Raw genomic sequence first — 72,089 nt, 5'->3', positions numbered from 1 at the left:
CTCTCTGAGCCCTTTGTGTTCCCACATGTTTGTCTTCAGACAAACAGCAGCCTTGTTTTCTACTTCTTTTTTTGTTTTGTTTTGGTTTTTTTTTGTTTTCTACTTCTTATAAAAGTATTTGTTGCTTAAGTCCTAATTTCTAAGGCTTTGGCACAAAACACACTGTGTGTCTGATATTTATTTGTGAAAACTGAGCCACCACCTGAAACTTGGGGCCAGGAGGACCAATGTAATTCTGTTAATGCTCATGATTGGTTTGCTCTAGGCAATAAACTGTTTTCTTTGATCCATTAAGCCTCATTGTGTACTTACCACACTTAGACAGAGGTAGTAGCTGGTTATACCTTGCCATCCTCTTTGAGTGTGGGATTCATAGCTATCAATGAATAAAATAAGTTCATTCTCAGTAGGAGTACTGATCTATCAAAACTTCAGAAATTACATAACATTGTTTTCATTCTATTTATTTACTTCTTTATTTACATAATCATTTATTTTCCTGCCCAGAGGTGATGGATGTTTTGAGAAATTATATAGAGAAAGCTAACCAGAACCCCAGAGATTTTCTTTCTTTCTTTTGATGTCACAAATCAGAATAGCAGGAGGACACCGTAGGCCTGGGACTCTGGGGAATACGTTATGTGAAAAGATAACATATAAGGATTTGATGAAGGAAAGTGTATGCTTTGCATATTTTAATTTTGGCCCAAGCCTGGACTTATACCTAGGAAAATATGAAAATAGCTTCTTTTTTCTTTCTCTCTCTTCTGTTCTTTGGTCAAACACTATTCCAAGGACAAAATGATCATGTAGTTACTACAATTACATGTCAAATACAAATAAAATATACCCATATGTAAATAAGTTGTGCCACCTCTGGTTCAACAAACCACACTGAAATCACCATTTTCTCTCACCTGGATAAATAAAGCAACCTCCTACCCATTTTCCTGTGCTCAGTCTTATCCCCTATCATACATTCATCATACTTGAAGCAGATTGACCTCTTGAAACAAAAATGTAAATCTAATCTTATTACACGCCTGCTGTAAACTTTCCAATAGGTTTCCACTATGGTCAAGATTACACTCCAAATCCTTACCATAATCTTCGCCCACCATCTTCTGGCCTTAGCAACATTTCAGACTTTACCTTCCACTACCCTCTCCTATGTTCACTGAGATCGCTGGCCTTCGTTGTGTCCTTGGAACATGCAAGCACACTCCTATCTCAGTCTTCCTTTGGTTTTGTGTTATTATCTGTAACTCCTAGAAGAGAAGGCAAGGCAGCAAGTCATCTTCTTTGAGTATCAATGTATCATTGGAGAGGAGGAAAATATAAAAAAAAAACCTGTCCAGAGATAAAACGAACAAACAAAAAGCATTGAATAAGTACTGACTCTGTGTGTGTTTGTGTGTGTGTGTGTGTATTTTTGTGAATATATCTGGTTGTTCTTTTCACATTCCCTCTTTCCATCAAAATCTTTCTCCTATTTCATTGCTGTGCAGTCCAGTTTTAGGCAATGGATTTGAACAATGGAAATCTGTGTAAGGTAGAAGAGCAGAAACCCCCAACCCCTCAGCTGAATATAAACAGGTCCATGAGGAGATTCACCTCAAAATATACATAAGCCCTAGTTGATCAATGGGTTACTAATATCCAGACACAGGTACCAAAGAAGGAGAATTCCATACGTTCCATACCTCCTCACCTTCCCTCTTTATCTGCAGCCCTCACCCTGCCTCGTAGCAGACAGTCTCTGCTTTGCTGTCCTCGCTTGCAGTGCATTCAATGAACTTCTATTTCCCTTGTTCAGCCTTATGTGAATTCTTTCACCTCCTGCACCACTGGCCTCCACATGATCAGGGTGCCCCATATTTCGTAGCACAACAATGTCGCTTATTTTTATGTTTAACATATATCGAATATTCAGCATCAAATACTATGACTCAGGAGCTTCAAACTACATTGTCTGAGAAAAACCCTGGCAACTGAAAGTGGCTGATGAAAACTTAGGTTCTTTCCATAACTTGGCCTTTGTGAACAATGGGGCAATAAACATGGGAGTATGGGACTGCAATATCCCTTGGATATTCTGCTTTCCTTCCCTTATGAATATATACCCAGAAGTGAGATTGCTGGATCTTATTGTAGCAAACATTGGCCAAAGAGATCAAAATTCCAGTTAGAAGATAAATAAGTTCTGGAGATGTAAAACACAGCATTGTGATTATAGTTAACAATTCTGTTTTATACACCTGACATTGCTAAAAAAGTTAATCTTAAATGTTTTCATCACAAAAAATGAAATGGTAGTTAAGTGATATGTTGGAGGTGTTAACTAATGTTGCAGTAGTAATCATATGACAATATATAATTGCATGAAATCAATATGTTTATCAATACATCTTAAACTTACACAATGTCATTTGTCAACACATATCTTAATGAAGCTGGGAAAATTATATCTAAATTATATCTCAATAAAGCTGAAAAAATGGTTGATGAAATGAGATGCTAAGTTGTATGTTTTTAGCAGATTCTTTTTAGGCCTTCAAAAAGGAGCATGGCAGGAGTGTGCCAGCAATTTGAGGAGTCTAATCTTGAAATAAGCCTAAGAGAAATTCCTCAATGCTTTATATTAAGCCACTGCTTTTGTTCTCTAAGTTGAAAAGAAGATCATATGTTAATTTTTTTCAAACTTGAGTGTCAGTTAAAACGGTAGAGTAGTAGGAAGACCCTATGCTTGCCTTGTCCCTCAACACAGAGAAATATAAAATCATTCTGAACACCCAAGAAATCAATCTGAGGACTCACAGAACAAACTACACAACTAGAGAGACAACTAGGCCACAATGTGGAAGGTAGGAGGTGCAGAGACATGATTTAGTGGAGAAAAGGATCTTACCTGTTGTGGAGGGAAGAGAGCCCTGACCATGGAGAGAGATGAGAGGGATGGGGCAGGGGTGGAGATGAGAGATGGGATGGGGCTAGGGGAAGCATACAGGGATGGCATAAAAAAAGTAGTTCCTCAAAGCCATTGACTGGGAAAATAAGAGGGGCTGATTATCATGAGTTTTTATGATTAGCAGAGCTCAAAGACTGGATTTTTAGAAGTCTGTGTTATGGCTGGTGTTGAACCAGGTAGGCACTGCAATGCTCCTTCTGGAGGAGGGAAGAGGCCTATCAGACAGCATGGTCTGATATCCTGGGATACCCTGGGAGAGACTGTTTCCCTTTCTTGGAGTGCATCTGGGAGGGGTGTCATTGCCTCTCAGGGGACAAAAGAGCCAGAGGGCACTATTGCATTCCCCTGCCCCTTAAGCTTGGAGCAGAGACACCTGTTGAGGGCATCTAACCTGGACTTAGGCTTTTCACTGTGCTTTACTCTAAACTCCAAGCTCCTGTGCATTGGTGTGATTGCCATCTGAGACAAACCAGTATGAGCTACAGCATGGTAAGACCCTTCCTCAGGTGACCAGCATGAGTCCACGCTGGGCTAGCTTCATAAACTTTAGAGTTTTGAAACTCCGCTGGGGTGCCTGAGATAAATCACAGGTGCACTACCCTGCTGGGGTCAGGGGCAGATGGATGAACACAGACAAGATGAAGAAGGGATCTGAGGGACACCTGGAATACACAAGGAGAAATTGTTCACTCTTGAGGACTTCATGGACAGTAGCAGGTGAAAACTCCCCTCTCTAGGGACAAAGGAGAGGGCTGGAGGCATTTTTCTCCTCTGCCCGTCAACACGGATGGATTTCAGTGAGCATCAGAGTGCCAACAGTGGAGGCCTGGGCCATTACACCCCCTTGTGTTCTGCAGTGCTTATTTACTTTACTATGGCAAGTGTGCCTGAAAAACACAGCACTGGGCCTGCAGCACAAAGCATCTACATGCACCACATGCACCAAGTCTACTGGCCATAGAATGCTGCAAAGCTTCAGCTCTAGTGGAAACAATACAAGGCCTCTTTTAACAAGCAGACCAGAGCACACGTAGTTAAAACTCACTACACTCTGGATAAGGTCCAAGCACTCATCACTGCAGGCAAGGAGAAACTATGCAGAGGACTGACCTGAGAGAAAGAAAAACCAGAACAGAGCAGCAGAGTGCACACAGCACACCAGAACCACTTCCCAAAATGGCAGAAACTGGACAATATACGACCTCTTTTTTTTATTTTTTTTTATTTTTTATTTATTTTTTTTTTACGACCTCTTCTTCATAAAGCCATTATTCTCAGAAGCAGGAAACATAACAGGCTTTCCTAACACATAGAAGACAGAGACTTAGACAAAATGCCAAGATGGAGGAATTCATCCCAAAAGAAAGAACAAGAAAGGGTCACAGTGGAGATCTAATTGAAACACATATAAATGATATGCTTGATTCAGAATTTAAACAACGATCATAAAAATACTAGCGGGGCTTGAGAAAAGCATGGAAGACACCAGGGCATCCTTTACCACAAAGATAAAAGACCTAAAAATTAGGACATAATAAAAAAAAATGCTATAACCAAGATGTGAAGCTGACTGGATATGAGCACAAGAATGGAAGAAGCAGGGAATGAATAAATGATATAGAAGATAAAATTATGGAAAATAATGCAGTTGAAAAGAAGAGGAAAAGAATAATATTGGATCAGGAATGTAGACTTAGGGAACTCAGCAACTCCATAAAGCATAATTACATTCATATCATAGTAGTCCCAGAAGAATAAAAGAGGGGAAAGGGGCAGAAGTTTTCTTTGAGGCAAGTAAAGCCGAAAACTAATCTGGGGAAGCAAACAGATATCTAAATCCAGAAGGCACAGAGAACTCTCATCAAAATCAACAAAAGTAGGCTGACACCAAGACATATTGTAGTTAAATTTGCAAAATATACAGATAAAGAAAAAATCCTAAAAGCAGCAAGAGGAAAGAAGTCCTTAACTTGCAAGGGAAGACAAGTAAGGTTAGCAGCAGATCTGTCCACAGAAACTTGGCAGGCAAGAGAAGATTGACATGATATATTTAATGTGTTGAATGGGAAAAATATATAGCCAAGAATATTCTATCCAGCAAAGCTGTCATTCAGAATAGAAGGAAAAATAAGGAGTTTCTCAACAAAAACTAAAGGAGTTTGTAACCACTAAATCAGCTCTGCTAGAAATATTAAAGGGTACTCTTTGAGTGGGAGAGAAAATCAAAAGCAACAAAGACTAGAAAGGAACAGAGAAAATATCCAGAATCAATGACTTAACAAGTAATACAATGACACTAAGTTCATATTTATCAATAATCATTCTGAATGAAAGTGGACTAAATGTTCCAATCAAAAGACACTAGGTGTCAGAATGGATAAGAAAAACAAGACCAAGCTATATGCTGCCTACCAAAAAAAAAAAAAAAAAAAAAAAAAAGGCTCATTTTAGACCTAAAGATACCTGCAGACTGAAAGTGAGGGGATGGAGAACCATTTATCATACTAATGGTAAAGAAAGCTGGAATAGCCATACTTACATCAGATGAACTATATTTTCAATGAAAGACTGTAACAAGAGAAGTGCACTATATCATAATAAAAGGGTGCATCCAACAAAATGATCTAACAAATGTAATTATTTATGCCCTCAACTTGTAAGCATCTAAATATATAAAGCAATTAGTAACAGGCATAAATAACTCATTGATAATAATATAATAATAGTAGGGGACTTTAACACTTCATTTATAGCCATGGTCAGATCATCTAAGCAGAAAGTCAGTAAGGCTTTGAATGACACACTGGACCAGATGGACCTAACAGATATATTCAGAACATTTCATCCGAAAGCAGCTAAATATATATTCTTTTCAAATGTACATGGCATTGCCCAGAATAAATCACATTCTGGGTCACAAATCAAGCCTCATCAAGTACAAAAAGATTCAGATCACACCAAGCATATTTTCCAAAACATTATGAAACTTGAAGTCAAAAATAAGACAGAATTTGGAAAGTTCACAAATACATGGAAGTAAAATAGCATCCTACTAATGAATGAATGGGTTAACCAGGAAATTAAGGAAAAATTAGTAAAATACATGGAAACAAATGATAATGAAAACATGACACTCTAAAATCTTTGGGATCTACCAAAAGTGGTCATAAGAGGGATATATATGGCAATATAGGCCTACCTCAAGAAGCAAAAAAAATCTCATATATGAAACCTAAACTTACACCTTAAGGAGCTAGAAAAGGAACAAGAAATGAAGCCTAAAACCAGCAGTTGAAAGGGAAATAATAAAGACTAGAGCAAAAATAAATGATATAGAAACAAATAAACAAAAATAAGTAGAACAGATCAATGAAGCCAGGAGCTGGTTCTCTGAAAGAACTAATAAAACTGATAAACCTCTTGCCAGACTTATCAAAAAGAAAAGAGAAAGGGCCCAAATAAATAAAATTGGAAATGAGAGAGTAGAGATCACAACCAACACCACAGAAATACAAATAATTATAAGAGAATATTATGAGAAATTATATGCCAACAAATTGGGCAGTCTGAAAGAAGAAATACATTCCCAGAAGCATATAAACTACCCAAACTAAAACAGGAAGAAACAGAAAACTTGAACAGACTAATAACCAAAAAAAAAATTGAATCAGTAATCAAAAATCTTCCAACAAACAAAAACTCCAGGGCCAGACAGCTTCCCAGGGAAATTCTATCACACATTTACAGAAGAGTTAATACCTCTTCCTATCAAACTATCCAAAAAATGGATATGCAAGGAAAACTTCCAAACTCATTCTATGTGGCCAGTATTAACTTGATTCTAAAACCAGACAATGACCCCACTAAAAAAGAAAATTACAGGTCAATATCCTTTACAAACACAGATGCAAAAATTCTCAATAAAATACTAGTAAATCAAATCCAATAGTACATATTCACCACAATCAAGTGGGATTTCTCCTGGGCTGCAAGTGTGGTTCAGTATTTGCAAATCAATCAATGTGGTACACCACATTAATAAAAGAAAGAATAAGAGGCATATAATCCTCTCAATAGATGCAGTGCAAAGCATTTGAGGAAGTACAATGTCCATTCTTGACAAAAACTCTCAACAAAGTAAGAATAGAGGGAACATAGCTCAATATAATAAAGGCCATATACAAAAGACCCACAGCTAATATAATCCTCAATAGGGAAAAACAGAGTTTTTCTGCTACAGTCAGAAACAAGACAGGGATGTCCACTCTCACTATTATTTTTTTTAATTTTTAATGTTTTAGAGATTTATTTATTTATTTTAGAGAGAGATCGAGAGAGTGTGAATGGTAGGGGCAGATGGAGAGAGAGAGAGAGAGAGAGAGAGAATCTCAAGAAGACTCTTTGCTGAATGTGGAGCCTGACTAGGGGCTCAATCTCATAACTCCGAAACCATGACCTGAGCCAAAATCAAGAGTCAGATGCTCAACCAACTAAGGGGCTCAGTCACCCTCTCATCATTGTTATTTAACATAATACTAGAAATCCTAGTCTCAGCAGACAACAAAAAGAAATAAAAGACAACCAAATTGGGAAGGAAGAAGTCAAACTTTCACTATCTACAGTTGAAATGATACTCTGTAGGAAAGAGTTCACCAAAAAAATTGCTAGAACTGATATATGAATTCAGTCAAGTCACAGGATATAAAAATCAATGTACAGAAATCTGTGGCATTTCTATACACCAGTATGAAGAAATAGAAGGAGAGATCCAGGAATTGATCCCATTTCCTATTGTACCAAAAACCATAAGATATCGAAGAATAAATCTAACCAAAGAGGTAAAATACTTATACTCAGAAAATTATAAAACACTAGTGAAAAAGCGAAGATGACATAAGGAAATGGAAAAACATCGCTTGCTTGTGGATTGGAAGAACAAATATTGTTAAAATGTCTACACTACCCAAAGCAATCTACACATTTAATGCAATACGTATCAAAATACCACCATCATTTTTCACAGATCTAGAACAAACGATCCTAAAATTTGTATGGAAACACTTAAGACCTCGAACAGCCAAAGCAATACAAAAAGCAAAGCTAAAGGCATCACAATTCTGGACATCAAACTATATTACAAAGCTGTAGTTTTCAAGACAGTATGGTACTGGTGCAAAAACAGACACAGATCAAGGGAATAGAATAGAAAACCCAGAAATGGATGCACAACTATATGGTCAACTAATCTTTGACAAAGCAGGAAAGAACATCCAATGGAAAAAGACAATCTCTTCAACACATAGTATTAAGGAACCTGAACAGCAACATACAGAAGAATGAAACTGGACCACGTTCTTACACCATTCACAAAAATAAATTCAAAATGGATGAAAGTCTAAATATGAGACAGGAAATCATCAAAATCCTAAAAGAGAACATAGGCAGCAACATCTTTGACATTGGCAGTAGCGATTTTTTACTAGACCTGTCTCCATGGAAGGGGAAACAAAAGCAAAAATTAACTACTGTGACTTCTGCACAGTGAGTGATGGAAACAAGTAACAAAACTGAAAGGCAGCCTACAGAATGGGAGAAGATTTTGCAAATGACATATCTGATAAAAGGTTAGTATCCAAAATCTATAAAAAATTTATCAAACTCAACACCCAAAAACAAATAATCCAGTTAAGAAACGGGCAGAAAACATGAATAGACATTGTGCCAAAGAAAAAATCCAAATGGCCAATAGACACATGAAAACATGCTCAACATCACTCATCATCAGGGAATTACAAATTAAAACTATGATGAGATACTACCTGTCAGATGGCTAAAATTAACAGCACAGGAAACAAGTGTTGGCAAGGATCCAGAGAAAGGGAAACCCTCTTGCACTGTTGACAGAAATGCAAACTGGTGCAGCCATTCTGGAAAATAGTAGGGAGGTTCTTCAAAAAAGTTAAAAACAGAACTACCCTATGACCCAGCAACTGCTACTGGGTATTTACCCAAAAGATACAAAAATACTGATTCAAAGGGGCATATGCACCCCAATTTTTATGGTAGCATTAACAATGCCAAACTAGGGAATGTGCTCAGATGTCCATCAATTGATGAATGGATAAAGAAAAGGTGGTATAGGGTGCCCGGATGGCTCAGTTGGGTAAGTGTCCAACTGTGGCTTTGCCTCAGGTCATGATCTCAGGGTATTGGGATCAAGCCCCAAATTGGTCTCTGTGCTCAGCAAAGTCTCTGCCTGAGGATTCTCTCCATCTCTCTATCTCTGTCCCTTCCCCCCGCTGGTGTGAGCTCTTTCTCTCTTTCACTCTCTAAAATAAATAAATAAATAAATAAATAAATAAATAAATAAATAAATAAATAATCTTTTGAAAAACAGAGGTGGGCTATATATATACAATGGAGTGTTACTTAGCCATCAAAAAGAATGAAGTCTTTCCATTTTCGAGGACATGGATAGAGCTAGAGTGTATTATGCTAAGTGAAATAAGCTGGTCAGAGGAAGACAAATGCTGTATTACTTCACTTATGTGGAATTTAAGAAACAAAATAGATGAACACAGGGGAAAGGAAAAAAAAAAGAGAGGGAGGCAAACCATAAAAGAGACTCTTAACTATAGAGAACAAATTGAGGGTTGATGGAAGAGATGTGTGTCGGGGGATGGGTTAAATGGGTGATGGGGATTCATGACAGCACTTGATGTGATGAACACTGGGTGTTATATGTAAGTGATGGATCACTAAATCCTAAATTCTACTCCTGAAACTAATATTATACTGTGTTAACTAACTGGAATTTAAAAAAATTGAAACAAAAAAATAAATGTCGGGATCCCTGGGTGGCGCAGCGGTTTAGCACCTGCCTTTGGTCCAGGGCGTGATCCTGGAGACCCGGGATTGAATCCCATGTCAGGCTCCCGATGCATGGAGCCTGCTTCTCCCTCCGCCTATGTCTCTGCCTCTCTCTCTCTCTCTGTGTGACTATCATAAATAAATTAAAAAAAAAAAAAACTCTCAAAAAAATAAATGTCAAATCTTCTTCATGAGAAAGAAAATTTTTTTTCTAATTTCAAAAATAAATGTTATCTAATTCACAAATAGGTGTTAATATCCTATAAATTAAATTATAGTTTTTTTCTTAACAGTGAATATCAGGAATTTCTGTATTTTTATAGGAATAAAGTATACCTATTGATATTAAGGGGTTTATGATATGAATAATATCATTAGAAATATAATTATTAGAATTATATTAGAAATTATTAGAAATATAATTAGAAAAATTACTTTCTATATATGTGGGCATATAGTATATAAAAGTACATATCTACAATGTATAATACGTGCATTATATACACATGTATAATATATTCCTATATTCTTTTTTATCTATACACACACATATATATTAGTGTGTGTTTGGGACCACTTGCTTGCTATGATTATTATCATGGTTATATTAGTCTTTGTATATATGCATATATATATACATATAATGTACCTATATCCACATATGTCTGTATTTTAAAACATATATATCCTTATAATATTCAAATAAATATTCAAATATTTCAAAAATATATATTCAAATATTCAAAGAAATATATATTCAAATATATATATTTGAATTATGGTCAGGTAATTATAACATATTCCCATTATTTCACAATGTCTGAGACTCCCTCATTTTCCATCATATATCCTCAACACAGTGGATGCAACTGAACGTTTTTTTAACATTTATCCAGGCCATAAACAATAATATAAATTCATAAACTTAGAATTTCCAAAAACAAAACATTTCATAAAACTCAGTATTTTTGGAGAGCAGTATAAACTCCAAAGTATGTTTTAACATGTCTGTGATTATACATACATATATATGATTTGTGTGTGTGTATATATATATATATATATACCGATTCAAAGGGGCATATGCACCCCAATATATAAATCATATATATATATATATATGATTTATTTGAGAGAGGGAGAGCACATGTGAACAGCTGGGAGGGACAGAGGGAGAGGGAGAAAAAGCTCCCAAGTAGATTCCCCACTGAGCACAGAGTCCAACTCAGGGTTCAATCCCACACCCTGAGATCATGACCTGAGCCGAAATCAAGATTGTTTGCTGGACCAACTGAGACATTCAGGCACCTCTGTAAGTCTCTATTTTTAATCTCCTTTAATTAAAATGAAAATAAAGACAAAATTATAAAAGGACAAGGAAAAAAATTTCTCTCTACAGTAAGCATCATGATTTTTCTACTCAAAATATTTTTTATAATATCTTTTGCATTGTCACACCTAAGATAAATTGAATTCGGAAAAACAGAATATTCAATAAAGACTTGCAAGATAATTGTAACAAAATTTAACTCTGTAGGAAAAGACTACAAGTTTGCCATTTTCAAAAGAGAACAAGACTCGAAAGTTTAGATATGAGATCTAAAACATTTTTAAAGAAACTATGGAATATTGATAGTTCTTCTGAAAGTAAAATTAAAAACCATTAGAAAATCAATATTTGTTCATTTAACAAGTGTGATGATAAAGACAACTTTATGATTCTAAATTCACATGTTACTCAAGTCCCTCACTCCATTCTCTTGGGCCCATTTAAATGCACATATAAACACATGAAAAGAAGTCTCTTCATAGTAATTTTCATTTTGTTATACTTGAATATTGTAGTGTAAAAAGGAATGATATGGCTATTGTTATGATAAAAATAAATGCTCCTCTTAAGGGCACAGTTAACGTTTTTGTTTTTTTTGTTTTTTTAATTTGAGTATAGTTGACACACAATGTTTAGTTTGAAGTGTACAACAGAGTGATCTGACAAGTTTATAGCTATGCACAAGGGACACATATAATCTTTTATGTAAAGATGGTAGATAATTCTCTAGGAGTCACAAGTACAGTCTCTCATAAAAGCAGTTTTATATATATGCAAACTTTTATGAATAGATTACTGCCCAGGGAGCAGAAAAACTTTATCCATTTGATCCATTATCTATATAACTAAAATACCAAGCAAATTGAGGAGGAAAAATGATACATATAGAATCATAGATCTATAACAATGTAATACTGGAGAGCTGTAGCCAGACCCACTACATTTTTCTGTAAGGTGAGTCTAAGCTTTGAACTTCCACTGGCATTCTGACACTTTTTTTTTCCTCCCTCAGGTGATTCTCTTGAGAAGAAAAGTAAAGAGAAAAAAGTGAGCAACATGGGGAAGAGGAGATGGCAGTTCCATTGGGACAAATCTGAGAAAATTTTACTGCCTGTCTCCATGTTCAAGGGCATGCTTTTTAAAGGGTCTGCCCTAGGGAATGAGTGAGCAAAGTGTCCTGATGAGGATTTATCTGCAGGGTCTTGGAAAGGTCAAAACTATCTTGATGCTGTTGAGGACAGTCTTGAAAAGCTGGTTAGACTTGTAGTCAAATAATAAGGAGACAAATTTTAGGTCTTCAAGTGCAAGACCAGGAAACAAGTGGCCATGTAAGTGAATGAACAAAATAATGGGTATTTGATTTAGAAAACAAACAAATAAGAAAAAAAAACCTTGCAGCTGAAAAATTCTCAGCATCCACGTATAGGGGGTTACATTATATTCTTGATGAAATTTTTCAGATGAATCTTGTTCTGTATTTTTTTTTTAAATTTAAGGGAGTATGAATAAATTGCACTACCAGAACTACCTACCAATCTTGTTGTTTGCTTATAAACATAATGTGGAGTCTTCATGGTAGCGTAGGGACAGACGACCTTAAAAACCCCAGGTTTCCCTCATATCTTTGGAGTTTTTATCATTCTGAACAATGTCTCTGTTGCAGTTTTATGGTGCTGACTTTTACTATGAATGAGCTTAAACAACTTCCATATGTTTAAGAAACATTCATGTTTTCTATGGGCATGACTTTTGCCCATTCTTCAGCTGGGTTTGGGGCATTTCTTCATCTTTCCCACTCTGCATGTGAGGGAGGTTGAATTAGTTTGTCAGGGAGACCATAACAAAATACCCAGTAGACTGGGTAACTTAAACAAAAGAAATTTGTTTTCTAACTGTTCCAGATGCCAAAAGTCCAAGGTCAGTTTTTGGCAAATTTAGTTTCTCTCAGGGTCTCTTTGCTTCGTTTGCAGACCATTGTCTTCTTCCTATATCCTCATGTGGACTTTTCCTGTGTGTGGGCATCTCTGTCATTTCTTTGTATATCCTAAACTCTTCTTAGATGGAAACCTGTCAGACTGGATTAGAATCTATACTAATGGCTTCATTTCAACTTAATTACCTCCTTAAAACTTTATAATAATAATAATAGTAATCATACTCTGAAGTATTGGCAGCTAAATAATAATAATTATTAATTATAATAGTAATAATAATATAGTAATTATTATAATTACTATAATAATAGTAATCATACTCTGAAGTATTGGGGGTTAAACCTTAACCCATGAATTTTTTGGAGACAAAATTCATCCTATAACAAAGAATAATCCTTTATTTTAATAAAGCCATTTTACAATAACTTTATCTCTGATATTGCTTATGCTCCCCCCAAAAATATGTCCTTTCATATTATCAAATATTTTTGTTTGTTTGATTTTTAATATAGTTCAATTCTATCAAGACATTTTACTATAGCTTTTCCATTTTGAGTGATACATTTCTTCTATTCCAATATTTTAAATGAATTTACCCACATTCAGCTTTGTTTTATTCTATCTTTATTATTTACATTTAAATATTCCATTCTTCTGCTGTTTATCTTGGCATATGGTGTGACATACAGATCCAATTTTTTTTCAATGACTATGAGTTCTCACAACATAGTTACTTTAAGTTGATCTTCATCTCAGTGATCCAAATGCCAAAAACATTCAAATCTCAATAGTTATTTTTCCTCTTTCTTATTAGTCTGTCTACTCATGTACCAGTACCATAAGGAGTGATTTCTAAAAATGATTGTCTCACAACCAGAAACTGAGAAACTGAGAATATAGCATGAACCTTTCCTGATGCCATCTCTGACTACATCTTCAATATTATTGTATGCCATTGTTCCTGGTATTTCCTATGCCCACAATAATGGATGCAAATGTTTGTGTTCCCCTGAATGTTGCTTTTTTATCTCCTTGTGTTTATCTGTTTATGTTGCTTCCCTTCTGCCAGTCTTGACTGGCAAGCTCTTCTTCTTTCACAGCTCAAGTGTTACCTCTGGAATATTCTCTCTCCATGTGAGTAGTATTTCCCCATGTGTCTTGTGCCCACTATCCCATCACATATAGTTTGCTCTGAAGTAGCGTGTTTGTTCCCTTGTGGTTGGTCTATTGCACAGGAATCATATGTGATTTGTTCTTATTCCTCCCATGCCTACACCATTGTCTATCAGAGGAGGCAGTCAGCATATATTTGTTCAGTGAATGAAATAAATGCTCTGGGAAATAACATGGTTTAGATTTGTTTTAGATTGTTTTTAGATTTGTCTCTGTTAAATAAGAACATTAAAGACTATCTTCAGGATCAAGAGTTCTACAGTAGCAAGCAGTTTATACTTTATATTTTTGAGATCTATTCAAAATCTAAGGATTCTACAGATTTGATCCTTGTTCCTAGCTGGCTCAATAAGTCTCAGTCTTGCTGAGTCCAAGTGGGGTTAAATTCAAGTAGAAACTTCCAAATGTGCCCTTAAGAGGAAAGTGGTTGCTCACCCTGCTCTTCCTTTCATGGCAACAGGAATTCTTTCTTGGAAGTTTCTCCTTGGCACTGAACAATGGGTTGATGCAGACAAAATGAATTCTCTTCCTTCTTTTCTTAAGCAATTATTCTCTGGTTTTGGTTCCATGCTGTTGCTAAAACTTCTAAGTAGACTCTAGACATCTCCTAGAGCTGTTTTTGTTCACGGATAGCTGTCCGATCATTGATATTTGTGGAGGCATGGGAAAGCTGGATTCTCTTATGTTGCCATTTTTTCAGATTATCATTTTGAATAATCAGAATAATTTCAGATTATTCCAGAATATACTAATCTTAAACTGTATACTTCAAAGTAAACTACATAAAAGTATTTTGCTCTCTCTTACTATAAGAAATTTCCTACACATGTCTATATTAATTAATGAAAGTATTTGTGAACATTTCTAATTTATTTTATTGCAATGATGGCTATTTGTAAACACAAAATACGACACCTCAGAAGATGTCATGTGTTTAAATGTTTTAACTGACATTTTTAGAGGCATGGTTGTGAAATTTATATTTATGAGTGCATTTTTCCCATTATAAATACATAAAGTAATTGTTAGCTTTATATTTCATATTTATATATTGTATTTATTCATAACATATGTTTATAATTCATAAGAATTATAACTTAAATATTTATTTCAACTCAATAAATTATTTGATTTTTTTATTTTTTAAGATTTATTTATTTATTTATTTATTTATTTACTTATGATAGACACAGAGAGAGAGAGAGAGAGAGACAAAGACACAGGAGGAGGGAGAAGCAGGCTCCATGCACCGGGAGCCCGACGTGGGACTCAATCCCAGGACTCCAGGATCGCGCCCTGGGCCAAAGGCAGGCGCTAAACCGCTGAGCAACCCAGGGATCCCCAAATTATTTGAATATACGACATCTCAAATATGAGGATGACTCTTTTATGTGCTTTGATAATTTAATTAGAAAACTCAGATATAACTATGAAATGGATATTTTAAAATGCGTAGAAAGATGGAAACTTCAATTTAATTTAATAATTTATCTGTTGACTTACAGGTTTATAAATATATATAATGATCATATGTAACAGGTGCACTTTATATTTTTCTGTGCTACAGTGCATTAAAAATAAAGGTTATATCTTCATAGCTATTAACTATGTGGATGGCTATAGTTGGATGGATGACAATAGCATTACTAGGAAATTTTGAAGAAATTTTAGTCTGGGGGAAACAAAGTCATATTAATTGATATTATGAAATTTAGAAATGCTGAAGAAATAATGCATCTTCTTCTCAAAAAGATTCATTTATAACTACAATACATTTTGTTTGAAAGTTTTTTAAACTCACAAATCTAGTTTTAAGAATAATTAGTTATTTACCAATGAATTAGAATTTTAAAACATGTGGCATTATACACTTTGTTTTAGATACAATTATGCAGGTTTAGAAATAAACAACAACGCCAAGAAACTGATGTGGGAGATTAAAGAGAATTAACAAGCAAGACCTATTTCCATTGCACAAAAAGAAAAACTAGGAAACTAATCGACTTTTTCACTGTTGAATAGAAAGCGTGTCACATTTTCTAAAGCTCTTTGCTACATTTGGTACAGTAATCTCCATCAAGGGGCAAATTGGCTTTCCTTTTACAGACCATTACCAGCCACAATTCAGCCAATGGGACTTGAGAGAAAATACTTCTAGAATAGTTTCTGAATTCTGACTTTGATTTGTGTAGACATTACAAAAGATCTGAACAAAAAGTTACCAGATAAACGAGCTTCCTTATCTATGTTCATCTTTATTTATGCTGGTAATTTAAAAAAATGAATAATAATAAATGAAATAAATAATAAATGAAATCATTACTTTATGAAAAATAGTTTTTTGTAAAGAAATGAAGCTGTATTTTACTTTTTTTTCCAGGCAAAAATTATCTCAAAATAGGGTTTAAAAAAAAAAAAAAAACATGATTATTGGGAAAATAACTTCCAGAATTAAAATTAATTTGAAAACGAATTGCCCTTAGAATGTAAAAATCAGTTTAATTTTGAAATAAAAACTTCCAGTAAATTTTACTTTCTGAAGGAAATAAGCATTGTAAGTGCAAAACTATATTGGGATCATTCTGTATTTATAATACCTTATCAGTGTTTTTGATAGTCAGTATTTATGTAGAGAAATAAAAGGTTATTTCAAATATAAATTTGTCAATGACTCCTGAACTTATGTCTCCAGCCTTGACATTTTCACTGTGCATCAAACTTGTATATCAAACTGCTTACTTGGTAACATAGTCTGTATGACCACAGACAGAATTTAACATGAGTGTGGCAGTAGCCTTGATCTTCCCAATATACAAAATACTCAAACATCCAGAATAAGTACCTCAGTCTTTTTTTTTTTTTTAATTAGCTTGCTAAAGTTGAAAATTTAGAATTCATTTCTTGTCCTTTTTCACAATGGCCAAATCAAATCCATTACATAGTCCTTTTAATAACTCCTCTGAATCTCCACTATGAACCCACACCAGGCTACTATTATTTATCTGAATCATAATTGTCTCAAGATTTTTCTTATTCCATATTCTTTCTCCAATAATATGTCTATTTTCATCTAGTTGGAGTGTTTAAAAAATAAAATTGGTCTATGACAATCCCAAGATGAACACTTCCATTTCTCTTCCCATTGCTTTTTTCAAAAACCTTCATATTCCTACTGCTTATTTTCTTAACTTACCACTATCCAACATTCACTAAGTTGCAATCAGATTGTCTTTCTCTTTCAATACACCAAAATTTGTCTTACATTTGCTCATGTACACATGCTCTCACTCTGCTCAAACCTAGGTGACTCAAGCGGATGACTGTTCAAATGTCATTTTCTCTGTGAAGGCTATAAGGACCATCCAGTCTAAGTCAATCTTTCCTGCTGGCCACGCACATCAATCATACTCTAATTTCCTTCATAGCATGTTTCAGAGTGAAATTATCTTGTTTGTGTATATTTTTAATGGACTTGTATATGTTTATTCCTTCTACAAGACAAGGCTCAAAAGATTAATTTGACATATACCAAGTGTAGAAATATTAGCTGGTATACAAAGGCACTCCTTCTTTTTCAGACAAATTAATGAATATTTAGTGAGTACTTGCTAAATATTTATATAATGTCGGGTATAACAAGCTACAGAAGTAGAGGACTTGTTCAAAATCTATTTAAAATCAAGTCGACTAACACTGAAGCAAAACAAACAAAAAAAGTGGAAAATATTTCAAGTTGACTAACACTAAAGCAAAACAAACAAAAAAAGTGGAAAACATTATATAATATTGGATATAAAAATTTATCAAAACAGATGTAGTATGATTATAGGGTAAAGTGCTTCAAACGGGACTCAACCAATAGCCAAAGGGAGAGATTAGAATGTTGTTCTTTATAAGAAAGTTATGCAATCAACCTCCAAACTTATCAAGTGTATGCATCAAATATGTATAGCTTTTACATGTCAATCATACCTCAATAAAGTGATTTAAAAGACAAAAAGAAAGTTTTTCAGTTAAGAATGAATACAAAATAAAAATAATTTTAAGGAAAAAAAATAAAGGACTTAGAAACTAATTAAAGGTTTTTCACAGAGAAGGGTGAGTGAAAAATAAGCCCATTTTTGGGTAACAGATAAATGGTGGTTTCATAGATAGTAACAGAGAAATTGGGAAGGAATTATCCATGGATAATCCTTAAACCTAATTTTAGCAGTTGGTATCAACTAACTCTTATCAAGCTTCTGAAAGTAAAACCATTCAAGAGATTTGAGTTTCACATACCTCTCCCTTGCCAAATATTTCTGGAGTGACAACAATCAGTGAAAGATATATAGTATGGGAAAGGCACATAATGCAAGTTTTCTTCTCTCCAGCCAGACATTTTCTTGCAGGTGGGTAGACTAAAAAGTCAGTTACTGCAGGTGACCTGTCATTGTCTAGATGCAGAGTTTCAAAGACAGGCTTAAAACTTTTGTAAATGTTGCTTGCCCGGTGTATAAATAAAAAACTAAAGTAAGAGACAGATTACTAGAAAAGACTGAAAACCATTATTATTCTTTTAAATTCTTATTTTGACATAATATCCAACACAGAAAGGTTACAAGAATAATACAAAGAATTCTAACTTCAAATTCCCCAAAATGTCAAACTTTTACCACTTTTGCTTTCTCTTTTTGATATTTTTTGTAATATTTTAGATTAGAAAATATTATTTCACTTTATATCTAAATACTGTAATGTGTACTTCCTAAACAAAAATCTTTTCTTACATAACCACAGAAAAGTTATACAAAAACTATTGTCTATAGCATTTATTCAGATTACCATTTTCTCAGTAATGTTACAATAAAAGCAAATCCTGGATCATGCTGCTTCTCAACAGTCTCCTTTAATAAAGAAGAATTGTTCGGTTTTGCTTTTACTTCTATGGCATTGATAATTTTGGAGAGTATAGAGAAATTATTTGTGGGATGCTGATCAATACGGGTTTATCTGATGTTTCCCAATGATTAAATTTATGTTATGCATTTAATAACAGGAATGTCACAGAGGTGATGCTGTGTTCTCAGCGAATTATATCAGAGGACACATTATGTCAATTTCAACCCAATGTAATTAATATAAATAGATATGTTGAGACCATGTAAATAACCCATTACTCATCAAACAATTACCCAATAGTTTTATCATCAATTGTTAATTCTTGCTTAAATCAATTATTATGGTTGTTGCCAGATAGTTTATGTCACCATATCTTCCAAATTTATACAGCAAGCTTATAGAGCAAGAAAGAGCATTACTTTCTCTTTTACTTGTTATATCAAATATGTTGTATTCATTGATTCTTCTTTTATTCAGTGGGTTTTAGTACATATTATATAGTATGGGTTGTAATTGAAAATAAATTTCTGTTGTTAAGCCACCGAATCTATGGATAGTATTTTGTTTTGGCAGCTTGAGCTGATTTATATAATTTCTATAGGTATACCAGTAGAAATTGGGATCATTTTAAAAGATATTGATACTAGGACTTGCAGATTTTTAGATGCCTTACCTAGTGGACTACTCTGATCAACTCTAGTGCCAAGCCTTCCATTGATTTATTTCATACTTCATACTTGTTTCAATTTCTCCTAAAATATATGAGAACATCTAGGGGCTGACATAATATGCTTTTTAGCTTCTCCAGGATATTTGGCAGTGTTTACACATTTACTTTCCCTCTTAGAAAAGAGCAAGGTCAAAAAAAAAAAAAAAAAAGAAAAGAGCAAGGTCTATGTTACTCCTCACCTTGCACAGGATTTATCATTCTCTAGGAAGCAGATTATAGTGAATCTTTCTTTCCCTATTAATTCAAACTATAGCCATTCTTATTCTCATAGAAAAACTAAAAGTCATATTGTTTCAATTATTTACTCAAAGTGAGACAGTCATTAAGTGAAGAAAAGTATATTGAACCAAAGTATTACCTGACATTAAGTCCCATGTATTTTTTTTTTTAATATACCACATTGTCTTTCAAAGAATGTTGTTATTTGGGAAAAAATTCTATCTTGTCTTCAATTTTATTTTTACCCAAGTTTAATTAAAAGAATAGCCATTTTTCCCTTTTTTTAAAAAATAATTCAGGCAACAATAAAAAGGTATGTAAATCTAATATACTATTTTCAATATTTTAATTTTTGGTTTTCTCACCTGTATTCTGTTATTTGCTTTGTATTTTCTTGTTTTGCTAATATAATTGTGACACTGAATTCTCTTTAGGAATACAAGCTCAAATATCCTTTATAATTGTAAGATTTTTAGCTTTCTTTAATATATAAAAGAGTGATCCTCTCAAAATGTCACTGTGCAGCTGTTGTTATAGATACACATTCAGACATTCTTTACTCTAAAATACTTCTTTTTTCCAGTAGTATTTTATACATCAGAATGTTAATTTGAGTTGAGAGAAGTTAAATGTATCTAAAGATTATGACAAGAATATAGACTCTGATGACCCTAAAAGAACTTAAAATTAGAGTCTAAATGCCCAAGAAACTATAACCCCTAAACAACTGGAGTCAGTGAAAAGACACATCAAGTAGGATTTCATGGATGATATGATGAAACTTCAGGTGGATAAAATAAAATGTAAAAAATCAGTAATAAATTTAATAAGGATATACTGATGGGCTCTTTAAGGTAGTGTTTCCTTAACACATAGGTATTTATAATCTGTATGGTTCACTCTGGTTAATAGTGGTGCCATGTATCAAGAGATGACTATCTCAAGGGCTGTTGCTGCCCCAGACTTTGTAAAGCAACTTCACGTTGTGCTAACCACACCAATAACTGAGACAATGAATAACACCATCATGACTGTAACCCGTTCCTATGTCTATTGGAAAGCACAGCCTTAACAACAAAAAGTCAAGGGTAACTTAATCATATAATGCATATTTTAAAATATAATACATAATGCATAAAACATATATACATAAACATATTAAATGTATATAGTTATATATGCTTAATAAAAAAGGCTGATAGCTATCATATTCACAAAGCATTTACTAGATATTAAAGGATTTTGTGGCAGACTTCATTACTTGTTCATACCATAGTGAGTCACCTACTTCCATAGTTAATAAAATTTTGAAGTTATTTATATATCTGACAGAAATGTATGCATAGGGAAAACCACTCATAGTTGCAGTTCTAATCAAGAATTGCTGCTGGGTAGGAAGTTAAAGCTTGAGGTGGCAAAAACTGTCTTGTGATCATGACTATACAAACTTGAGGTTAAAAGCCAATACACAGGAAATGGCAGAGCTGAAAAATGGAGAGCATTAAAGTCTTGGTATTACCTTGTGGCTGAAAAAATTAAACCTGAAGCAGCATACCTTCAGACTTCCTATTATATAAAATAATATACTTCTATTGATTCAGTTACTTATGTGATACTTCATATTTTCACTGATAAATCAAATGAAATGATATCCACAAGGACAAAATTAAATGCATAGATGTTCTAGAAAAAATTATAAATAATATAAATATATTAATGAAGTCCTGGCTGATTACTGAACTAAAGTCTAAGACTAAAAGATCTATGGCAAGTAACTAGTCTAAGAACTAAACAAGTAAACTAAAACAATCCTAAAAAATAGGATAAAAAAAGATTATTTAATTATTAAAAATTTAAACATAAATTTGAATAAGAAGACTAAAATACAGCACATCATAAGAGGAGAATAAAAAGTAGAAATGTCATTTGCATTGAATATGGTCAGCTATACATGAAACATCTTGGCACAAAACACCTAGATACTGGATACATTTCAATAAACATAATTTTAAATTATAGCAGAGCCCACAAGAAGAAGAAAAAAAAGGAAAAGGAAATCTAGGGTCTTCAACACAGAGGCAACAGAAAACTAGAATGGTAAGAAAAACAAGGGTTGAAACATAGGAGACAAAACAAAAACAAGAGTTTGCTTGGCTTTTGTCATACAGAAAAATAGAGACATGAGTTTTTGCATCTGTGATGAGCATAAGAGATAGGTTTTGTGCCTCCACTAGATATGAGACTGGAACTGAGAATATCACATGAAGCCTCAGGCAAAGGAATAGATTATATACAATTTCCATGACCTCAGCTGTGGCTTTTGGCAGGTGAAAATATCTCTCATGATTAATAGACAAAGCTTTAAAAGCACATATTACTCATATGGTCTGGAATATTCAAAGCTTAAAAGTTAAATTGAAGCAGTTGCTAGTAGGAAACTCTCAAGCTTAAGCAAAAACAAGTATTCCTTGGAGAAAAGCAACTCAACAAGGCCCATTAGTGTTCCTGTAAATTTACCACAGAATCAAAATTCGAGAAAATTTCCCCGAGATGAATCATGTCTAAGGATCTAATGTATAACATGGTGACCACAATTGGTAACACTGTATTGTATAATTGAAATTTACTAAGAGAGTAGAACCTAGGTGATTTCCTACACAAAAAAAGAGGAAATATGTGAGATTACAGTATGTTAACTTGAGGCTGGGCATCCTTCTACAATGTACACCAAATCATCACATTGTACAACTTAAATATATTATAATTTGATTTGTCAATTATACCTGAATAAAGCTGCTTCTTCTTCTTCTTCTTCTTCTTCTTCTTCTTCTTCTTCTTCTTTTAAGAAAAGAAAGAATAAAAGGACAATTTGCCAGGGGGAAAAAAAAGAAAATTTCCATAAAGAGACTACGCTGGTAGTGAAAGTCAAAAGAATTTAAAATCCAGTGGTTTTAAATTTACATTGGCCTTATGAAATACTGATGTAAAAATCAATATTTAAAGTAATAGATTAAATTGAAACATTAAAAAAAATAACTACCACATCTGACCATGCAGGTGTGATAAAGGAACAAAGACAGATTTTGAAAGGAAGATTCATGCATGTATATTTATATGTATCATACTGAAGACACAGAATAAGTAATTAATGGATAGAGAATAGAACTTAGATCAGAAAATGTTTTGTATAACATAAATAAGAGGAAATTATGACTCATAGGTTTTGAGAAAAGATAATAGAATTAACTTCTACTAAGCTTAAATTCACTTCCAAAAGGAAAAGAGAAAAAATAAAGAAGCAAAATTTGAACATATAACGATTGTGATTTGTCCAGAATTGATGTATCAGTTGATTCAGTCACATCAAAATGAAGGAAAACAAATATCAAGCTAAAAGAAAGAAAAATAGACCCAGTCATATCTCAGTGAAACTATAAGATAAAAATGCAAAAGATGAGCTCTTAAAAGTAACCAGTGAGAAAGTGAAGATTGCCTACCACTAAATGACAATTATCTTATTAATAGCAGTCAGTAGTCTAATAAAATCACAAAGAGTGAAATTATCTTCAAAGTGATGACAGTAAATAATGGTTAATGTAAGTTATCCATCTATAACGGAACAAAATCAAGGTATTCCCATACAAACAAAATCTGAGAGAGTTTCACTGGAGGATCTTGAAATAGAGTCATATCGTGAAGAAGAAAAATTATTCTGTAAGAAAGGATTATGATATTGCTTTTTTTAGTGAATAAATAAGTTAGTATAAATGTACACAAACACAACTATTTGTTCATAAAATAGTAATTACATTGCTGATTCAGTTGTCTACTGATGCATGAGATCACCACAAAACTTAAAAACTTAAATAAAATATCAAATTTTTGTTCTGAATTATTCTACAATTGGAGGTGGGCACAGATGGCTGCTCTGTTCCCTGTGGTGTCTGAGAGGGATGAGATGTTCAAGATGGCTTCTTCTTTCAAGTTTGCAGCCTCATTTGAGAGAGCTGAAATATCTGTGGGGCTAACAGAACACTTTTTTTTTTCCATGTGGATGCTACAATGGAGTTGCTGGACGTCTATACATAGTGGTTTAGAGGTCCAAAAAGAGCATTTGGAGGTACAAGCGGTCATCAAACTTCTGTTTGTATCAAGCTTGCTGATGCCACATTGGTCAAACTATATCACATGGCCAAAATGAACTGATGTGACAATAGAAAACCCAAGAATACATATATTAAATTATATGGTTTATGAGGGGCACTGTTGCCTACTTGTAGAGTTGAAAAAATATAATTAGATTTATGACAACAATAATAAAAATAACAGATAGTATGTGAAAATTAATAGTCATAAACTATTATATATATATTTTTTTTTCCAAGAGTTTCTAATAGATCATTCTATATAGTGCCTCACTGGAGATTATGCAATAAATAAAACTGTCAGCTTGCTGCCTATTCTTTAATTATTGTTAAATTATAACAAATAAGTTAACAATAAGTGATAATTTAACACATAAATAATAATTGAATAAATAAAACAACCGTAAATGATTATCTAATAATACAATTAGTAAAATTGTATTCAGTGCAGAATTATATGTTATGGATAGGAGCATAAATTTTGACTATATCATTCAAAAGCAATGTCTCCTTGGGTAATTTACATAATCTTTCTTAGACTCAATCTGTACAATGGAAAATATACTGTGTAAAAAACTCTATTGAATATGTTATAACTAAGGTATTCAGATGTTCAGACTCCCTAATAAATTTTTAATGCATTCTTGAATATACATAGTTTGTACATTAGCGGAGGAAGAAGAGGAGGAATAGGAATAAGCAAAAAAGAAAAAGAAAGTGTTTCTAAGATCAGTACATACAAGCATTTTTTTTTGCTTTTTTCTTAGTTTTTCATATAACTCCACTATCCCATATTCAACAGACATAAATAATTACATACACCATATACTTATCTATATTTGTTCTTAAAGTAACATTAACATCCATCTTGGCAAACACATAGCGGAGATGAAACACTGTGAAAGAAAATTGATACATTTAATTTTTTTAAATCAATTTCATCCTGCTCCAGTCTCATGAGAAGGTGAGAAGACACTACAAAAAAAGCAAGATATGTGGTATCCAGCTTTATATTCTTACTGTGGTATGACTTCATATTCTTTGACAGTTCTCCAAGTTTTTTAAAAAAAATGATCCCTTAAATTCACATCACTAGTTTTACTCAATGTTACTTAGAACTTAGATTATTCTATTGCAGTATGTAGCTTTGATATTATCAAACAACTTCACAAGATTTGAATTTGTAATAGTGTAGACAGGAGAGCACATTGTTTATTTTAAAATTTTATGGACATATGTTATAATTTATTTCCTGTTACTGCTTTTTCTTTTCATTCCTTTGCCTTTTGGCCTAAATTACAAACAAACAAGCAAAACTCAAAATAACAACTTTACCCACAATGTCAAAAAATGTATTTTCGAGAGAAAATGATAAAACCAGGTGGTGAGTGGGTCTTGGAATATTTTCCTCTATCATATGAACAATTATTACATTTTGGAAGTAGCTAAAATTTTAGAACACAAAATACATTCCTACCAATGATTTCACTGGACATGGAAAACATATGCAAAATTAGAGGAAAAAAATCACATGAATAAATGTGTCTCTCAAATTATATATATAATCATATTGCTTAAACATATTATCATGATAATTTGACAATGATAATTGCATGAATAATTATTAGGTCTCAGCACTGTTATTCTTTCATGTTGTGTATTATTTAGAATTTCCAACAATGCTACGAAGTAGGAATTATTTTTTTCTCAACTTTAGCAATGAAGAAACAAGGATGTAGGAAGGTTGAATCATTTTCTCTAGTTAATTGAATTATTTACTAGGATGACTGTCAATAAGGGTGAAAATATACCAAGTAAGAGGATAAGAAGCGGCATGGTTCTGGTTGTTAAGTACATTTGTAGCTAGGGTCCCACCAGTGGCTAAGGTGAAGGAAGAAGGAAGTGAGCTATAGTTGACAGGATGGAGGATTAACTAAAACATGAGAAGGGGAAAGATATCTGCTAAGGAATTATAACTCATGCCTCAAGTGAGCTAGAATAATATCCAAGAGAGCTAAACAAGTGCATGCTGGCATCTGCTATGATGGATGTGGGGAGGTATCTACATATGGTGGGATATATATTAAGAGAGAGAATCAATGGGCATCACAGCAAATAGAAAACATTAGATATATATTTTTGGTCATTAGACTTTTTTTTTTTTTTAAAGTAGGTTCCATGTCCAGTGTGGAGTGCAACATGAGGATTGAACTCATGACCCTGAGATCAAGATCTCAGATGCAGAGTCAGACACTTAACCAATTGAGCCATCCAGGTACCCCTAGACTAATTTTGAAACAGACTAAGCAGTAGGTTGAGGCAGCCTATACAAGATGGCATTAAGAAGTAGATGAGGCTGGGGGCACATTGGTGGCCCAGTCAGTTAAGCATCCAACTCTTTGGCTCAGGTCATGATCTCATGGTTGTGAGATGGCGTCAACGACCCCGCTCCATGCTCAGCATGGAGTTCTGTTTGAGATACTCTTTCCCTCTCCTTCTGCCCTTCCCGCAGCTCATGCTCTCGAAAGAAACAAAGAAAGAAAGAAAGAAAGAGAGAGAGAGAGAGAGAGAGAGAGAGAAGAAAGAAAGAAAGAAAGAAAGAAAGAAAGAAAGAAAGAAAGAAAGAAAGAAGAAAGAAAGAAAGAAAGAAAGAAAGAAAGAAAGAAAGAAAGAAAGAAGAAATTTCTAAAAAGGTAGATGAGACTGAATGTGGAGGTAGAAAGAAGTATTAAGAACAGCTAGGTGAACTGGTAAAGAAAAACAAAGCTAATAATGTATTTATGTGAACTGAAATGAAATGACAAAAAGTAAGTAGTCTCAAAACAAAAGTCTATTAATACCCTAGTAAGAAATGTACCTCATAGACTATGTGGAAACAGCCAAATTATGAATAACCTTTGTCCACTGTTTTTAGTTTTCAAAGCAGATTAACTGTATCAATTACAAAGATGAGGCAGTAATTTTACAATATTGTAATAAATTATACAGTATAAATAATTACAAAAAATGTAATGGTAGAGGGAGTTCTTGGAGCAAAGATTAAATAAACTATATACACATATAACAAATATTCAGAATATTCAAGTACTATTGACTTAACATTATAGTACAACTACTCTAAGCAAGTACAATGAGTAACATGACAAATGAGTTAGATTCAATTTATGAAAGACTTTTTACATAATTATCTCCTCTTGATCTAACCAGGCTGGATACCAGACTAGGACTTTGATGTTACAAGGCTGGATTTGCTTGGTTAATGAATGTTTTTAATGTTTGGAGGAAATCTTTTTGTTTCTGTAATGACAGCTTAGATAATTTGGGGCAATCTTCCCCCCCCACCAAGAATATCCAGAAAAAAATATTTAAAACATTCTTATTGATGACAAAGCTAAGAGGAAGTGATCCAAGAAAAGTTCCAAAAGAGGAAAATTCAGAGAAATGAAGTCATTATTTGGGGCTGTCTTCCACTCAATGGATTCAGCCATCTCTGAAGAGACAGGTAGAGGGTTGTGAATTTGAGGAGAGTTTTTGTCAAACCTATGAAGTCAAGATCAAAAAATGGGGTCTTGGAAATTTTGGCTGAATTAGAATTTTATACCTACCAAGTGTATACTCAAAGATAAGTTTGAAATAAAGACATTTTTGGAAAAACAACTGAAATGTTTTGTCATATGCAAGAATCAAATAAATAAGACACTCAGACAAAGACGCTGATCTGAGATGGAAGCTTGTAGATATGGCAAGGAGAGAAAAAGAGTGAAAATAAAGATGAAAATGTGAGGAGAAACCTATATAAATGTTGAGGGCATAAAATAGTAACATTTTCTTTGGTTTAAATAAACATAATTGAAATTCACAGAAGTGTATCTCAGGAAGGAGGATTCATATTATGTATTCTAAGGTCCTGACTGAACGTGAGGATAACTGCAAGTTTGAGTTAATATTATTGATAAACCAAGAATGCATGATATTATTTCAATACCAGGAAGTAAAAGTATGTTAAATTATGATATAACTACAAAGTCAAGCATAGAAAAAAGAAATAATTAAGACTGAAATCTAGTCAATCCAAAAGGAGGCAATATACTTGCTTTCTATTGCTACATAACATTATCACATACTTAGCAGTTTAAAACAACAAAATTTTATTAACCCAATTTCTACAATTCAGAAGTCTAACATGTTTCAGCTGGATCTTCTGCTTAAGATCTTATAAGGCAGCAATCAAGCTGTTGGCCAGATGCATATTTATCTGGAGACTCATTACAGCAAAAGATCTTTTTCTATCCTCCATCAGGTTTGTTGCAAAATTAATTTTATTGTGACTATATGACTGAAGTTCCAGGTTTCTTACTACCAGTTGTCAGGGATCACTCATTTCTAAAGGCCATTCTTATATCCTTGCCCTGGGGCTCTTTCTATCACATGGCAGTTTACTTCATTAAGACTCAGAGAAGAACATCTCTGTGATACATCATCTTTTAAATCTTGTCCCATTGGTTCAGGTCAACCCAAGACAATTTCCTTTTTGATTAACTCAAAATCAACTTGATAGTAATCTCATCACAGGGTGATATCATATTCACTAGTCTGCCCCATACTAAAGAGGAGAGGATTATACAGGGCACGTACATTAAGAAGTGGGAATCTTGTGGGCCATTGGAATTTTGCCTACCACAAAAGAAGAGAACAGGCAGCAGAACAAAGACAATAAAGAAGGAAAGTAAGATGGTAGGTTAAAATCTAACTATATCAGACATTTTTAAGAAGTTGTCAAATGTTACAACTCCAAAACAAAAACCAATTGCATGTTGCTTAGAAGTACATATTTAAAATTTATGAATGAAAAAACATTTAGTTTGTGAAAAGTAACCAAAAGAAAAAAAGTACATAGACTCTAACATAAAAAGCATGCTTAGAGGAAAATGACAGAGATGTAATAATAGAATTGCAATTCATTACAAATACAACAGTTCTAAATTGGTATGTACCTAATCACATAAATTCCAATATATATAACAAAATACTTGAAAGATCTTCAAGAACAAATTGACAAAACACAACCATTGTGGAAGATTTTTAACGCTTCTCTCAGTAACTGATGGATCACACAGAGAAAAAAAGAATATGCAAAAAATGTATGATTAGGAGAACACAATTAACTACCTGACCTAATTAATATATACTAAATACTTAAAGTTACAGAACATAGTCTTTAAAGCACACATTAAATAATTATAAAAACTGAATATATGCTATAAGTTCCAAAATTTTTCAAAAAGATTATAGAGTATGTTTTATGAACATAGTATTTAGCAAGAAATTATTATTGTAAAAGGATAAATGGATAAACATATTACCTGATAGACAATTATAAAACTTAGAAAATATTTTGAATTGCATGGTATTGAAAAAACCGGCCACATTTAGACATAACATTATAGCCCTAAATGTGAGCATTAAAAAGACTAAATAATGGGAGTTCAATGACCTATGTAGCCATTTCAAGACAGTTAAAAAAAAGCCAATTAACTCAAAGGAGGTAGTAGAAAGTAATAAAAAGCAGAAGTTAATACAATGAAAACATCATAAATGATTCAACCACACCAAAATTTAATGCATTGAGAAGAATAATTAATTGATAAATCATTGTCAGGAAACCTTTTTTTTTTTTTTTAATGAGAGAGAGAACATAAGTAATCACTATCAGGGGGGAAAAAAGACTTTTTTGAGTGGATACAGCATAAACTGCTTGAAAATGATAGCAGAAAATCTAGTTAGATCCAGCTAAGTTTCCTTCAGGCTAAGTTAAGAAATTTGGAACTTGGGGGGATATATAAATGAAAGAACATTCAGGAACCTAACTGAACTGACAGTAGGATTGGTGAGGAGAGACAAGTTCAGAATTATTAAAAATAAAGAATATATATATGAAAGACTTGGTAGAGAGACTAATGGTGAGGTTGTATAAGAGAATAATTTGAAAGCTTCAAATCTTATTAATGATATGGTTAAAAACTCATTAATTAAAAATATTATCGGGAATGAGGGAAGAGAGAAATAAGCAAATAGAAAATGGAAGGAGTCCATTTTGGGATATATAGAACTGAAGGTGCCTGTGGCCATTCATGTGGAGAGATCACAAAAGCAGCTGAAAATGTGATTTTTGAGCTCAGGAAATAAGGTGCACCTGAACACTGTCAAGTTACTCTAACTATCTGAATGACAATTCCTGACTTTCTCTTGAGAGAGATGAAATAGCAAGATTTTGTAAAGCAAATTTGAATTGTAAAGTGTCCTTTATTATCTGAGTCTCTTTGGTTCCAGAGTATCAAACAGCGGCTACTAAGAGTACAAAATATAATAGTTACTAAGGGAGTAAGTAAAATCACCCCGTAATCATGTGTGTGGTGATAAAATAACAGGGTTGAAGAAAAAAAAATCTAGAGATTACTGAACTTAATGTGACAAGCAACAGAAGAGGAGACTTTAAAAGAAAATGAGAATAAACTCTCTAAGGATCAGAGTGTGGGAGTGGTAGCAAAGAGAAAAGAGTAGAATGATCTAATACATCAAGTTAACTGCCCATGTGTGAGAGGATAAGCCCAGGAACCAAAGTAGAATTGGCATTGACAGATTTAGGACAATTTTAAGAGGTAATGTAAAAAGTGAGTGATGTGTAAGAGAAAAAATGGGGAGAAGAGTTAAGAATTAATCCCAGACTAGTGGTTTGCATGATCACTGGATGGTATTGCCACCAACTAAGGGAAAAGCATATAGATGATTTAACAGTTTTGAGGGGGGATGTGATGTGAGTTTTGTTTAGGATACACATTTGGTTTGAAGGGCCAAGTATTTAAAATACAGGGTTTTATGGGGCGTCTGGGTGGTGCAGTGGGTTGAGTATCTGACTCCTGGTTTTGGCTCAGGTTGTGATCTCAAGGTCCTGGAATGGAGTTTGGTCCCCGGCTCCATGTACAGCATGGAATCTGCTTAAGATTCTCTCTTCCTCTCCCTTTGCCCCCTCCCACTGCCCTGTCTCTTTCTCAAATAAATAAGTAAATAAATCTTAAAAAAAAATAAGGTAAAACATAGGGTTTTGGATAGTTAATACTGAAATTTGGCAGATTTGAGAGAGTAGTCTGGGCTGGACACTGTAGAGGACTATGGTATTAGCTTGCTAGTGGATTTTATCTCTTATTGATGTGATGTATCACACTGATTGATTTGTGAATATTGGACCACACTTGCATCCTGAGAATAAACCCCACGTGATCGTGGTAAATGATTTTTTACTGTATTGTTGGACTGTGTTTGTGACTATTTTGTTGAGGATTTTTGCATCTATGTTCATCAGAGATAATGACCCATAGTTCTCTCTTTTTCTGTCATATCTTTACATAGTTTTGGTATCGGGGTAATGCAGGCAAAGTAGAATGATAAACTAGGTATTCAAAAACAACAAAAATTTATTCTCCAGCAGTTGTGGAAATTAAAAGTCTGAAGTCAAGGTGTTGGCAGGGACATACTCTCTCTGAAGGTTCCAGGGGAGGATCCATCCCTGCCTCATCAGTTTCCAGTAAACCCATATCTTTCTTAGCTTGTGGTAGCCTAACTCCAGTCTATGCTCCCCTCTTCACATGGCTATCTTGTCCTAGTGTCTGTGTCTGTATCTAAATTTCTCTCTTCTTGTAAGGATATCAGTTACATTGGATTAAGGGCACATCCAACTCCATGAACTCATTTTAAATGATTACATTTTCAATGAAACCATTTCTAAAGAAGATCACATTCTGGAGCACCAGGAAAAAGGACTTCAATATATCTTTTTGAGAGATACAATTCAACACATAAAAGTGAAGTTTTGCTTTTTCTACCAATAGTCTGTAGAATTTTCTTGTAGAGGTGCCTTTTATTTTCTCTACTCATTTGCAAGTCACTGGAGCTTATCAGGTTTCTTTGGAGGAGTAACATCTTTAGTCTCATTCCCCTAAGCCCCTTGTCATGGTTAAAATTCTAGCTGGGAGCCAACTAAATCAAATCAGAGATTTAACAAAAGACTTCACAATCAGACTTGGATTATGAAACTGATTATTCAGCAACAATTGACACTATATTTTGTCTTCAATTGATTGGCTATTAGTAACAATTTTATCCTTCAATCTTGAAAGTCCCAGAATTCATCCTTTTTTCTCTTCATTCATGTTTGCCAATGCTAATCATTTTTCAGCTCATCTTTTTCTTGTAGTATTTTGTTAAATGTAGCCTGTCTCACCAAAGTACATTAAATGCATAAGTTCATTTGATATATGACTTTCTTCCACATTATTGCTTTTGATAGTGATATCAAATGCTTCTCCAATGCATAATACATCTCACCATTTTTCTAAATTCCAAAATTGTGCCTTCTGGTATACTTTATATATTATTAAAATTTTACAGAGTATGTTGTGGTAAAAATAACAAAAACGATACAGACCCAGCTTGCTTATAAGGACAAAACTTTATTCCTTATTTTTGTTACATGTTGGCTAAATGTCAGCTATGGCTCAGCTTCATGTGTCTTCTTGACAAAAGGTGAGCTTCTATCTTGACCTATAGTTCTTGCAATGGAGAGAAAAGCAAAGGGTGTAACCAGGCAGTGGTGCTTCAATTTCTTACTGGGATAAACAAGTGATCATTTTTCCTCATTTCCATTAATCAAAACAAGTCATATTTCTAAATCTGATATCAGTCAATGAGTTGGAGGAATTTTATTGACCACAAATGAGCACAGTAATAAATTACAAAATGGGGATGTGTAATTCTTTTACATGGGGGTCAGTGAATTACTTGAAATAATAATAAACTATGTAATAGTTAAGGGATTAAGGGAATTGTATATTGAATGGGGAGTGAGGATATAGAGATCAGAAAAGTAATTGCCTCTTTAAGAAATTTGCCTGAAAAGGGGAGAAAAGTAATGTAAAGGATGGTGGGGTGGGTGTGCTATATATGCATTTATGATTGTTTGGTGGTTGTTGTGCTGTTTTGTGTGGCTTTAAAAGAGAATAGAAAAGAGTATGCTCAGAGATTGACAAGTAAGGGAATGGGACCACTCATTTTCTTAGGAAAAGGAATAAGGATAAGTGTTAGGTAAAGGGAGGTAAAGGGTTTAATAGGAGGGATCTGTATTTAGGTGAGAAAATTAAGACTAACGTCTCATGATTTGCCTCTACATTATGTAACAATGCCATCTACCTAGAGTAAATAAAATTAAGATGTGACTTAATCATTTGGGGTAATAAAAGAAATAACTAAAGACATACGAGTAAGAGGATGGATATCCTTCTGGCACTAGGACCCAGTTTCAAAGCTGTAGAGCTTGAAATTGTAAGGGTAGCAATAGGTACAACACTGTAGTTTCATCAACAACTTCAACAGATACAATATAGTAATAAAGAAGGTACTAAGGCTTTAAAACAAAAAAGAAAATTAGTGAATAAAATTGGAAGACATAAAACATTAAGTGAAAAACACATACTTGAAGGATTTCAGAAGTAGAAAAACAGGAGAGAATGGAAACTATAAGTTGTGTTTCAGAAAAAGAGAGGTGTTTTCTTTTTGATATAGACAAGCAGAAAAGAGTGAAAGATAAGAGTGGACAGTTTTTAAGAATTTCTACATGACAAACTTTTAGAACTCTTACAGTTAGAGCAGAAAAGAAACATGAAATGGGATTAGTTAAGGGATGATGTAACGCTTTGCAAACTCATTATCATTATCAATCTCATTTTATAACTGTGCTCATACAAAACTGGAGATATGTATAGTTAGTTTTTCTGAACCAGTAGCTGTGTATGTATGTGTGTGTGTATTTGCATGTATGCAAAATCTACACTAGATAAACAGAAATTCTTTCCATATTTTCTTGTCTTTAGAAAATACATACATATATATATTTATATATATTTATATATATATACATATTTTTATATATATATATAAATTCTAGGAGTTGATAACTGTTCTGATTCACAAATATCTTGGGAAACATTTACAAGAACTCTAAACTGTGACAATAAAAACAAAACAAGAAAAAATCTACAAAGAAACCTCCTGTATAGATTTTAAACTTTTGGTAGGCCATCTGCTCCTTTAGTTTTTCCCCTTAGGATATAAATTCCACTGTTAACGTAAGTAATCTCTTGTGTATTACTCATTTTCTTAAAATTAGTGTGTGTGTGTGTACATAAGTTATATAAAGAGTATAATTTTACAGTATATACTAAATTCTAAGCTTTTCAGGTATCATTTTTCAGGATTTTCTTTTAAATATTATACAATTATATATTATTTATAGAAACAATTCCAAAAGATAAATTAAAGGTTGTGATTAAATTCTTTGATGGTTTTCCACACATGTGATGGAATAATGTGTTTCTAATTTTTTTCCTAGGTGTTTATACTTTGTTTTCTCAATGGTACTCTAGTTTTCCTTCAAACTCATCTCTAGTGGATAGGAAACAAATGAAAAAATAATGGTTTGGAGACCAGCCAACCAGCCATGCTATATTTCTTTAATGAAAAATGTGCATCAGAGTCCTATGCCCCTTCTCCCAGCGTTTTTAAGAAAAAAAGATAAAAGTCTTTAATTCATTCAAGATAACATAAACCTATATTTTCTTCATAAAACCTTGGTGTTCTGAAAATAGTCAGTTACAGAGAATTTTTGCATTAAATTAGTGTACATGGAGTTTGCTGTGAAGGTGGGCAGTATTTCCTAATACTATCTAGAAGTGAAAAATGTATGCTTAAATATTGTAAATATATAAATATCCTAAAGCCTTTGTTTTTTCTCATTACCTTGGTTAACTTCTACTCAAAAATAAAAATAATAATTTGCTTTATTAGAGATCATTTGAATATCAGGTTGGTTTTTTGCAAACCCCTTCTATTTTTAAAATCCTATTTAAAATCTGTCTAAATGTAAACTTAATTTTATAACATGATGTTGAGTAAAAGATGTCAGACACAAAAAACTACATACTATATGATTTCAATTCTTAAAGTTCAAGAAGCGACAAAATGAATGTGCTATCTAACAAGTTAGAATAGTGGTAACTGTGAGGAAACAGGAGGCAACTTGGTAGTGCACAAAGGGAATTTCTGGGGTCGCTGGTAATGTTCTGTTTCTTGACCTGGGTGTCATTATATGGGTGTGTGTAAGCTCACTTTGGAATAAACCAGTCAGCTATACACTTAGAATTTGTGTATTTTCTAAGAAAAGCTTCAGTAAAGTGTTTAAAAAAACAACTGACAGAAAAAATACTAAAAGAAAAAAAGAATACATGTAATCTCATTTAAAATATAACTGAATAGGGATCCCTGGGTGGCGCAGCGGTTTGGCGCCTGCCTTTGGCCCAGGGCGCGATCCTGGAGACCCGGGATCGAATCCCACATTGGGCTCCCGGTGCATGGAGCCTGCTTCTCCCTCTGCCTGTGTCTCTGCCTCTCTCTCTCTCTCTGTGACTATCATAAATAAATAAAAATTTAAAAAAAATAAAAAATAAAAATAAAATAAAATAAAATATAACTGAATAAATGGTGGTCATTTCAAAAGATTTGTTTTGTGTTTTCAAAATTAGCTTTCTGAATAAAATTTATGAGTAGTTCTACTTATAAATCACATTCTATATCAATATTTGCCACAATGAAAAGCTCTTATGGAAAAAATCTGTAGAGAATATAAGTAAAAACAATATATATTTTTAGTTAATGATGTTTATCCTATCTACAATATAATAATCTCAAATTTTAAGTGTAATAAATACTGAATAGCCAAAGATTTCATTTATCTTCTATCACCTAATGAGAGATAGATAATGGCTATCATTAATGACTAAAAAGTCATCATCTGTCTACCATCTATCACCACTGTCAACCTTCAGTGCTCAGGAGCAGATATGAAAATGTTTTGCAAAAAATTAATTTGTTGCTTAGTTCTATAGGCATGAATAGGATTTCCTGCATCATTAAAAGAGGAAAATTTTTGAAACATTTCATAACTATCAATTTACATATACAATTGCAAGTAGTTGTCAACTGAATGTATTCTTGAAAAGATAGTAATGAAATCAAAGAACATGTGTCCTAGTCTTTAGGTGTAACTATTACTAAGCGATAACTGAATTGGCGTTATTGTTCTCTTATCCTAGTACCTTTTTTCTAAGACTCTATTTGTTATCTATATGAATTAATTTTTTTATGGCAAGTTCTGATGTTTATCTGGGAATGTATCTTATCTATGTAACATCATAAGAGTTGGTCTAGGAAAAGCGGGTGGCAGCTTAACACAAATAGTTGTAGATGTAATACAAATTTTAAAAAGCTTAAATACTCATAATTTTCAAATATGGTATGTGATGAATATCATGAGGTGTTTACTATGGGTACATAAAATCATAGCCTGAACACAGGGGAGTAAAATCATATGTTTACTAATATGGTATACATTTGAAGAAAATAAAAATATCTCATAAAAGGTGGCATCTTTTGCTATTAGAAGTCATTCTACCAACATTATAGCTCTGTGAGTAAAGTTACTCATGGTGGCTATTGATGGTCATTTTCTTTCACTTTTTATTTTGAAAAACATTCACAATGACTAAAAAGATGCAAAAATAATAAAAAGAAGCTCAAATACATTTTATTATATATCTAAATTCTCCAATTGTTAATATTATATCAATCCTGCCTCATCCTTTGCTCTTATGTATTTGTGCGTGTGTATGTAGATATGGTGTCTCACTATAGCTAAATAATGAAATGTGTATTTCCTAAATGAAGGGTAGTCTCCTTTATAGTATAATCCTGTAAAATAAGACAATCATTGATATTGGTAAATACTAACATCTTTACAGCAAATGAATCCAATCCATAGTCAGGAATATCATTTGTTTGCCATATCTCTTGATTCAATATAAAACTATTCCTCAGACTTTTAAAATCCTAAAATCTAGTATTGGCTTTTAGAATCCTAATTTCTTAGGGGCATCTGGCTGGCTCAGTCAGCAGAGCATTTGACTCTTCATCTCAAAGTTGTGAGGTCAAGCTCCATATTGGGTGTTCAGATTACCAAATAAATAAATAAATAAACTTAAAAGAAAATGGGGTGCCTGGCTGGCTTGGTCAGAAGAGCATGTGATTCTCGACTTTGGGGTCATGAGTTCGAGTTCCACATGGAAGATAGAGATTACTTAAACAAAACAAAACTTAGAATCCTAATTTTTTCTCTAAAGTTAAAATCCTATTATTTCATAGGTTATCCCTCAATTTGGGTTTATCTAATACTGCTTCATGATTATTCAGGCTGTATATATTTTTGGCATAAATAGAGCAAATGTAATCCCGTGTTCTTAGTATATTCTGCAGCACATTACACATGACATCAATCTGTGTCCTTGCTTGCAAATGTTAACTATGATCAGCTGGCGGAGATGCTGCCTTTCTCCATTCTAATGCTTCTAAAGCAGGATTATCCCTGCTGTAATTATGAAAAAAAATTGTACGGAAATACCTTGATACTGGCAAAATACAATTTTCCTCATTAAACTATTATGTTTTTAGTATCCATTAGTAACAATCTTATCTAGACAATTAATACTGTGGTATTTTCCAAAAGATTATTTTCTGATTTCATCATCTTTTCTATTTTTATTAGCTGTGTTACTACTATAAGTTTGAGCTTGCTCTTCTTCCCACTTTTCTTTCTTTATATGATATCATTATGAACTCATTATTATTCATTATATTATAATTTGTTACTCTATTTATTTTGATGCCCAAATTGTCCTGGGTTTGGCTACTGGGAGCCTTTTTAAGCTGAATTTTATGTCTTTTGACAGAATCTTATCTTTCTTTTGACATTCTCTTACATTCTGGCACAAGGTTTCCAGGTTTATCTAATATAGTCCTGAAACCAGTCATTTGTCTTAGAAGCTCTGCTTTCTTTAAGTAAAAAGTGATATTTAGAAGCCAAGATCTGGGTACCAAGTATGCTCATTGCTGATAGGATATTGCTACTTCCAGGCCATATCAATGAACTCAGGTAAGAAATACAAATACTCTTATATGCATATACATGGATGCACAGCATATATGTGTATATATGTATACTTATCTGTGTGTGCATATATACACACAAACACAACACACATTCATATTTCTATCAATCCATAGCTATACATATATCCGTATCTTGAAATGCATGAGAGTTCACTCCATTACTTTCAACCTAACACAGAATTTATTCTAGATTCTTCCCTTTCTATACTTTTAGCTTTTCTACTAGTTAGGAACTTGGTTTTTCTATTAGTTTTCTATTATTTCTATAACAAATTATCTCAAACTTAGTGGCTTGAAGCATCACAAATTTATTATCTTGTTGTTCTAGGAGTTAAAAGCCCAACATAAATCTCATTGGCTAAAATAAAGTCACTTTATTTTACTTTCTGGAGACTCTAGAAGAGAACTGTGAATTTGTTGTTTTTATTCCTTTTGTTGTTGTGTTTTGTTTTTTTGTTTTTGCTTTTTCCAACCCCTAGAATGATTTACATCTCTTAGTTGGTGGATTTCTTCCTCTATTTTGAAAGCCAGCACCAGTGTATCTCTCTGGCTGTTCTTCTGTAGTAGCATCAGTGGCTCTTTGGCCCTGATGTAGCCCTGACTCCTACTTTACTTGTCACATTCTTAACTTACCTTAACACCATACCAACTGCTGATTTTTCCAGTCACCTCCCTATTTGGCCCTGAGTTAGTGCTAGTTGCTGTCTCACTTGGCTCCTCCTTCACTTGTTCCTTTATCAAAAGAAAACTGATGCCTTGTGTGGCCCCTTCCTCATTCTTACACCCTTGATCTCCCACAGGTTAACTTCAATAATTATGTTTCAAGGGAAGGTGGATGTAGGAGAGGTAAAGTTTAAGTTTTTATTTCAAAACTTAAGACTGGTATAAAGGCAACATGTACTAAATATCAAGTCTTCTGTTTCCGAATATTCTTGGAGAAGACAATTATATCTTTTCTAAACTTCAGTATTTTCCAACCATGAAATGAAAAGATTGGAGTATGTTATCTCCCATTATTATTCATGGCTAATATTAAAGTGTCCCATTATTTCTGTTTCTCAGAAAATTACACATATTATCTATTATCATATGTTTTCATTTGCAAGATTATCTACCTATAAATATACTTTTAGAGAGGTATATTTGTTTCTAAATCAAAAATGCTTACAATTAACCTATGTAAATTTTGTCCTTTTGTCCCCAAGATAATTTATTCAGATTATTTGTATTATGAAAATATGTAAAGGAAGCCAAAACTTTTAAAGTGATCCCTTCTGTATTGCAATAAAAAATGCACATAACCTTCTTTATGTTGAAAATATCTACTTTATAATGGAGATATTAGTTTCCTAGGGTTGCCATAACAAAATACCAGAAACTAGCTAGTTTTGAACAACAGAAACTTATTCTCTCATAGTTCTCTGGTAAAGTCTGAAATCAAGGCATAAGCAGTGCCATCCTCCTTCTGAAGGCTCTAAGGAAAAAAATCTTTCATTCCTTCCTTAAGCTGCTGGAAACTTCCAACAATCTTGGCATTTCTTGGCTTGTATCTGCATCATTTCAATCTCTGCCTCCATGTCACATGATCTTCTTCCTTGTGTATATCTCCATATGTCCTCTAAACTCCTTATAAGGGAACAGATTGCTCAATTTAGGGCCTATTAATTAGTCATAAAATGAAGTCATACTCATTTTAACTAATTATATTACTTTATCTCCAAATATGTCCTTATATATGAATTTTGGGAAGACACTCTTCATTCAACCCACTATACTGGAAAATATTTGACAACAAAAAACAAAAAGCAAGGGAAATTTTAAAATAGATTGGTTATCATATGATATTAGACTGTCAAACGAAAAAGAATGTCAATGCTAAATTTCTGTAGTATGATAATAGCATTCTGATTATGTAGGAGAATATTCTTTTAAGGAATTCATGCTGAAGTTTATAGGTGGTACTGGCAATTTACTTTCAAATGCTTCTGTTAGGAAAACAGAGTAAGAGAATGGAAAGGAAAGACACAGAGAGACAGAGACACACAATAGAAAATAAACAAAGGTAAGAGAAAAATGGAACACAAGGTAGCTAAGATAAAGACTTAAACAGTGTGGTCAGGGCAACGCTCATTGGAAAGTTGAAGTGTGAACAATTTCTTAAAGGTGGCAAAAGAGTCAGCAAAGTAAGTATCTAAAAGAAAGTGTTTCTAGAAGGTGAGATATGTAGAACAAAGATGCAAAAATTTGAACATGACTATTATGTCTCAGAAAGCAGAAAGACCAGTGTTTTAGACAGGTAATTGGATGCTAAATCAGTAGGGTCTTTTAAGTCATAATGTGTGCTATCGCTTTACTCCATTTGAAATACAGAATTATTGCAGAGTTTTGAGCACAGGAGTGATTTGAACTTATTTATACCATAAAAAAGTTAACTGTTTTGCTGAGAACAGACTGTAGGGAAGCAAAAAGGGAAAGAATTGAAACTCTTACAGTAATCTGTAGCTCAGAAAAGGATGATGGCATTGTGTGGAATGACCAAATGTAGGGGGATTCCAGATACATTTTGAAGGTAAACCAACATGATTCCCTGACATTGGATGTGGGAAGTGAAAGGATATAAATAAATGAACAACTGGGAGGCTAGGGTCTCTGTCAACCAAGATGAGAAAAGCTGTGGATAGGGCAGAGTGGATCTGAAAATTCATGCATTCAATTTCAGACACATTGACCTTGAAAAGTTTAATAGATATACACATCTGGAATTTGGGAAGGTAGTCTGCCTAATTTAGAAATATAAGTTTTGGAACTGTCAGCAAATCAGTGTTATTCATAAGAAATGAATGAGATAATCAAAGAAATGGGTGTGGATAGATACACAGGTCCGAGAATGAAAAAAGAGGAAGAATATGAAATAAGAGATACAACAATCAGAAAGATAGGAGAAAACCAGAGTGCAGTGGACAGGAAGCAGGACTGGTGACATAAGTTGTGATCTAGCCCAAAATAAAAATGTGGAGTCCTTGTTAAAAAGTTTAACATTTCAAGAAATTAAAATTTCAAGACAGAGACAGCAGAACATTAAACTATGTGCAGAACCCTTCTAAGCCCAGGCGCCTGTGGTGACTGCATGGGTCTCATTCCAATGAAGCTGGCCCCGACTGGAAACCAATAAGAGAAAATATATTAGGGAAGAGAAAGAAATCAATTGTTTCAAAAGCTATCAATAGATTAGATAGGATGAGGACTGAAAACTAATCATGAAATTTACCAATGTAGATATAACTGTTGACTTGAACTAGAGCAATTTCTGTTGAATAATATTGACAAGATCCTAACAGAAATAGGTTAAAGAATAAATGAGTGAGAGTCACCTGAAGCAGTGGATATAAACAACTTTTTTGAAGAGTTTGTATTACTAAAAATAGACGGTAGTAGCTGGCCAAAGATAGAGTCTTCTTTTTTTCTTTTTTCTTTTTTCTTTTTTCTTTTTTTTATCTTTGATTAAAGAAGGAAAGAATAAAGGAAAGGAAAGCTTTCAGACTGAAGGGAATGATTACTGGGATATGAAAAATAGATAATGCAAAAAAGAGTGAGAGAAATTGTGGAGCAATGTCATTAAGTAGGTGAGAAAGTCTGTGTTTTATTAAATAAATGAGGTGACAAGATTTTCTTTCAAGTACCCTGAAAATTTATCTACACTAACAGACCAGAAATCAAAATATGTAGGTAGAAATGAGTATATTACCACTGCTGTAGTTTGTTAACTGACTGTAAGAAATCAAGGGGTTTGGAGGCATATAAAGTTAGTAGTCATAATAATCAAATCTGGAGAATAAAGTAAATTTAGAAGAGTCAAGTGTATAATAAATATATACTTAGTAGGAAATTGAAAATGTCAGAGAATCTGGTTGGTGGGGAGGAAAAGTTTCAGGATAGAGAAAAATGTAGATAATCCTTTGTTTTTTGTTTTTTGTTTTTCTTCTCTCCAGAGTCTGTCCCTTAGATTAATGTCCCAGTCCTAAACATGCATTCCTTTATCAGCAGCAGCAGCTCCTTTTCCCTGAATGGGAAACGGGGAAAGTGGAAAGCGTGTTGTCCAAACAGAATGAAGGGAATCTTTGCTATCTCATTTATCATTTTTTCCTTTAACCACTTTAACCTCGATGAAGACCCAGTCCTGGGCAGTATATAAAAGTACAAGAAGGTCAAGATATCAAGTGAGAGATATTAGAAAAAACATTAACTGTACCTTCATGAAATCTACAGATGACAGTATTCAGTGTCTCTATGGGCAACATGGTGTAGGATATAGATATATGAGATTGATTACGTGTTAATAATTACTGGAAACACTTGACTGTTTCTTGGTACTTTTCTATACTCTTCTATGTTTAAAATCTCAATATTAAGAAGTAAAAAGAGGACTGGATATCATTTCTTAAAAAAATGTCCACATGAATGAATATAGCTCTCCAGCCCCTCCCAAAAATACAGTTGCTCAGTCCACACAGGTGTTTGAAGTCTCTAACAAAGTTTTTGCTTTATTTTGAGATAAAGAAAGCTCAAGAGAATCTCACAATCCACTGAGAAATTTGAGCGTAAACTACAGAATCATAACTTATCTTAAGCTGACCAACAGAGCTAACATTAGTCAACTCAGGAGCCTGAATTTCAAAGAGGGACAGCACCTCTAAGAATATTAAACATACAAACTGTCTTCCTTGTAAGTATAAGAGGGGAGGGAGATGATCTGGCTGCCATCCAACATAAGGAGAAATTAACTAAAGTTTGTGTAGACTGCCAAAAGTCCTAAGGGATGAGTAGGTCAGTCTGAAAAGAACTGGGACACTAGATAAAAAGGCAAAAGGGAGTTTGCACTCCTTCATAAGTTTTCTTACTCCTCTACTGGGAGTGCATGAGAAAGATTGGGTATGGTATTGGAGACTACAGAGTTCTCTTTGGTGATGTATGCAGGGAAAAAAAATGATCATTGGCTGTGGGGGTTAGGCATAAAACAGTTCCTTGGACTTACCTTTCTTTGAAAGCAAAAATTTCCGTAGGAGAAGATTTAAAACTTGCCACCTCTGGCAATAAGAAAGAATGCCACTGATATAAACATAGAAGAAAAAAATCTCTACCTTAGAAGATGGGCAGGCAATCATTTTATGACCAAAAGCGTATACATTTATCAAGCATGGACTTCTAAAGCTCGAGAAAAGGTAGGTAATGGCTGCCAAACATCAAGTACAGACACAAAGCAAAGGAGGAGGGGCAGGGATCTAAGAAAACTCTACTGCAGAGGACCTGAAACAAAGGGCATCCCTAACACTGAGCTCTGAGGAGAATATTCAGGAAACATCCTTGCCTTCACTAGGAGGTAGGCATGTAGTGCAAGCAACATCATTTTATTGCTAAAAGGCGGAGCAAGGCTATCCAACATGACTAAATGCTGAGTAGAGCTCTGAAATTAAGAAAATCCCCCTCTGGTGCCTAGTCCTCAGCCAATACACAAGATACAGCCCACCAAAGGTAACCATAGCAACAAAGAGGAGGAGAACCTGTAACCCATACACTGATCTGGGAAGGCAAACTGCTGCTGCTACTTTGGAAAACACATTAGAAGTTTCTTATTAAAACAACAAATGTTGGAGAGGATGCGGAGAAAAGGGAACCCTCTTACACTGTTGGTGGGAATGTGAACTGGTACAGCCACTCTGGAAAACTGTGTGGAGGTTCCTCAAACAGTTAAAAATAGACCTGCCCTACGACCCAGCAATTGCACTGTTGGGGATTTACCCCAAAGATACAAATGCAATGAAACGCCGGGACACCTGCACCCCGATGTTTCTAGCAGCAATGGCCACGATAGCCAAACTGTGGAAAGAGCCTCGGTGTCCAACGAAAGATGAATGGATAAAGAAGATGTGGTTTATGTATACAATGGAATATTACTCAGCTATTAGAAATGACAAATACCCACCATTTGCTTCAACGTGGATGGAACTGGAGGGTATTATGCTGAGTGAAGTAAGTCAGTCGGAGAAGGACAAACATTATATGTTCTCATTCATTTGGGGAATATAAATAATAGTGAAAGGGAAAATAAGGGAAGGGAGAAGAAATGTGTGGGAAATATCAGAAAGGGAGACAGAACGTAAAGACTGCTAACTCTGGGAAACGAACTAGGGGTGGTAGAAGGGGAGGAGGGCGGGGGGGTGGGACTGAATGGGTGACGGGCACTGGGGGTTATTCTGTATGTTAGTAAATTGAACACCAATAAAAAAAAAATAAAAAATAAAAAAAAATAAAAATAAAAAAAAATAAAATAAACCCTTGGGTTTACTACTCAGATTACAAAATCCATCACAATACCCAAATTAAATTTTTAAATTGAAAACACCAAATGTTTTCACAAGTATATTAAGAGAAAAACAAAGCGCTGCATTACTTAGAATAATATTACTGCTAAATTTTATTCCTAATGATCAATATAAGAAAAAAAAAAAAAAAGAAGTTTCTTATTAAAATTAAAATGCACTTGCCTTATGTCTTAGCAAGTCTCCTCTTAGGTAGCTATCTAAAATAAATGAATATATATGTTCATAAAAAGTCTCTGTACAATAATGTTTATGGCAGCTTATTTTAAGAATACAATTAAAACTGTCCCTCAACTGGTGAAACAAATTGTGGTGAATTTATGCAATGGAATATTACTCACCAATAAAAACACTAACGAACTATAATACATTTTTAAAAATTTAAAAATCTTAAAAAGGAAGGGAGTTCCTGGGTGTCTCAGTCAGTTAAATGTCTTGATTTTGATCTGAGGGTCATGAGATCAAGTCAGAGTCCACGCTCAGTGCAGAGTCTGCTTGAGATTCTCTCTCCCTTTAGCTTTGCCCCTCTCCCTGCTCACACACACACACTCTTTCTAAATAAAGAAACAAAAATAAATAAATAAGGATTTTTAAAAAAACAAAAAGAACAAATGAACTACTGATAAATGCAACAGTATGGAAGATTCTCCAAGGCAATATGCTAAGTGAAAGAAGTCAGACTAAGAATGCTATCTTCTATATAGCTGCACTTATATGACAATCTGGAAAAGGCAAAATTATATATTCAATCAACAGATCAGTGATTTTTAGGAGTTTGTGGTACTGTTACACGATTGGCTACAAAGGAGATCAGGGACCATTTTGGAGAAAGGAGAATATGAAATGTCTTGATTTTGGTGACACAATAGTGTATTTGTATTAAAAACCTATAGACTTGCACACCAAAAAAAGGATAGATTTTACTGTACATAAAGTGTTCCTCAGTACATGTGAGAAATTAAATACATAAAAAGCATATAACCATGCACTTATGCATTATCAATAAATTTCACTTTTCAGTGTTTTAAATGTATTTTCTTAGTTTTTTACAGGACGCTATTATTTTTAAGTAGAATTACTATATTTGACAGAAATCCATTTGCTCCCACATCATTATAACAAATATGCTTTCAGCTTTATTTTCCTCTTCATTCCCTGAGTTATATTTCTATTGAATATTTTAAGATTATTTTTCAGAAAACTATTTTTATTAAAGTTTTTCATAGTTTCTAGAAATAGTTCCATAACCCATGTTTAGATATTGAGCTGTGAAATATAAGTATCTAGCCATGTAATTGGAAAAGTAATTTCTAGATTCTATTCTTGAGCAGGTTACATAAGATGGGGGGGGGAGCAAACATTTAAAATACTAAAAAAATGATGGTAATAATTTTGAAGTACCAATAATAATAAAAAGTGCTGAAAAGGTTTAAAGTTCTCTTCATTTGGATTTCAGATAGAGAACTCAATCCTGTGTTAGAATACTGCCTACTTTCTCCTAGTTTTAAATTAAATGTATAATAGTGTGTATAACCTTTTCCTTGTGAACACTTGAGTTATTGTCTGTGCTATATAAGCTTAGTGACGTTTTAAGAAGAGTTTTATTTTGCAAAGTCTACTGATATTCAGAAGAATATTATTTATCTGTGACAGGCAAAATAATGATCCCCAGCTGTCCACATTCTAATCCCTGGATGTTGTGACTATATTAGGTTGCATGGCAAAGGGGAATTAAGGTCATAGGTGGAATTACAGTTTCTAATAAAATGACTTTGAGATGGAAGGAAAATCTTGGATTATCCGGGTGGCCCCAGGGTCCTGATATATAAGTGAAAATGGGGGACAGAGAAGAGAGATGGCAGTGTGAGAAGTACTTGGCTTGAAGTTGTTGGCTTCGAAGGTAGAATGGGACCCTGAGGTAAGCAATACAGGTGGTATCTAGAAGCTGGGAAAGGCAAGGAATGCATTTCTCCACAAAAGCCACCAAAAAGCAATGTAGCCCTGCAAGCACCTTGATGTTACCCCACTAAGACACATTTCAGACTTCTGACCTCCAGAAAAATAAGATAATAAACTTGTGCTATTGCAAGCCACTCAGTTTTGTGGTAATTAGTTGTAGCATCAAGAGGAAAATAACACATTACCAAATATTTTTGAGGTAATATAGCTGTAATTATGTTTTATGAGTATATAAAAATTTGCAATCAACTATTAACTAAGTATAAATGTTGTTTTTCTTTTTATGCAACAAAATATCCCTTTGATAAGCTTTAAAAAAACTTTCAACAAGATTCAATTATAGATTATTTTAAGCATGGCACAGAGAAGTAAAAAGTTTGGGAGATTGGGAACACATTGGAGAGTGGATGTAAAAGTAATTTAATTTCAAAAATATTGTATTATGAAGAAGGGGGATTATTTGCCACTCATTTGGAAATATTTCTCAGAGCTCAATAAACAAACAAGTTTATAAATCTGAAATTTTTACTTGTTTATTGTTGGCCGTTTTTATGTTTAATACTACAGAAGTTCCAGAAAATATAAGACAAATAAAAAGGGAAAATGATAGAAGTACTCAAGATAAAATCAGCAGGCAGAAAAATATCAGATTATGACCACAGACATGGAAAAACCATAGGTGGTGATTATCACAATGGCCCAGCGGGTTGGGGGGGAAGAATACTAGGTAGCAGTAGATCCTCATTTTCTAATAATGTGGAGAGGTTGAGGACAAAGAATGAGAAATTTGTGGCATTTTGCAAGTATAAAGCTTCAGGTAACTTGAGAGAAATGATTATAGAATTCTCCATACTGAAGACATACTGTACAATTTTGAGGACTGATTCAATGGTGAAGTGGAGGTGGCAAAACTTTTCAAATACGGAAAATAAACTTTCTGAGGAGAAGTAACAAAATAAGGAGAAAACCAACAAATATTTAGATGCTTTAACACATTCAGGTTCCTGTCATCTCTAGCAAGAACTATCATTTTTACGGCACCTGTCACACAAAGTTCTAGCCAAGGACTTTGTAGGATGCATGATAAGGCCCTTGGCTTAGACTCTGACCTTATCTCCTGCATCTTTCCCCTTTCTTCCTCGCAGTGTGATCATAATTGGCCTTGATGTAATAATATCTCTTATCTACATCCTTAAAATCCATCTTAGGGCTTTTGCACTTATTCCTTCCACACGAGAGACTTACGGCTTTAGGGTGTTCTTCACCAGAGAAGAGTGTGAGGAAATCACATGCGGCCTTCACCTCATTCAGATCCTAGAAACCAGAGATAGACACAAGGCAGGCTAAGATTCCTTCCCTGTGCCTGAGAAAGAAGGATGGACAGGGTAGGTAGGTGAGCACTTACCATCTCTATCCCACCAACTTCATCTTCCCTCCAATAATCTGTTCCCTATAACTTTATAAACATGCTCGTATTAAAATATGAATTCTATCAATGTCTATTTCAAGCTTAAAATCTTCAGTGATTCTCTTGTGGTTGCAAGTATATTTTCCCTTATTACCTGCCTATCAATCACCTTTTAGTTTCCATAAGGCCACTTATATGTCTGCCACTTTTATACACCCATCCCCTGAATTTAGCCATGTTAGTGCATGTCTCTATTTTTCTAAGCATGTTATTGCCTCTTCTGATGATGTTCTTTGTCTCATATTAGTGAGCCCTTTTCAAAATCTAGCAGAGGGACGCCTGGGTGGCTCAGTGGTTGAGTGTCTGCCTTTGGCTCAGGGTGTGATCCTGGTTCAAGGGATCGAATCCTGTGTCAGGCTCCCTGTGTGGAGCCTGCTTCTCCCTCTGCCTGTATTACACTCTGCCTCTCTCTCTCTGTCTGTCTCATGAATAAATAAAATTTTTAGAAAAAAATCCAGCAGATATCCCGGTATCTCTGTCCTCTTCCTGAAAAAGTCACTTTTTTTTAAAAAAAATATTTTATTTATTTATTCATGAGAGACAGAGAGAGAGAGAGAGAGAGAGAGAGAAAGCAGAGGCACAGGCAGAGGGAGAAGCAGGCTCCATGCAGGGAGCCTGACGTGGGACTTGATCCTGGGACTCCAGAATCACACCTTGGGCGGAAGGCAGGGGCTAAACTGCTGAGCCACCCAGGGATCCCTCACTTTTATTTTTCTGCTATTGTACTATGTATTTTCTTTCTTTGATTTATTATAGCAAGTGGAAAAGAAATAATTTATTCAAACTTTATCCCCCATACTAGACTATGAGTTCTTGGGTGTTCTATCTTTTGGATGCGTTTTATTGTGACTCTCTGTCACCCACCCCAATATCTATTGTGTGATATGTTGTAAAGTCTTTGCTGAATTTGATTCTAATTAAAGGGACTTAACTGCTTAAAGTATGTAGAGTATTTATAAATAGTAATTATGAGGAAGGTGCATTTTATTTGAATTTTTCTATTAAGTAAATTTGGAGGTAATTCATTTTGATCCACCAGGAGATATTCATAAAAAGTATTATAATTTGAAGTATTTAATAAAACTATAGAAAAAGGCATTTTGAGCCAAGAAATTTCATAACTGTTTTAATAATTCAGAGAATAAGAATTGAGTTCCAGTCCAATAATATATATAAAATATTATCTATCTCTTTTTCTCTCTCTCTACATTTTTTGAAATACAATTCTTCATTCCATTTGGGAGAATCAGTTATTTTTCTACAAAGACAGCCAACTAACAAGATTCAAATTCTGTAACTTGGTATATTCTTAGTAAAACAAAACAAAACAAAACAATTAAACATAGAAAATATATGCAGGAAGAGAGAAATCTAAAAGATGAAAATAATTTTAATTATGAATTTTAGGCAAATGCTTTGTAAGGTCAAAAGCTATTTGATGTTCTTTTATCATTTCCAAACTGACTATTTCAAATTCACATGAAGTTTAGAAGCAGCTTGTTTTAGATATTATAAGGTTCAGTTTTGAAAGCTTTAAAAGTTGTCATTTTAGCAAATAGGTTACTTCCAGAGACTATAAATGGCAGCCTTTTATCTCAGAATAGTTAGTCCCAGAACATATTGATCAGAGCTTGTCAAATGTGAAGAACAGAGAGGACACAGATCAGGACAGATCTCGTTTTAATTTTCTGCAATATCACCATTATTGATCAGATTTTACTTATTTACAACAATAATGAGAGATTAGGGTACTACTTCCATAAGGTTATAAGTCAATATTTAGATTAGAAAATTATGGATGCAAATAGAAAGGCTCTACTTTTCAGTGGCTGCTATTGGTTTTAGAGATTAAATAATTCACAGTTCTTATCACCAGAGAACATTTGGGTAGGTATAACAATTCTATCAATTAAAATAGAGACAAAGATCTTTTATGTTCAAGTAATCATTGCCAAACAGGCATTTACAACTTGATACTAATTTTGATTAAGATATTTTTGTCATGTTCACATTTCTTCATTTCCAAAGTTCTGAAAATTTCTGTCATTGTAAAGCAAATTATCTGGATATTTTTATTTAAACTCTATGGTAATTTTTTACTACTGTTTTGTTTACTTCATAGTAAATGTTCTTTAGTGATAGAAAATTGTAACATATTTTCTTCAGCATTTTAAAACTGCTTCCCATTAATAAAAATAGTTTACTAGAAAGTGGACTGTGTTGACAACCTGACTCTCCACCTTCTCTCTTTGGACAGTAGGTCACCAATGGGACTTGGAAATCAATTGGCCACTTTACAATGACAGTAGATTTATTCTTTGGTCTAGACTCTGAGTTCAACTCTGTGCCTACAACACTTTTACTTCAAAGTTTTTGAGGGATTCTCAGTGTAGTTCCTGTATAATGACCATAATATGGTCTACATATGTTTCTGTAACTAATGCACTGCATACATAGGCAAATGACTTCATGACTGCACTTATTCCATTGCAGTCACATACCAGCTCTTAGTCCTACTAAAATATTCGATAATTCTTTTTAATGGTCTCTTACTGTGTTTTATGAAACTTAATAAAAAAAAAACTTTTTTAAAGACATGTTACAGGTACATCTAGTAGCTTCTGAAATTTATTTACAAGCTGTAGCTTATAATATTATAACTGACAATTTTATTGACAGCATTGATGAGAATGATACCTAATTTAATTAAAAACAATTTATTGGCTGAAAGATTAAATGGAAGAGAATTTTACATGACTAGTATACCTCAAAATCATTTCTCTGGCAAAGGTAAAACCTGAATTCTGAGCCACTGTACCATATCGAAGAGAATCTAATACCTAAAAGCATTTTAAGACAATAAGAGCATTTAACTTATATTCATATTTTTGCAAATCAATATTCATAGCAAAGCATGCTGTGATTGATTAGTTAGAAGCTAGAACACCATTCACGCTCATTTTGTGAAACTATGAGTTATGCAACCACTAGGCACTGTTGAGATGGATTTCTTCATATTAGGGTTTAAGTTAGACAAGTAAGTTTATTCAATTTCCTTTCTATGTGTTTGGTATAGTGACAAGGCTTTTTGAAGTAATATTATGGAAACAGATGGAAAATAATTCCAATGATTATCATGCGGTGCCTCTGAAACAAAGGACTTGTAAGTTAGGAATCTGAGCACAGAATTGTGTACCAGGTCTTAGTTTTCCAAGCAGTTCTGTTCAAGTTAACTGATGAAGAGTTAGAAAAAAAAAATGGTATCTAAAACTGGACATTTTCTTGTCAACAATGTCAGCATTTCATTTCACAGAGCTGATTTTTTATCTAAAGCAATGAAATGAATGAATCTCTTGTTCATGAAGGAACAAATCATTGTGGACAGTCTCTTGTGGTAAGAAAAGCACAGATACAGGATTTAAACAGATTTTGTTTTTCACCTTAACTCTTATAAGCTGCATGACCTTGGAAGTAGAACTCAAAGCTTTAATTCCTTCATTTGTTAAATAATAAGGACAAGCCTAATTTCATAGAGTTTGGTGGAGGAGGGGCTGGAATTAACAATATATATTGACCAACTCTTGACATCCACTAATACTATCTATGCTACTCTCTGCCATATATACATGTGACACACAAAATCAGATTCTCAAAAAATATTAGATGCCAGTAGAAAAGCACTCAATCCTAGTTATGAATGCAATATCCAGATCTGTGTACAATCATGATATCACACGTTGTAATACACAGTTTAAAATTAATAGATTTTTTTCTACTTTGTAAGATCTTTCTTTTCAACACAATCTAAATCATGCATCTGCTCCCCATGTTTTAGCTGTATTGGGCACCCATTTGGAGCAAGGGAGAACTAGCATTGCTAATCTTATTCTAGATACTCAATAAACATACTCATTGAATCAGAAAATATGTTCATTATGCTGTACTTTATGGTTAAGCCTAATAAAATTTTGCATTAAGTAAGACTCTATGCCCGGATAATAACTGTTTGCACATTAAACTTTTGGATCTAACTGAGTCTATGATGTAAAATAAAAAGGCTTGTGGAATTCAAAATTTATCCTTGGATTTCTTCAGATAGTAACTAAGATGGCCTTAAAATTCCCCTCAGCCTGACTGGCACTTTCCTGACTCCTAGGCCCCTGACCTTCTTTTCTTAGAGCATCTACTTCAGAAAATTTATAATCATAAATTCTTTCTCTATGCTTTTAGGATGTAAGTCTTTTTAAAAGTATTTTGCCAGTTTTATAAGACAGGAATGTCTTTTTTTTAGAATCTGGAAGCCATTCCTTTGAAATGTGCCCATCAAGGAAGATTGTGCCTCTACCTCCCAGTCTCTGTAGGTGGATGGGTATCAACTAGCAAACACAGGTAGCACAATCACAGAGAAAAACAAACTCGGTACTATCTCGTGCTGGGCACATCCCATTGATCAACCTCCCCAGCCAGTACTTTCTTCCAGTAGTTTGCAGTAGCTCATTTGGGCACTTAAGAATGTTCCACACCTCGTTTTTGTTGTTGTTGTTGTTTGTTTGTTTTGTTTTCTTTTCAACGGAGTGGAGCGTAGTCTAAGTTCTGGTCTCTGTTCTAATAGCTACAAATAAAGTCACTTGCCTGTTTAACTTTTTCGAGGGCAGCTTTAGTTTTGACAATATGATAAGTTACTTTTGGCACAAAGTAGCCATATATAGAGTTAACCTAATTCAAAATTAAAATCATTAAGGTTACTAAAAATAGTTTTAATGTTTTTGTAATTTTTAATGCATATATACATATATAAGCACCCCTTCCATTTATCTTCTAATGAAAGTAATTAACTCTGGATTTGTAAATTATGCCTTTGATATATAAATTGGTAATACTGATTACCAATCAGTTGAGCTTGAGATCCATACCACGTATATTCCTCCAAAAAACGCCCCACAGAAAACCACAAACTTTGCAATTTTCCTTGAGTTGAACTAATGGGTTTAATACTTGTTATTTTTATGGCTGGTATAAGGTGTAATGAAGACTAAGTTTGGCCATGGAAAGAGCTATATTCAACATTTCTTTGACGAATAACATTATATTGGACTATATCCTTAAAGGAATTATTTGCAATTTTCAGTTTATCTTTGTCAACACATATTTCCTGGATTTATGTCTATGGACTACTGTAAATATGACACGAATATCATGAAAATAAGTTACTAAATATAAATATGATGAATGATATAAATATGGGCTATTTGAGCGGCTAAATTATTTTATAACAATTTAATAGGCTAATAGCTGAACAAAAAATTAACCTATTTATATATCAACTCTTACACTCTATTGTTTCTTAGAACATGAAGTATTTTGACTAAGTCTCATCCTTAATGTGTGGGTGTGTATATGCACACATATGTATATATGATATACCCGATGCATTCGATATATAGTAAATATGCACACATAAACACACAAATATATATTTAATGTTTTATATTGACTTAATTTAATGTGATGACAAACTTAAGCCCATCTAAATTTATAAAATAAAATTATTAACTAGAATTTGCTTTTCCTTTAGTTAGGTACATACAGTCTTTATAAGACTTATTTAAAAACCTATATAATTTGTAAATCTATATAATTAAAAATTTATTAAAAATGCATTTGCTAATAAAGTACTAATCTAATTTACACTCTGAGATTAGAACGGTGTCTGCTGTTTTTCAGTCTGTCATAATGTCTTCTCAAAACAACTATGAAAACTTAAGCAATAATTTCAGAACAGTATTTAACAAAGCTGCAAAAAATGACTTTGTAATGTATTGTTAATTCTTCTAACACATATTTGAAGTCTTTGTGATATGTAAGTCAACTGGTAAAATTTCAGAAAAATTCCCTCTCTGCGTGACTCATCACAATGAAATGTGTCACCATGTGATCCATCATCTGAGATTTAGAACAATATCCCTAAAATTTACAGGAGAGGGTAGTTAAAGAAATTATAGTCTTTGGAAAAAAAAAATTAAGGAATAAAATTTTCAGTTAAATTATTATAATATATGACATATGCCACGGATTTGCATCAAATAATTATTGGACTTTTCAGTGCCTAATATTCTGGCAATCAAATTGAAATACAGAGTGATATATATAGCATTGTAATAGTTGCAATTCTTTTTTTTCCTTTCTCTCTTTCTTTTTGGGTTATACATAATGCAAACACCAAAATCTATACAAAAGATTTGTATAGTTAAGGGGGTTTTTTTGCTATAGGCAATAGAAAACTACATCTAATTTGATTTTTTTAAAGATTAGGATATCTAGAATATTACCAGAATAAATCACAGACTAGAAGGCGGTAGTACATATAGATTTTTTTTTTATAGTAAGACTTAATTTATTTATTTTATTTTTTTTTAATTTTTATTTATTTATGATAGTCACAGAGAGAGAGAGAGAGGCAGAGACACAAGCAGAGGGAGAAGCAGGCTCCATGCACCGGGAGCCTGATGTGGGATTCGATCCCAGGTCTCCAGGATCGCGCCCTGGGCCAAAGGCAGGCGCCAAACCGCTGCGCCACCCAGGGATCCCTACATATAGATTTTTAGGTGGTATCTGATGATATGGTGCAACTCCTTGGTAGCTTGGCAGCTACAGTCTTAGGCCCCTTTTCAGATCTTCCCAAGAATACAATTTAAAATGGAAAGCAGAAAAATGTTTACTTTCCCCTTTAATTACCTGTTTTCAAAATAAAGAGTTGTGTGGACAGCTCTTTACATATGACAAATAAACCTTTTTCAGAACCTACGAAATATGTATTTCCTGCTCATTGGTAATAATATTCTTTCACTAATTCTGGAGTCTAGAACGAGAAATGATGCACTACGCTGGGATGTCAAAGTTGATGGCTCAGTCTCCCTTTACTCACAAACTTACTAAATATACGTATCAATCTGAGGCCTCCTGATTTTGACATAGCTCTACAAACTTTTTACATAGGGACAAAAGGCTTTCTTGCATCAAATTATATAGCTACTGGTCCTCATGTTCTTATGAGCAAATTTCATGGCCTTTAAGTTATTGAAACCTCACCTATAAGAGGCACTATTGTAGATATCAAGAATTCAAAGATAGACTTTGCATTCAAGATGCAGGAAACATCCCAGATTGTATTGTATTATATCCAGATTTTTTTTTTAAATCCATATTAGGTCATGGAAAAGATAGAATGAAAATTCACAGACATTCTAAGCATGCTAGTAGGTTTGGTAAGTATTTACATGACATTGGAAACAAAATGCACACCCAGGCTTCAATTTGGAAAATAATAAAGACCAATTACTCAACCCTATGTGATCCTTGAATAAGAGAAATATATGTAAATGAAGAGATTATCATTTCTAAAAAGTATGAGTTTCCAAGCATGGTGAGCATATTATCTATAACCGCTTTAGGTTTTATTAGTTAAGATAATCCCTCTGAAAACTTACATATGCACTCACATTCTATTTATAAAACCATGTTAGTTTATTATTTAATTAATGAAATTATTAATTCCATGAGGGCAAAGAAACCATACCCTCAGAGGTAGAAATACTATATGTTCTCAATTTTTTTTTAATTGAACAGTTCTTCAATTCAAGTTGAAAAGTATTTTTGAAGTACTTACTTTGCACTAGGCAAGGGTAGGCAAGGGAAATATAATGATGATTAGGACACAAATCTTGCTTTTTTGAAGAACTTAAAGATAGGAAATATGGTGGTATATCCCAGCTTCTGCTGGTTTTTAACATAACTTAGTACCTGTAGCGTGGAAAACAATATGAGCTAGAAAATACTTAAATTATTAATCTATCCAATTGGCAGAAGTGTATACTGACAGAGGTATTACACAGCTTTAGCCCAATGCGTGAATGAAACACAACATCACCAAAGGTGGAAATATGTTCCTAATGATTACTGCTGTGCTTATGCTGCACACTCCCCTGCACCACTCGCAAATGTTGTCATATATATATATATATATATATATATATATATATATATATCAACATGCAGCCATTTCCTTTACAGGAATAAAGTTCTGAATTGTGGCCCCTTTCCTATTTTTACTTTAAAATTCCAGGTCATGGTTTGTTTCCTTTCCCTTACGCCTTAAAAATTTTTGATACCTCCAAGTTAATTTGTTTTCAATGATCCTGTAATGTACTTCTACATATGAGCTGTGCACATTTATGTATTCATTATGGGCTATAATTCAATTTAGTACTAGTTGAAATAGGCTTTATTTCTATATACTGACTAATCAGATACTACTTTAGCTCTACTACTGGTCTTTTATATTCTTTCACTTCAAATTGCAGTTCAGATTTTGTTATTTAAACAATGACTTTCCAGATCATCTTGGAAACTCGTTTTCAGAAATCACTGGAAACTAAAGTATCAAATTTTATTGAAAAATATGCATTGTCTCATTCTATCCATTAAAGCCATATATTGCCAACTTGAATGCCTACATTATTATTATCTGTCTCAATAAATTTACTATTTCAGGATGATTGGATAATCCAATCAAATGCAATACAAACAAATTATGAGATTTACTTGCTGGAGACTTCTCCTAGCAATGCCACTACCCTAACCAAGGAGATAGTATTTTCCGGGGAACAGTAATTCAGAATTGGGTGCTAGGACCTGAACTGTCAGGCACTTCCAGATAAGAGGCTATGGCATTTTAATGTCATATGCACTAGTCTCACCACCCCCTCCTATTCACAAATAATAAAAATCATAAAAAATAATAGAAACCCTTTGTCAACCAGAAAATTGAATCATCTTTCCTCCGATACACCTAGAACATCTCCTTTTATATCTATTTAGGGCAAGACTGCTTCAAATAAACTTATGTCCAGTCTCTTGAACTGGAGCACTGTCTCTCAATAGATGGGCTTATCAGATGGACCTGATCTCAACTTTCTGATTTCAACTATCCCCTGATGTCAACTGTGACCTGGAGCAACTATGTCTGCTGGCTCTCCACCCCATCATGGACTGGGTTACTACTGCCTACACGGGATTTGTATTACCTCCCCCAGCCCTGGCTATGCTGTGTCCCATACCAATTCCCTGACATGCACCCTGCTTCCTAGAAGACCTTAATACAATACCAGTGCTTATTTTTAGCAAGCACCTTATGTTCTTTATGTATGGATTACCTACCGACTGTTTTTCTCACCTTGCCCTCTTGTAACTGATATCATCAGTTAACAGAAAGACAAACTGAGTAGAAATTGAAGTAAGAGATTTCATGAGGTTCTCAAACTCATCTATCCTAATCTGATGGAAAGTGAATCTATTGACCTTCAAGTGTAAGATACATTTCTTTGGTCTTCTTAAAAACTAAATCTGCTTTCAGTTTCTAGATCTGCCCTGCTCTAGCATTATTTCATCAGAAAAAAAAATCATTTAATAGACTAATCAAACCTTTTGGCTCCATTCATTTTATAATGTTCAGAATGTGGTTTACAGTCTTTCTGTGAAAATGACAATATTTCCATTTTCTTTCAGATTGAACTTTGAGGAGATATTTCAGTAGTAAAAAATAGTAATGATATCCTTGATCCAAAGAAACCAATTATCTATTCCCATGATTTTTGTTAATTTTTGAGGGCATATTAGCCAGATTGTGGCTAACTGCTCCTACAAATCAGTTTTGTTAAGCACACTATAGACAGATCCTAAATCTCTGATGTTCCCCCTTTTGCCTTTAAATGTTTTTTTTTTCATTTTTTTAATTTTCATCTCTCTTATCAGTTATGAAAGCTTAATTAGCTTGTTAGAATGGAAAATCAATTAAGTGCATTTGGTTGAGTAAATGTGTTTTTTCGTGGATAAAGTGTATTCTTCACTATAAATGAAGTTAAATGGTAAAATGGAATAAGGCATAATGTTCATATGCAAATAATGAGAAGACAAAACTTTCATTTCTAAACTTTAAAAGTCACTGAGACTACATATTTCTTAGATAGGTTTTCAAATAAACAAAATAATTCTTTATAACTTATTGAATCAAAAGTATTAACTATTAAATATTAATGTTTCCTGCTGATGTTGTATTTTTCCCTAGAAATAGTTAAATTGAGGTACTTTATGATTCTTTATCAAGCAGTTTAATTCAAATACATGAAAATATTAGAAAATCCATCCATCAGTAACACTCACCAGAACAGAAATTATTAGGAAATAAACTTTAAGTGTATGTTATGTTTACCTTGGAAAATTAGCAAACCCTAAGAGAACAAATATTTTTCCCTCACCTTGTTTGGAATCAAGGGAGAATCCAGATAAATATATTAAAATTGCAAAGACATTGTCAGTTTTATCTTCACCATTGGCCCATTTGAGTGGGCATGAGAAGTCTAGCAAAAAAGGAGAAATATATATATTTTTAGGCAGAAGTTTGTTCATAGTTATTGAAGGTATATCCTTAGATCGTTTTTCCTCCCTTCCACAAACTAGGCTGATCTACTTACATTAAGTGTAAATAGATTTTGCTTCTGCTTAGTGACTGTGTGTAAGCAGAGTGTGACTTCCTAGAGACGCCTGCCCATTATCCTTTGGTTTAGGTCTAGAACAGAGTTCAGCATGGACATTGATAAAATTCTTTGTCCTTCCTCCAGGATAAGGAAAAACTGTCCCTTAAAGACAAAAATGGTATGTCTGCTTCTTAAGCAACATTTTAACAAAAAATTACAACTCCCTATCTTTTTTATTACAACAGCTATATATTTCCTTAGTATTTTATATATTTTTATACATTATGTTATATATTATTTTTATATATTACTTTATTTGATCTTATTAACGTTTCCCTTAATGCTGACATAAGGAAACTGAGGCACAGATAGGTTTAGAGAGAAGAGGGTATTAATTTACCTGCATCTTTGAGATGTAAGACATGTTCAAGGTCATACAGGTAATGCTGTGCTTTAGCACCTGAAAGAGGCATAATATATATTTAATAAATATTCTTGAATAAACAACACTGAGCTTTCCTTAAGAAATGAGAAATTCCTCTTCCTCATTTTCTATGATAAATCAATACTAAGCTGGTTTTATCTCTTTCTTTATCTTTAGCATAATTTTCCTTGCTTGTGTTTATTTTAAGATATTGGAACATGTCATTTAAATTAATTCATAGCCTCCACATTGAATTCCTTGTTCACATTTTTTAATTCTCTGTTCATGTTTTTGAATTATACCAAAACTTACCTTCAGTGCTCGCTTTGGCAGCACATTTATCAAAACTTACCTTCATTTTTCTGAACAAGTTAGCATTCTAAATCTTAGATTTTGTCATTTTTCTGCTTCAAAATCTTGAGATACATCTTATTCCTTCATAGCATTCATGGACTTCCATGGTATGAGCTTTGTTTTCATCCGCAGCAACATTATCTTGCTTTAACACACTCTTCTTCTGCTAACTGAAATTCATCCTCCCTGTAATGCCCTGCCATTCTACCTAATGCCAAAGTATCCATATATATTCAAATTAAGCTATATTTTCTAATAATTTTTTTAATCTTTTTTTCCCTTTTTTTCCTAAGAATTTTCTAATCCAATTACCCCAAATTTGGAAACTCTCTTCTACTTTCCTACAATGTGTATACCATAACCCATAACCTAACCACAGTATTTTTAAAGTGATATGTTTTCTATGTTTGAATATTCTAGTAGGTTATAAATACCCAGGAGGCAGTAAACCTAACATAGTTTCTGATATACAATAGCAATAATATTTCATATATTCAAAAATAGCTAAACTAATACAGAAATATCATAGTTAATTCTTCTCAAAATTTATAGATTTACTATTATTAAGTTTATTGTTTTGGTTTTATAGAATTTATGAGCAGATGAATTCTGCATTGTATAAATTGCAATATAAAGTTAAATAAAGATATAGTGGTATAAGTATGAATTGGGCTTTGGCTTGAATAGAATTGGATATAACTATAGATATATCCACAGTACAATATACATAGATACAGATGGCACAGTTTGGCTTATATGGTAAGCGGAATTACTATTTTTTGACCTCCATGAAAACCAAAACACAGCAGAAAAAATCGATCTGAAGTCAAAATGAAATATTTAGTATCTATTCAAAATTTAAATATATCTATTGCTTAACTACCAAAACCAGAGGGATGTTTTCAAAATCTAAACTTGACAAGCAATGAAATTATTACCATAAATTCACAAGCAAGAGATTCTCCAACTGCAATCCAATTGAAGTGTTTAAAAATTGGGGTAATTTTCACAGAAATAGAAAATTTCTTCTAAATCTGAAGATCTACACTTGGTAAAGTATAAAGATTTCCATGGGTGTTTGTCTTTGGTTAAAAACCAGTACATTCATTCAACAAAATTGGTTTATTTCCTTGAAGAATATTATAAATATTTTTGTGGAATTTCATTTACTCGAACATTTCTGCTAAGTGTTTCTACTAAGGAATTCCTTAATAAGAAAGCATCTAAAATAAGTTTTTAAAGCAAAACTCAATATGCTTATTGGCACAATTTTGAATGATGGTTAATTTCTGAATTGGCAACAAATACTTCTGTTTTATGTGCTCTAGCATTTCTTCAATTGCGGATGATATGATTGGAGAACACAGATGTGCCTAAATATTAATAATAACAGTCACTGCATATTCAAAGAGTATGTGCATAATTTGGTAGAGCTTAATTGCAATATGAGATATATAACCATTTGTTTATCTATGAAAACCGAATAATACCTATTCAGAGAAGCATTTCATTAGCTTCCTTGGCAGTGCTTTTAGAAAGAATCAGTGCCAGATGTGGACACAAAGGAGAGAAACAGGAATTAAACCAAGGAAATTCTTGGCTACTGTAAACAGTTCATTTATGCCTAAGGATATTTGCTTGCTGTGCTTTTAATTTTTAATATGCACATATTTTGTCATCCTCCATATATATTCTCAAGCTAGAAACATTCTATTTGTCCCAAATACTACATCCTAGAAAATATAATGTACTTTTTAGATAATTTCTGTCATACAAAATAATGATATATCATGGAATTAGATGAGATGATACACAATGAAATATACTTCATAATAATTATATACCAATTTGAGTTGTTTCTCTTAAGTTTGGACTATAGGTCCTAAACTTTTTCAGGCAAGGTTCTGTATGTAAACCTGTTATTCATTTGGAATATAATATTTTCTCCTAATTTTATTCATGATACATGTTTTAGCTCTAAATGGAAAGAATATATGGATGTTCATAAATAGAAATTGTAAATACATCTGTCCCTGGTCACAAGACACTCAAGTACACATTTCTCAATATGTCCACAATAAAATTGGATTAGTTATTGAAGTCATGATGTTAGATAACGATAAATCTAGTGAGCAATCCTATCCAACAGTTGAAAAAAGTAATAGACAGGAATATTGCATAAAAGGAACATGTAGTTCCTTGGATTATCTTAGAAAGTCGAACTAGGGCAGCCCGCGTGGCTCAGCAGTTTAGCGCCTGCCTGTGGCCCAGGGCGTGATCCTGGAGACCTAGGATCGAGTCCCACGTCAGGCTCCCTGCATGGAGCCTGCTTCTCCCTCTGCCCGTGTCTCTGCTTCTCTCTCTGTCTCTCATGAATAAATAAATAAAATCTTTAAAAAAGAAAAGAAAGTCCAACTAATTCAAATTAAAAATCCAATCACGTAACTATCAATTTTTAATACATTTTTAAGTATGTATATTTAACTCTGCAAATAATATGAAACAATAGTTTTCATACCTGGATATAAATCAGAATTAATTTCATCACTGAAAAGTACAAACTCTCTGACTCCTTCAACAACTGAATTACAATCTTTGAAGAGTAGAGTTCTAAAACGTGTACAAATAGCTCCCTGGCTGATTTTCTTCACAAAGTACAGCACAATGAAGATATTTTCTGACTCTCAATAAGAATCTGTATTTATCTCATTTGGATTCCTCTAATATTGCTTCAGATTTTTTTTTTAATGTTAAACAATGCCATGCTTAATGATTGTTGCTTTATTTCTCCAAGAGCTTTATCCCCTTTAAAGCATAATTATAAAATGGTAGAAGTTACAAAGAGTTACTCTATCCAATACCTGAAAAGAAATAATAAACACGAATATTATGTTCCCATAGACTTTCAGGTAGGCTTTGCAGATTGAAATGATTGTGTGTGTGTGTGTGTGTGTGTGTGTGTGTGTATGAGTGTCCTTCAGGTTTGTCTTCCCACTCAAATATGTATGATTTTGGAGAACCATTGGTTGTTGCACTAAGACCCCATTTTCCTACTTTAAATTCATCCTGTTCTATAATCATATGAAATGAGCATCTATTTGTAGCATAAAGATAAAATAATGGTACTACGTTATAGTTACATTTTTTCTTATATCAATTTAATTTGGCATGTTTAAAAGCAAGCAAATGCATTAAACTTTCAAAATACCTTACTATTATTCTCAAATTAACTATAATGCTCTAAATGAAAAAGTTAAAATATATTTGTGTAACTTAAAATGATGGCATGATTTATTTTGTGCTGTAGTAGTGCTTCTAAGGTGCACCTGGGTTGAAAATCCCATGCTTAGTTGGTGCAAGTCACATCAGGAATATCAGGCTCTCTGAGTATCAGATGTTCTCATGCCTAGATTATCATGGATCAAATTTTCCTACAAACAGCAATGCAAGATTGATGAGGCAAAACTAAATAGCTGAAGTATGCAGATGTTATAACAGTCAGGCAAGACACAAGGATTCTTCCTATTAACATAAAAAAAAGACTATAACCTTGTGATAACTTTCCAAATAAAAATTAAAATGTAGGGATCCCTGGGTGGTGCAGCGGTTTGGCGCCTGCCTTTGGCCCAGGGCGCGATCCTGGAGACCCAGGATCGAATCCCACATCGGGCTCCCGGTGCATGGAACCTGCTTCTCCCTCTGCCTGTGTCTCTGCCTCTCTCTCTGTGTCTCTCATGAATAAATAAATAAAATCTTTAAAAAAAAATTAAAATGTATTTTGTTGTTCATCTGTTGGGTCATTCAAAATATGTGAAGATGCAAATTTATTTGTAATTAAATTCAAAAGGCAAAATGCTATTCACTTTTATTTCTTGTGAGATTTCCAGGTTTTGGAGTCAGGGAATATTAAAGGGAGTTCTGATCTCTTGTGAAGATGAAGAAAAGTCAGTGGCTGAGAAAAGTATCTTAAAGTTCTTCATAAAAAGCAAAGCATTTTTTTTATCTCATTCCTATTTCATTCTTCTGTTCTATGTCAAAGACATAGAAGATACTTGTGTTATTTGGGGTTCTCCAAAGAAACAGAACCAATAGAATATATACTCTACCTGCATCATCAAGTATTTATACCCTCTGTATCTTTCCTAACAGCATTCAAGTATTCTGTGTCTCCTACCAACAATGGAAATGTCCTTAACTTCTATGCTTCTCCTGCAATATGAAAGCCATCTGATTTACTGTACAGATATTTTCCCATAAAATTGCTTATATTCACTGACTTCACTTGTTGCCTTCCACACCCCTTACTCCACTCCAGAAACCCTTTCATTTATACTACCTAGACGTAAACTTATAGATATTAGACACAAACTAATCTTGTCAAGTAAGCCAAATAATCTATTTTTATAAAATCTATACATCTTTGCTTAGGCATCGTCTTAATCGACTTCTTGGCAGAATTTAACACAATTGGCCACTTTATTCTTCTTTAAACATGTCCTTTACTTGGCTTCCAGAATACCACATTTTTCTTATTGCTTTTTCATTGATCATTTATTCTAAGTATCCTTTGTTGGCTATTTCTTTTATCTCTTATTTTAAAATGCTCAAGTGTCTTATACCTTGTTCTGAGGACTTCTTTTTTAATGATTTATCATAATTCTATCACATGAAAAGTGGCATATAATGATTCAGTGCATGTGATCTGGAACCAAGCTGCCCTGACTGGAATTCAGTTTGATCAAGTGGTTGGGCAAAATATGTAATCTGTCCAGATCTAAATTTCTTCCCTCTAAATGAAGACAGAAATAATGTCTACCTTTTAGACTTGCTCTTTGAAGTTAATAACACTATTTAGAATAGCACTTAACACCTGGTTATAACCCAATGCATGTTATTTATTAAGAGGAATTTCTTAATGCTACTATTCTACTCACCATAAATATGTTGATAAGGCTAAAATTTACAACTTTAATGTGAGACTTACCCTTGGCTTCCAATCTCACATTACTAACTGACTTAGTAAATATTTCAAATTTAAATATCTAAAACAGAATTTTTTAACTCCAAGAATATAAATTATTCTCTTATAGTTATTCCACTAAGCAACACCACTATTTATCTCATTTTTCCAGCAAAACATTTATTTACCACCGGAAAAATGCTGATATCTATTTCAGTAACCTAACATGATGGAAATCTATCACAAAACAAAACAAACAAACAAACAAAAAACCTCAACTTCCTTAAAAGCTCTTTTCTTCTATCTTCAGACTGTGTTTCCTCTTGAGTATGCAACATCATCTCATAACCCTCTCTCACTTATCCACTATAAATTTCTATAAAGATAGTAGGGTAAATTGATGCTGACAAAAAGGACATAAATCTACTGGCTCTTCTCTTCAAAAATGAAGATGTAAATGGAATGGAATGGAATGGAAGAAGAATGGGGAAAAAATAACATTTATAACTTATCATCTCAGCAACCCTGAATAGTCAAAGCAGTTAAAAAAGAAATTGGAAAAATATGTATTATTGATCATATCACTCTTTGAAGCTCTGCTTAATTTGGTCTATGCCAAAGTTTTGCACAAAGCTCTTGGCTGACATTCACATGCTTCAAAACTAAACCTTTCCCTGATGAAGAAAAGACATTCACTTGGCACTCAGTACCTACCCCCATCTGCTCTTGCCATTTCCAGCTGCTTCCCTTATGGTCCATGAATTGGGAAGAGTTATAAGTGTCTCATTTACCTAAAAATGGGAGTGGTATCCATTCCTTCGGCATGTTGTTGATATTACATCAAGTGTTTAAATTCCTGACTGGAAACCTGTAGAATTTTATCACTTTTCTTCTGACTATTGATTCTTCAAGGATGTTGAACTTAGATCTGATTCACAAAGAGGAAATTCAGTCATTCTATGGAAAACTTGAGGTCTCTTAGGGGTTATTCAGTTAGGTTTTGTTTCCTTTCAATATAGACTGAACCAAAAATTCAATAAACATCATGGAGTATCTACTATGAGAAAGAAAGCCATTTTTCAATCTAGAATATTTACTCAAATATTCACACATTCATATTATAGAAAGATATCCAATGAATAATCACATACAATGGAGACTGTTAATGGAACTGCAATCCATGTCTCTATGTGTTTAATCAGATTATTTTTGTAATGATGTCAGGGGAATTGAGGATTTTATGGTGGCAGGTGGATGGATAATTAATACAGGAATGTGAAACACTTGAGGAGAGATGTGATTTGTTTGCAACTTTGGATTACATTGAATTCCCAGAGTTCCTCACTTGTCGTTCTAGGCATGAGGGATGGAGGACACCAGGAGAGAGGAGAGGGTAAAAGTGAAGAATTGAAGAGAAGAGACCTTATTATTCTAAGATTTCACTTAGTAGTTTTGCTGGGGTTTGTCTCACACCACACACTTGTCATGTAGTTCTTTACTAGCCTTGGTCCTTCATTTTGCCCCTGAACTATTGAGTTATTCAGAAGAAATGGGATGAGAACTAAAAAGCAACCAAACTGCCCACATATGGTAGTGATGATTAATGACAAAACAAAGAATGTATGTCTAAAGTAATTATCTAGAAAAGCACAGTATAAGGTATCCAGGTAATGTGGTATATTGAGTATAGTTATTACAAATACTTAAGTAGTATAGGTGGTAACAGGATTAGACCTCATCCTGGGGCCCCACTTCTTTCACTGGTCTGACAAATGACTGAGTCAAACAATCAGAAATTTTTTCTTGTTAGCATTTTCTAATATAATTTGTTTCCTGAGAGAAGTATTATGTCAGTTCAGGAACATCTGATGTTAATGAGAACCAGGCTGGCAGATGAGCCCTGAGAGGTTGGGAGGAAAAGAGATCAAATATGAAATATGTATACTTCACTCTCAATGAAGGAGAAATGATGAAGAAACTCGTAACTTTACTGAGACATCCCTTGTAACTGAAAATGGAACTAGAGCTATATTAAGACATTTTGAGATATCACTGCACTATTACTTTGAAGGTATCCCTCTATAGAACATAAAAAATATTCACCCATCAATGATAAATCAGCCTCATCTCTAAATAGACCAGATGTGATGCAGTTAAATAGGTTGCATAACATTGCATTTTGTAAATATGCTTGTACAATAATTGGTCAAACTTTCTGTGTTTGTCTCAAACCTTTCCATAAGTCCCTAAAAAGGACTTTATAAGGTTTAAGCTCTGCCTTAAGTACTTAATGTCTAAATTAACTATGAATGGGACAATAGATTTATTCAGAACTACTTGGGGAAGATGGATAAATTCCATGTTCTAATCACATATGCTTGTCAAATGATTTTACTTAATCTCATTATGAAGTATATTCCTTTTTTAAAATTACACATAATTATCCATAATGCATAATGTCTGAGTTTTCCTTCCCTTCTTTACTCACACAACATGTAAAGATGTTGACATTAGAGCTGACCTAAGAATAAGGCAAAGACTACTACTCAGGGATGAGTCAGTGAGTTCGATTATCTTGCAAATTATGTAATCATTACGTTTCAAAATGTTTCTTTGCAGACTATCAGTTCCCTTTAAATGTCTTTTCTAATATTTTAGATACTGCTCTTTTTAACATTAAAATGGGCTAATCATGCTTTAGAAATAATAATAATATAAGAAGGTAGAGTCCATGGTGATTTGGGGTTAAGATAATAAAATTCAAACATTTCAGATAAGCCAAAGACTGACTCTTAGACCCAGTCTCTCTCTGAAATTATAAGGTTATTGTACTGAGAGAAATGAATTTAAGTAAGTTTCATTTCATTTCCTGCCATGTCTACCTTACCAAAAGAAAAACAAATGAATCAGATTTTCATTCTTCTTTTTTAATTCTCCTTTCATGCATGTAAAAAAAAAGACCTTCAACAAACTATGTTAATTTAATATCCATAATAAAACAATGTAGTTCACAAGTGGCAGAAAGCAGTGCTTTATCTTTGACAGGTGATACATACGATTATAGAGGCAATGTTACAGGGCATCCTAGAATAAACAAAGACATTATCAGGCTCATTGGCCATTGATTCATCTACTACAAGGCTGAAAGATATCACTGTATCTGCATACCTGTGTCAGTACACTGAATGGGAAGCTCTGACGTTAGATATGGTTAAGAATCATAAAAACTAGCTAAGTGTCTCTGATGGAAAAAAAGTATAATGAATTTTTAAAGCACTTGATATATATATCGCACTTAGGCAATGAATTCATGTATCTAAGGAAAATCAACAAGACGTGAATGAAGAAGAAATTTGTACGGCTGACAGTTAAGTAAATGTCATTTGCCTAAAAACTATAACTACTGTTAGAAGTGTGTATTAATTATTAAGAAGTAGGTAACACAGAGGCTGGTTTTACCAATCTAACTTTGCTCTACTTTCATGTAGTAATTTTACAGCTGCTACACGAGATTCACTAGAGAAAACTGCATATCTCTAACATTCAAATATATTCAGTTACGTGGGGATCTTGTTGAAAGGCAGACTCTGATTCAGCAGATCTGGGGTGGGACCCAAGATTCTGCATTTCTAACAGGTTCTTAGGGTTTTTGCTGTGATGCTTAACAGTTTGTACAGCAAGGAACTAAAGCATTTCACTCATGTACTTTGAAGGTCTAAAACTACTTTAAATTAACTTACAATAAGTGTGCAATATGAGTAAAGATGCAAATATAAACCTGAAATTTTGAAAAAAATGTACAGTATCATTATAAAAGTCTATAGATTAATAAACATGTATGTGCTGTATAGTCAATGGGTTTTCTTTCCAAATGATGTTTTAATATTCCCTATGATTTTCTAAATAGAGAAAATTATACAAGAACAGTCATGATTGTGTATATTACTTTTATGTGACTTGATTGCTGTGATAGATGTTGACAAGATTTCTTTTTCTAATGAATAATCACAAAGGATTAATTTAATAAGAATAAGATGACATCTTTAAAGTATAAACACCACTTCCCTCGAGCAAAGCAAAGAAAAAACAATCATGCCCCTTTAAAATATTGCAGCAGATTAAACATAGAAAATCTCACTGGTTTGAAATTTTAGTAATATAATAAAATTATAAGTCTACTAAGACAATACTATTTTTTATAATATTCTCAATAAAATCATTCCACATGCTACACAGGATGCATGAGTATTATGAGCAATACACTAATGCACATATGTTCCTATTTATATTTTGATATAGTCTGTATATATGATTTGTTCATTGCTTCCATTTTTTAAATTTGGTATACGCAGTTCTAATAGATGATGTACTATTGTGCTATACACTTTTATCATGGAGTATTCTTTATATCTAGCAGAAGAGAAATTTTCATCTCTTTATTATATATATACAAATTATGGACATGTTTTTCTGCCCAATAAATTATAATTTGATATTATAGAAAAGCCTAATAAGATTTTAGATGTCAAAGTTATATTAAATGCTGATATATATGAGAAAGAAAAAGTTGGAGGGTAGAGAAGCTAAGGATTTTACCTAGGTATATAACAAAAGCCAGAGTACTCAAGATTTCTTGAGTAGCAGGACAATGTTCTTTTCTTTATTTTATATGATGGAATGCAATTCAAAACACTAGAATCTCTTCCTGATACCGTGAACTGGTGTTGGAAATAGTAATTCTCCCTATCACCTTTGAAATCAACTAACAGAGTCAACACATAGCAAGAGGCTGAAAGTCTTGCAGGAAAGCATGTGTAAAGTTGACTAAGAATATATGGTCAGCAATGTAAGCAGAGAAAAGAAGCATAGTCACCAGAATTGGTTGTGGGTAAATGTTCAGAAGGTAGTTTTGTCTAAAAAAGAAACAAAAACTCAGATTTATAATCAATGATTTACTTGGAGAGTGGGTCTATTTTTTTTATTTTTTTTATTTTTTTTGAGAATGGGGATATCTCTTAGGAAAATCTCCATCTCCTTTCTTGGAAACTTTGCTAAATAAGCAATATTCTGAAAACTTATTCAGTTTTTGAGGTACACTGATTCTGGAGAGCAGAGTCCTGAAGGGTCAATGGAAGAAGTATTGGTTAAAAGGAGACCTAGCCTTTGGCTCAGATCATGATCCCAGGGTCCTGGGCTTGAGCTCCCTGCTCAGCAGAGAGCCTTCTTCTCCCTCACCCTCTCCTGCTCCTCTTGCTGATGCTCTCTTGCACTCTCTCTCAAATGAATGAATAAAATCTAAATAAATAAATAAATAAATAAATAAATAAATAAATAAATATTTATTCCCTGTACATCAACATCAAATTTCTTGATCCAAGCTCAGGATCAGTTACTAAAACATTTCCCTCTGTTTGATATTTTTTTATAAAGCATCTTTTTCAGTGTTAGGACCAGCTTTTAATCAGTTAATCTATGATTGTAACTTAAATTCATTTTCTGAGAAATTATGATAAAAAGCAAATTCCAAACCTAGAAATGAAAAGACTGTGTGGGATATCTGAGGTAAGAATATGTTAAAACTATTAGCATATTATATTTCTAAATTGCTAATATTTGAATATCTTAAAATATGTATGAAACACTTTTGAAATTAATAACACATGCTCATTGTTATAGTGTAAAAATGTATGTGCATACATATACACACATATATATTTTAATTTTAATTTTTAGTCTCTTACCATAAATGAATGTTGGAAGTGATTATAACATAATAACTGTGAGTAAAACACTAGAATAAGCAAAGGTTAAAAACAGAATTAATTAGTAATCTCTTGGTTAAAAATAGCATGATTGCCACACATAGGACAGACTAGTGTTTTAGGTATGCTCTGTTCCCAGTAACACTCTTGGTGTTTCTTCCCCATTCTATCACGAAAGCAAGATGCAAAAAGAATATCACCAACCTATCACTAGTCTGAAGCACACAGTGAGTAACATGAAGTTTGTGCTGGATGTTGACTGTTGTCTGGTAGGCCCTTGCCATGTGGTCTAGGTATATACCCAGAAGACCAGGTGATTACAACCAGAGGAGACAGCCCTTAGAAAACAGCAGTCTTTGAAAAAGAGTTGGAGGAGGTTATCTGTGGGGTCATAATTGTTGGATTCAGAGACACTCAGCCTATATTAACAATCAATGGTTCTTTACCCCATTAAAGTTATCAGTTCCTGCATAATCCTGAAATTCCACTCTGGCCTCTCCTTTCACATTATCAGGCAAGTAGTTGCATACCAAGAGACATGAGCTCACAAAGAAAACTGAACATCTGAGCAGGCCTATTGATATTTAAAAATTTTAAAATGGAAACAATCTATGTCACCCAACCTGGTATTAATGAATCAAACCAAATAGAAATATATAATAAAAGCATTAAATTAATTAAATATTCTCAAAGAGATAAAAGCAGACATTGAAAATATAAAGCAGGAATAAGGAGTCATAGAGAAGAATCAAGTTGAAATGTTGGGTATAGTAAATGCAAAATAAAATAACTTAAATGGCTGATTGAAGATCCTAGGAACAAGTTAGGCACAAAGAGAGAGCATATACAAAAAAATCCTGGATATGAAAAGGAGAAGGAGAAACATCAAAATCCATCGAAGAACAGTTTTAAGAGAGGAAGATATTTTGGGAAAATATTTAAAGTTATAATCTTAGAATTTAATAGAATTAGGGAAAATGTGAGACTTTGGATTTAAAATTTTTATCAAGCACAAGAAAGCTAGATTTAAAAAATGCTACACTTGTGATTGATAAAATGAAATTTAAGAAGAGGAAATGACAAATAATTTGAAAATCTAGAAAAATAGCTTTATACAAATGTACAGGACAACAGTTAACATGTGAACTCAACAGTGACCCTGAATGAAAAGAAATACACAGAGTAATAACTTCTAGGTTTTGAAGAAAAATAGCTTGTAATTTATGTCCACTTAATCTATTATATAAACGTGATGGAGATAAAAAATGGTGAAGGAAACTAGACTTTTTAAATAATAGCATAAAAACATTGTTTCCAATTTTTTTTTTTTTTGGTAGAATTACCTTACCAAAAGTAAATCAAAGAAACTCCATGAGGTTTCTGAATTTAGAATGTGAAATAAAAATATAATAAAATAACCTATTTGTAAATAAGGCAAAATAACATTAATAAGTGTGATGAAAGCCTGTGGAATTGTGAAGTAGATTGGTACCTTGATGATCTATCTATTGCAATTGGATTGAAGTACATTGGTGCTACACAAAAGTTTTCTTTTATTTTACATTCATTTTTATTTGCTTTTTAATTGGAGAACGAATTATGTCCGTGTAATTTACCAAATAAAAAGTATCACCAGGTGTGTTTTCCTGGAAAAAAACAGGACTTGAAGAACTTTACAGGTAGCAAAATTTACCAGCTGGGAGGGCGTACAGTGGGTTATGTGTGAGGCTTCAGTACCTGGAATCTAAGAGAATAAGCTCTGGGCCCAGGTTGTCATGTTGTAAATACTGGTCTATTGTCATTAGTTTTACGAAGTTAAGCAAATGATTTAATCACTCTTGTTTAGTTTTCTTATCTATAAAATGTGGATAAAGACAACTTAAGTCATATGACT

This window comes from Canis lupus, chromosome 22, assembly GCF_003254725.2.
Source record: "Canis lupus dingo isolate Sandy chromosome 22, ASM325472v2, whole genome shotgun sequence".
NCBI classification, from domain to species: domain Eukaryota; kingdom Metazoa; phylum Chordata; class Mammalia; order Carnivora; family Canidae; genus Canis; species Canis lupus.
This window is presented reverse-complemented; position numbering follows the sequence as displayed.